General features: G+C 42.6%; 1 protein-coding gene across 1 annotated transcript; it reads left to right on the forward strand.

The window, feature by feature from the left end:
* The first annotated feature begins 5175 nt into the window (after positions 1-5175).
* C4H14orf132 (chromosome 4 C14orf132 homolog) lies at positions 5176-45793 on the forward strand. The gene is made up of 2 exons (XM_054200831.1): positions 5176-5253; positions 42211-45793. Exons 1-2 carry the CDS (start codon positions 5227-5229, stop codon positions 42433-42435), a joined length of 252 nt encoding a protein of 83 aa, XP_054056806.1. The 5' UTR covers positions 5176-5226; the 3' UTR covers positions 42436-45793.
* Positions 45794-72089: the final 26296 nt, after the last annotated feature.

Below are 72089 nucleotides of genomic sequence, written 5' to 3' on the forward strand. Positions count from 1 at the left end.
CCAGGGACGGGGCATCTACCACCTCTCTGGGCAACCTGGGCCCATGTTTCACCACCCTCATTGTAAAAAATTTCTTCCTTATATCTAGTCTAAATCTTCCCTCTTTTAATTTAAAGCCATTATCCCTTGTCCTGTTGCAGCAGGCCCTGCTAAAATGCCTGTTCCCATCTTTCTTACAAGCCCCCTTTAAGTACTGAAGGGCCACTATAAGGTCTCCCTGGAGACTTCTCATCTCCAGGCTGAACAAGACTGGAGCCTGAACAGGCTGAACAGACTCTCCGCCTGTCTTCACAAGAGAGGTGCTCTAGCCCTCCAATCATCTTTGTGGCCCTCCTCTAGACCTGCTCCAACAGGTCCATGCCCTTCTTATGTTGGGGGCCCCAGAGCTGGACGCCGTACTCCAGGTGGGGTCTCACCAGAGCAGAGTAGAGGGGCAGAATCACCTCCCTCCACCTGCTGGCCACAAAATGATGTCCTCTAATTGCATGAGACTGTGGAGCCTGGACTCAGTGAGCCAGGGGAAACTCTTCCAGATCTGTGTTCCCAAACATACAATGGACAAGGATGGATCTGGAGCCAGAGGAGACATCAGTCTGCCACATGGACTCAAGTACTTGTGCTTTGGCCAGAAGTATTTGTTTATTAATGGCCAGTTCAAAACATTTCCATTCACAGTTCGACAGTGACTACCTGAGGGGACCTGGGAAGCAAGTGGGGGCATTTGGATTCTACTCAGGGAAACCAGCTGCTTGAAATTTAAAGGCTGCAATGTGTTAAGTTGCAGGTGTCAACATTTTTTGTTGAAAGACAAAGTGCTAACAAAATCAATGCTCAGTTCCTGAACAAACAGAAGGAAAGAAAGAAGTCAAATGCTTCTGAATGAGCTCCCGTTTGGAATTCAGTCCAGCCAGGCTTCACCTGAAAAATTCAGCATCCTTGGCCTCCTTTATGATACATTTAACAGCAGGGGTCTGCCAGAGATAATGCACTCTGTCTTCAGATAAGATAGCGCTTGTCACTGTGGCTGATTCTTCATTAAGGGAACTAATTGCCCTGTGTGACTGCAACCTGCCGCAATGAGGCAACAGTAGGGTAAAATTGGGGTTCAAAGGGAATAGCACTTAAGTACATTGAAGTACATGTGAGATTTAAATGTGGTATCAGGGATGTAAAGCTAAAAATTGGTCCTGTATTGCCTAAGGTATCTAAATACAACATATGGTAAATAGGACTGTACAGATATAAGTCCATTTAAAATTCTTTTTGGCAGCAAGACTCAATTGTCATGTTTTGTTAGGTCTGTTTGGTGAAGCAAAGGCAAAGCTTATGCACACATGCAGTGCAACAAAGGATTTCCTACTATGCCCCAGGAAAACTGACAAACCAAACTACTCTAATTGAGTTGTGTTCCACTGTACTGAAAAATGTGGCCTTTTTAGCAAACAGCTTTAAAGCTAATTAAAGAGCATCTTAGGCTATCATAGCTTGGTTTTAAGAACAATGTTATACAACCGTGTTTGCAGTTTTAGCTGGGTGCTACAATGTCTGCCCATAGCAATAGCAAATCATGACATAATCTTTTTAAGTGGTCTAGATATTTTTGATGAGAAAGCCATACCATAAGGCTGGCAAGAGAGCTAGTAGATCTCAATTCAAACTCTGCATCATCGTTACTGGAAGATGGAAGCAGGTCTAAAACACTTGTTTTACAGAAGAACTTACAGAGCTATTATAAAGCAATTTACACTCAAAATGTGTTTTGGGGGAAGAGGGAGAAGCAAAGCTTTGTATTTTGTAGTATCATAATAAAAGCTTACAACACAAATAATATGGTTTTCCTCATAAATTATTTGCAGCTTAAATAGTATAAGAGCATGCTGTTCCACAAACAAGGCAGTGAACTAGAGAGAACGCAGAAGTGAAAACTGAAGAGTGATTTTTTTTTTTTTCTCTATCCGGCTTAATAAATACGAATAGTAAATTAATAGCTTGGAGAGTGAGGGTATTGCAGTGATTAAAAAGGAATTTTGGTAGTTAAAAAAATCTTTCTAGAACAAAATTCAATAATGGTTTGGATGGCTCTTTCAAATAGAAGTGCTGTTCCAATGAACCTAATGCGGCTCCAAGTAGGGAAGCAGGTTACAAAGCTCTACCAGGTAAAGGGTCAATTTCTCACCAAGTATTTCTATAAACACTGGTTTTGACTGGCACTGTCCCTCAGATAATTTAGCCAAATTCCCAGCTGAGATCAAGAATAGGAAGTAAAAAAAGGAACCCAGTATTGGATTCTATGGACGCTCATGGTTAGATCACACAAGCAGGACAGCTGGCATATGCAATAGTCCTTTAATTCATTATGTCATTACCATCTACGCCTTAAATCAAACTTGCAGAGTGCTTAAGAGATATAATCACTTTCTTTACTACTGATAAATGTATCGCATCTTCAAAATATAATGATGGGTACTACTTTCCACTGGCATTGTATGTAATGAACGCTTCTTCCTCTAGACAAGTAGGAATTTACATTCACAACAGTCAGCAATTTTCCACATTACTTAAACCTTGTAAACAAAGATGGAATGAAGTTACGTATTTTTGTGTTATATGAACTGAAAGCAGCTGACTTCACTGTCCCCTATATTGAACGATGATTCTGCTAAATCCAATTCTTTACAGAGAAAGAGTTGTTCCAGAAGTCAGTGTGGAAATAAAGATTTTGAAACTTGAGCAATTCACATTTATTTTTCCCCCAATAATTGGTCTGCAGGGTATTTCTGAAATGAGCGACTACATGAGACAAATAGGAGGAAATCAATTTTTGAGATAGCACAGATAAAAAGAAAATTTCCCAGGACTATATGAATAGACCAATGAAAGTGTTTCTCCATTTCTCAGTGGAAAGGCAAAATTAATAAAATTTGATGCCAAGAAAGCCAAAGTGATCACTAAAAGGTGAACTATGAGCAAGCGTCTTCTATTTTTACCTGTGAGAAAGAAGAGCTCAGCCAGAACCTCTTGGAAACTGTTAGTTGCCTGAACTTGCTGAATATCACAGTAAAATACCTGGAAACCTGACGGAACAATCTTGTTGCCATTAGCAATCCTCCTTGTGCTCTTTCAGGGGCTGGACAAGACACTGTAAGACTGGGGAAAGACAAACAGTATCCAACATCAGTTCTCAGAAGGCAAGTGACTGTCCCAAAGAAAAGAATCTCTTCTCCATGTCCCTGGTGGACACAGCCTTAGGAAATGGCCAGTGGAATAAAGCTATGCAATAAAGCTAGCAGGTAATGGAGATTTCCTCATTCGACACTTTCAAGAAGAGACTGGATAAAAGCCCCTGTTTGGGGGGTCACTGGTGTAACTGGTTGTATTTTAAACAGATGCACGGACTAGATTATTTCCTGAGGTCCTTTCCAGCTGCGTTTCTCTATGACTCTCATACTCCATAGAATTAAACAAGTACAGCAGTCATTGTGATTTCAAAGCCTTAATTATTTTGTTATTCTAATGAAATGATCCTTACTATAGCTGTTGCCACAGATGCAGTGACTGACCAGTCTACATTCACCCTTTACATGCACTGTCTGTCTACCCAGTGCATGCAAAATTTATCTGGATGATAAAAGATTAACGCTGCTTTGAAGTTACTTTATGGCTTCTGACACACATCAACAGCCTTTCAAAACTTTAGCGAGAGTCCACAAAGAGACAATTCCATTATTTACACAACCGAATTTAAAAATCTTAAAATGACACAGCCTCTTTTGGATTTTACTTGTTTTACTTAATGGGCCTCTCGACATAAAAGCATTTTTGGCAGGCACACCAATCGTCATTCAAGTAAAGGACTGATTTAAAACAGCTGATTTTCTTTTCACCACCACCTGCTGCGACAGTGCAACATTATGCTGACAAAACAGCATACAATTCACAGTACACAGGCTGAAGTACCTAATATTTCTTCTTCCAGAGTTTAAAACCCCAGAGCAAAGCTGATTATCCAGGTACTTCTGCTCTTGGCATACCCTCGTGTTCCCTCCAGCCCTGGTTCAGACCCCTGTAACAGGCTGAAGTAGTAAAAACACGGCCAAATAGTTCAGCCTTGGAGATTAAACCAACAGGTACATGGCAGAAGGGTGATAAAAATAACAGAAAAAAAAAAACCCATTCAGTACATAAGAACTTATATTTTTATTATCCTACTTTTCTAATTGGTGCCAAAGGTTTTTCAGAGACACTCAATAAGTTAATTCACTGAGTATTTTCATACACGGCAATAACAGTATCTATGAGATACAGGGGAAAGCAGAAGAAAAGGGATAAAATATGTTTATTTTGAATTGTTGTACGGTAAATTCTGGGAACAAGGAGACCAAAGTTGAAAACAGAGTTATAACAGCTAAGCCATGTAAAAGGTGTCAGAGTAAGTTGTGGAAGTTCTCTTCAGCTGTGGTGAGGAAGAGCTGGTTATTTCAAACAAAGGGCAATGGACTTGCCAGCTGGGCAAGAAAATCAAGCACGTAGCAGCCAGGTACGTTATCTCAGAGGGCTCGTATGATGCGGAGGACCTGAAAATGCTGCGAACACTGAGCTACACCTGCTTGTTAGTATGCTAATTACTCAATTAATTACTTTGCTCTTCAGCACCTGTGTGGCTCAGCCTGGGGCCTCCTTCCCCTCCCGCCACCGCCCCCTGCTCCTGCCGGTGTGGCCCCCAAGCACGAAGTGGGGCTGCCGAGCGCTTTCAGGTATCCCCCCGACCCTCTTTGCCTCAGAGAACCGCAGACCTTTCCTCCAGCCCCTGCCCGGAGGTGATCCCAGGCCACCCGGCCCCTTGCGGGCGATGCCGGCGGGGCGGGAGAGCGATGGCAGGGAAGGCCTCGTCCCGCAGGTGCTGCAGGGCGGCGCGGAGCCGCCTCCCTCCGTCCCCTCAGCCTCCCCCCGCCTCGGGGGCGGACCCAGGCCCAGCCCAGCGCGGGGGCCGGCTCGCCGCCGCCGCCGCCTGGCGGAGCCTCCCGCCGAGCCGGGCCGGGCCGGGAGCCGGCGGAGCTGGAACTGGTACCGCTGCCGGTCCCGCTGCCGCGGCCGCGCCCGCCGCTGCTGGGGGAGGCGGCGCCGGCGCCGCGCCCCCGCGCCCCGCCCGCCCCCGGCAGCAGCAGCGGCGGCAGCGGCAGCCTCAGCAGCTCGGGCAGCTCCGCCGGCAGCACCAGCGGCAGCACCATGGATCTCTCCTTCATGGCCGCGCAGGTGAGCGGCGGCGGGACGGGGCTGGGCGGGGCGGCGGCGGGAGCATCCCCCTCCTCTCGTTTTCTTCTCCCCACTCCAAAGTTTGAAGGGGCGAAAAATAAGGTGTGGGGGAGGGGGAAGGGGGATAAAACGGAGCACGGAGCGGCGGCGCTGCGTGAGAAGTTGGCGGGAGCGGCACCTGTTGGCGGCGGGGCCCGGCCCGGCCCGCGCTCCGCGGCGGGCTGTGGCAGCTCCTCCTCCGCCTCCGATAACCAGAGATGGGATTTTTTTGGGTCTTCCCGGTTTTTTCCCCCTCTGCGTTTCGTACGTGCGTCTGTGTGACAACAGCCTCGAGTTGTTGTCTTGGCATGTAGAATCCTCTCGGGCGCGCATAGAAATACTCTTCCATTTGCCTGAACGAAAGGTTTAAATTGGGGCTAAGTGCCGGGTTTCAGCTCGGGGGCGCGATCACGGGTATTGGTGCTCCATGCGTTGGTGCTTAATATCCTGAGAAGCATGGAGTGGCTATAAGCCACCCTAAGCCAAAAATCATCCCGGTGAATCCGGGTGGATTCGGTTCTTAGGTGGTGCAGTGCTTCAGAAAGAGTCACACGCGCTCAACATCCATTTCATATTTTTCCAGGACTATTTCTTCTACTCGTGCAGATATTTTATGTATGTAATTGTTTGGGTTTTTTTCAAAATCATAGAATCGCCTAGGTTGCAAGGGACCTTTAAGATCATCGAGTCCAGCCATTAAATGGAACTATTTGGATCCAAGCTTGAGCTTTTTGACAAAAAAGGTGACCCACTATTTAGAGGTGGAGCAGGGGCCAGGGAGGCTTTTCCACACTGTTGCTGCCTGAGCACTGACTTCATCTGGGTCAAATTTGGTGGGAAGCAAATCTCATCCTTGCTGATTTGTTCTGTTTCTTTAATGCAATGGCTGTTTTGTTTTGTTCCCTTCCTAAAGTCTACTGCTGAGGGGGTGCCAGGCTCTGCCTTTCAGAAGGTAGCAGGGGGCTGTCCAAGAATCTCTTCCGTTCGGAGGTATTTCTAAGAAGGATATTTTTTCTTAAGGAAAACCACAATGAGTAGAAGGGAAGCGTCGTTTCTACCAATTTGAGGTCTTCCTGGGAACTGGAGTATTCAAGGGAAATTTTGCCTGTGTCAAATCACTTTCCTGTGGTCCTTCTTGGCATGATCGGTGAGCTCCCTGTGTCCACCTTTTGTTCCCGAGCACTGAGTTGAAGCGGAATGTCCCCATTGCAGAGAGGCAGAGGTGCAGTGCCGCGGCAGGCTCCACCAGGGACCAGTGGTGTGTGCTGAAGCTGGGACTGGTGCCCCCTTTCCCTTTCTATGCTCTCCCACATCCCACGTATCTTCTACCGTAATTCTGTGCGTTCGAGGAGTCACAAAGCTGTGTGCTTTAGTCCTCTCAGAAAAGTTCCCTGTGTAAATATGTCTTACGCTTATTAAGGTTACTGATTTACAGTGAATTATGTGCGTTTCTTCCTGATCCTCTGGGGTTAATGTATTATTTTTCTTTGTCAATTGTGACAAAGAATAATTTTTTTTAATTGTTACTTTGGTGAATTTGCGGAATCTGCATTTCCTTAGGTAACATATTTGTAAGGAAGAAAAGTATTTATCTTAAAACCCTGCAGGTGGTAAGGCTATCTGTGAAGTGAGGTTCACCCTCTCTGACATGGGTACAGATCTCCTGTCCCTGAGGCAGAAGCCTTGGTCATGTTTCCCCTCTCCCCCTCTAGACACCACCCAGCAGCCTGGGGATGGGGACAAGCTGCAAGAAGACTGGGGTACTGTTACACATAATCCTTCCTGCGGCCCCATACGCCTCGGGAGGAAAGGATGGAATACCTTGGAGCTGTCTGTGCCACAAAGCCCTTTGGGTGGTGAGGGGAAGGTGGGAGGCAATCAGGGTTCTGGGTGTCTCTCCCAGTGAGGACATAGGGCTCACCAGGTCTGCATAGCACAGGGCATGTGGAGAAGTCCTCTGGGGGTGTATTTGTCTAATTAACGTTTTATGAGCTATAGGAGTGGATTTCTTGGGCTCATCTTCTACTGGAGAAAACAAATCCAGTTGTTAGGTTGCCACATACAGTGCATGCTACACTTAACCTCTGTTACTCCTCTGTCACAGGCCTCTTGTAGCTTTCTCTCTGAACTGGGCAACCCTTTCCATTCCTGTCACCACAGTGCTGTTTAACCCCCAGTGTGTCACTACTCTAATTTAGGTATTGCTTTTCTTCAACTTTTTTTTTTCCCCCTGCTATATCTTGTCTTTTTTTTTTTTTTTTGAATCATCTCTGTGGCATCTCTGGTGGTGTGGTCCATTGAGATGACCTTCAATAAGAGACATATGAGAACAGAAGAGAATTACTGACCTGCGCTCCGTGCTTCTAACAGCTTTTAAAGATGCTCTGCCATCACACTTATTAACATCTTTGTGGCCTATGCTGAGGATTGCATTTTACCTGATGAATACCAGGTATATTAATACTTTATACCAAAATAGGTAACGCCTAAATTGAGGTGCTTAATGGTGCAAAAGCAATGGTTACCTCTCAAGTTAATTTAGTTTCTACAGGATACTGTAGACTGCTTATGTTCCTATGAGTTGCTTTTGTGTAGTATTCTTATCACACCTTTGCACCGCTCATCGTGGACCCAAGTTGGCTTTGCTAGATGTCTTGTGAGACACCGTAAATGATCTGTACCTTAGGGGCCCTCTGAGGTATGTGCCGAGACAGGAGGCCTGTGTAAGTTAGATTTTTCAGCCTCAGTGATACTATAGTGTGTTACGGAGGCTTAAAATCTGGCCTCCTCTAAAATGCATAGGGTGAAAGTGTAAGGCTTGGTAATGCAGTAGTTAACAGTGTATTTTAAGTAAAGTTTTGGTGCATTTGCTAAAAGGCTCAGTGGGTGAGAGTTTGCACATCTGGATAACTGTATTGGTGTGTTTACCTCTTCATACTCCTGAATGCAAGGAACCCAGCCTTCTAAAAGCACTGGGTACATAAAGCTGTACGAATAAACTGCAGCTTTCATATTCAGCCCCTCCCCTCCTTCTTAAGATATCTCTGAGACGGTTTGTGCCTTGGAGGCCCTGAAACCATTTCATGTGCCAGCAGAAAGATAAATGAAATGCCCCCTCTGGATGATGTATTTGATCCTGTAGAAAGGATAACGTTTTGCTGATAAAAATTGTTGTTGTGGAACAGGAGATTGTCAGGTCGTAATGCTAACAAATCTGTGCAGTGTAGATACAGCACGAGGGTTTAGATGCCCAGCTTAAGCAACCACATCTGAACACCTCAGCTGTGGTACATTTATTAGCTGTGTCATGAAGAACAGCTTTTGACTGTTAACAATTAAATCAGTTGTTAAAATAAGCCTTTTTGCATCTGTGTGTTCATCGGTCGTGCAGGCTTGGGTGTCCTCTGTTCTGCCGGTGCTCTAATTGATTTTGGTTAAGGTCAGTTGTGCTAATAAGCATGACTCGCATCTGGTTAAAGCCTATTAGCTAGTGCTTTTTTTTTTTTTTTTATTTTTAAATCCGGATTTTAATTAACGTAATCCTCAAGATACTATGCCAAAGATGCTCAGCCACTGCTGAGCGGTATGACTGGCTCATTTCTGTGTGTTGCTCAGTGATCTCAGAGTGCTCTTGTAGTCTAGGTAACCTCAGAAATAGCCTCCTCTTATAGGTAGAGACTTTTCCTTCCAGTGTAAAAGCCTGATTTTAGGGGGTGCCGAGTGCTGGGTCCAGGCTAAGAGCAGTCACTGCTTTTCAGCAGGGGTGCAGGGTTTGCTGTCAGATGCCCAGCGGTGAGCTACCCTCCTCCCCGCTTCTGACACACTGGAATTAATATCCATTTAACAACCAGCTAAAGCATTTCTGATGGAAAAAGCCGTAACAATGAAAATTGCATCTGGGTTAACGGGAGCAGGGTTGAAATGTGTATTCAACTTGAAAAAATAGAGGTGCATAGTGGGGAAAAGAACTGGGAAGCTAGGGAAGGAAAAAATGATGTCATGGTCTTCAGTACGATACAAATTGATAGGAGCTGAACAGTACCTGCAGTTGTAATGCCAGTTCTGTATTTTTCAAGATTTATGTTTGCAATTTCACTTTTCCTTGAGTGATTTCTGTAATTTTTGCTTCATATTGAAAATAAGGAATGGATTTCTTTAACTTGCAATATTTTTATGGTCAGGTATGTCTCCGGACATACTACTAAATACTACTTTATTTGTCTACTTTAAATTGTCTAAATACTAATACTAAATGCTACTTTAATTGTCAGATAAATGTTCTTTTCTTTTACATATAGAACAGGGAAAAGCTAGTCAGACCCTTTGGACCATGGCCATTTCTGTGGATTTTTTTTGGTATCAGTCATATATAGTTTACATATGAATTATCTGTTGATTCTTTATGTTCAAAAGCTCTTTGTAAACAACTTCTGAGGATTTGAATTACATTAAGTTGAATTCTTTATGCTTAGTTTCAATGTTTAAAAGTTGTATTTTTGTAATCTTTAATTTCTATTGTGGTGTTGAGGATTTTTCTTTTTAATGAAAAAACCCATGACATGCTTCAGGAACTAGAGAAACAAATGAACAAGTTTGGTACAGAAAGCAAAACCATTTAAATAATAAAAATAATTTAAATTTAATTGGTTTTGTGTTCTGTATTACTCTTCTAGGATTTCAGGTCTGGTCTGGTCAGTGATCATTCAAGTCACTTTGGGCCTTTCATTGCATTGGCAGTAGTTCGGGTCACTTTCCCCAAAACAAGGTGGTGGGTCTTGGTACCTTGAAGAAACCCTTAACTGCCTGTAACCATGTCAGTATAAGAAGTCCAAGGCTGTCATGCCTCCATATTAAATATCTATTATTACGAGCTGTGTAACTGCTGGAAAGCACTGGAATACACCATAAACAGAGTTTGTTTAGGATGTGTTTGACTTAATGCTTATATTTTCCTGAAGACGTGGACTGCCTATGTCTATGCTGCAAAACTGGTGTGTGTGCAGGGGGTGTGCTCGGCATTTTTGGACGCCCAGCCACCTGAACAGAGCTGCTGCATTTCCAGAAATCCCAGACATAAGGGCAGTATCCTTTAATTCCTTTCTAATGAGATTTCTGGATGCTAGAGGATGCACAATTAGGATATGCTGTGCTCCGCTGTATCAGCACAGAGGAAACAGAGTGCAGGATAATCCTGCATCTGTTTTCCCACTTTTTCGTTGTGTATTCTCTATCTCAGGGGTCAAGAGGGATTCAAAGCCTTTATTAGCTGTGTGCTCTTTCTACAGCAAGGTAATCTGAAGGTATTAAACCAAGAGGGTTTAGATTTGTGGTTTTGGTAGGTTATTCCCACCAGCTCAAAACTGAATCCAGGCTACTTGCTCAATGTGAGCTTGCACGTGTGTGTGTGTGCACCATATATGTGCTGAGAAAGCTGAATTCGTTGCCTGCCTCCACAGAGAGACCAACCTTTCACTCATGCTCCTACTTGGAGAATCTATGCATGACAGTGCTGAATGGAGTGGTCATTTGGAAGCTTTGAGATTAAAGATAAAAGTAGAATAAATCAGTCCTATCAAAGAGTGCGATTGCCAAAAAATAAGCTCTCACGTGTAGAATCAGGATTTAAAGATGCATGAAACTCTTCTTGTCAAAAGCTGCCTTGATTATAGTCTAAGACCTAAGACAAAACCTCTTTGATCCATAGCATCAAACATTAATAACGTTAGCTAGGATGATGTAGGCATTCTCTTACATGCCCAGTTCACTGCTCACTTATCTACAGCATAATAGAGCACTGACCATTACTCTACCAGCTCAGCTTTCTTCCAAAGGTTAAAGTCATTTTCTCTGGCATCCTTTGATTCCTTCAGAATGTCTTGACCTATAATAAATAGTATCAAGAAGCTGAAAGAGCAGATCTGAGTTTAACTGAGTGTATCTCAGGAGCTCAAAGTACAAGCTTAAATTCTCATGCCTCACTGTGGTATGGCACAGCCACAGGGAGCAGCTGTGTAATCCAGATGTTGCAGAAATCCCGCTCTGTGTGCAGAAACCCGTGGTGTCCTCATCCGAGATATTGCTAGCAGTTGAGCTGAGAATGATCTTCTGGAGAAGTCTCTCTGCTAGCTGCTCGGTGCAACTGCGCTAGAATTTTATTGGGGGGTGTGTGGGGGGGGACATGACGGATGGACATGAGGATTCCCTGCACCTTCTTTATGGCTGCAGTAGCAGTGCATACTGCATTTCTGAGTCTCGTATAGCAGAAATTTCTGTGCCAACAAAGCTTTTGAAAATTCTGCGGAGATTTGGGCATACTGGTTTTGTAAAGTGTTGATACTGCACTTTGGAGGAGGCTGCTGTTCCAGGATTGCGCTTGTAATTGCTGTCAAAAATGCTAAAAGCAGTGATTCCAATCCAGCAAAACACTTAAGCACTTAATGCACTTGGAGCATGTGTAAATTGTTCCAGTAACATCAGCAGGACTGTCCACTTGCTTAAAATGAAATATTTCAAAGCCTGGCACAAACGGGGTGAGAATGCTTTAAAATTCATAGGAAAACGTCCTAGAAGAGCAAGTGGAGATCTACCATTGGTCATATTATTAATCCAGGGAAGGCTGGGACTATGTGTTTTGGAGTCACTGTATTTCCATCAATTAATAGCATGACCAGTTTCTCATAGGAATGCTAGAAGAGGAGGATGCGGTAGGAAGGAAGGAAGAGTAGGATGTGGCTTATGCAGTCTAGTTATGTGCACCCCTGAACAAGGAGCACAAGGAGGGTTAGAAGACACTTAAAATAATATCTTTGTGTTTCATGTGCCGATTAACTGTGATACTAATTCTCTGAAGTGCTTTTTTTTTTTTCTTTTAATCAATTACATGGTTTTGGGCAGATGTAAGCTAAAGAGTGCACAAAGGGAGCAGATCTCATGGATTTCCACCTTTGTTGAATGTGGAAAGGAGATCTGCAAGATGTCTGCAGATGTACACATTCACATGCACTGGATAGATAAAGCAGGAGCCTTTCACAACACAGTTGATGGTGGCAACATTGTACACAGAAAATAGCTACAGATGGCAGGTGAGAAGAATGAAGACTACAGCAACCAAACACATTGCTTGTTCAGGTGTCTGGTATTTCTTTAGCAGTAAGAGCCCAACCCTGTCGTATACTGTGCAGCGATGCTCTTGGCGGATGTGATGAGAACTGAGTTTCTGGGTAGCAACTGGGTAGCCCAATGGTATTGGGTCCTCAGAATCCATAAGCTAGAAAATCTAGATTGGTTATAGATTTTTTTTTTAAAAAGCTTGTTTTGGCTAATCTAAGCTGAATTTCTCAATGAATTGGTGATCTGCAGACATTGAGCATGACTGCTCTAAGTTTTGTTGGAAACGGGATGGATGCTGGCCATTAGGAAGCTGGTTTCACCATTTAACTGCTCCTAACATTATTCCCATAACAGGCAAAAGCCAAAAAACTCTAAATGATTCAAAGGATTGCATGGGATTTAGTAAAGCAGCGTGATGCTTTGGTGACCATTGGTACACCATCAAATAAAATCATTGATCAAAGAAAACATCAGAGCATTCAAATGAAATGCAGTGGTGCAGAAAATTAGAACAGCAACCCGAGTAAATTCAGCAGTGACCAGCTCTGTTAGCTTGCTAACGTCTGTCTGCTGGGACTTAACTTTCCTTGAAGGTATTTTCTGTCATAAATTGCATTGTCTGCCTAAGCCAGTGAGGTCTGTGGGAGTCCTCTGTCTGTTGTTTTGGCAGGCCTCTTGGTTTGATAAGTGCAGTATCCTAACCAGGATGAGTGTTAACCCCTTCCACTGCTCACAGGAGTGATGATTTTTTAAGGGTCCCTTTTGAAATAGGGATGGAGTTCTATTGTTTTAAGTGGATGCATACTCAAGTGTGAAAGGACAGTCCTTGAAAATTGGTTGCAAACTGATGATAGTTGGGTCACCCATTGTTGGCTTGATCTACTACTTGTGCTGGTGGATATGTCAGGAGTTCCTCCATTTCCGTGGGGTAGCATCAGGATCAATGCACTGGAAGCCTTTGGCAAACATGATCCTGATGTTGCATATGCAAGTTGTTAGCATTTGGGTACAAAAAGGGTCAGAACTAAGTGTGTGAACTCCTTGCCATCTATTTTGAAGATGCTTTGTGTCCAGGGTGTGCTCTACTGTTCCTTCTGATGCTGCAGTGAACAATGAACAATACCTGCCCCTACACTGAGCATTGAATAGGAGAAAAACCTGTGGCCAGCTGTGATGCCAAGACCAGGAGCACTGAACACTTATTGAATGTGTGTTCTGCAGCTTTGGAAGGATTACGGGGGGCAGAGCCAACGCAGGGTGGAAGATCGCTCCTCTCAAATATGACCATGCGGCATGTACACGGCAGCCAGAACTGATGCTGTTAATGGTAGCCACTACCCACCGTTTCTCTTGCTGGCTCGCACACCCACACGATGTTTTCAGGTCTGTCTCGCAGCACCGGCTGGTTGAAATGACGCATATTCTTAGGCTGAATCTATTCTGAAAGTTGAATTCCCCACTCCTTAAGCTGACAGAACCAAAACCTGCCAAGCAGCAGCTAATTAGAAAACATTAATGTTACAGTCACTTCAGAAAAGCTCAGTGCCTCTTTGCAGTAGGCTGTTGGATACAGGATCAATTATTTTTGTTTTGCAAGTAGATTATCTCCAGTTTGGAAAGGTTTTAAAAAAATTTAAAAAACGCTTTTAACCTCAGCTGGTTCTGTCTGTGATTTTACTTCTAAGCCTTTCAGATGTTAGGAAAAGGGGAACGGTCTAGGAATGAGCCATGCATGGCTAAAACAAAACCAAACTTCCATCAACTTCCATTGTGACTTTTTTGGTTTTTTTTTTTTCTTTTCTGCCAAAACAACAGGATGAGCGTTTGCAAAATGTGGGAAGATGTGCTGAGCCTTGAGATGTGCTGGGTTCTAGGACTGATAAAAGCTACCAGCCCCACAGAGTCACTGCGTGGGAGTAGAAAGGAGAGACATGTCTCTTTGTAAACCTCATGTGTAGAGGTGTTGAGGTGTATATTCAGAGAGAAAAAGTAACAACCAAACTGATGAGGAAGCAAAAGTGTTAAAATGGAAAGCTTTAAAGGATTTCTTAAAGTGCAGCCAAACCCATGGACTTGGAGCTGCTGATCACACTGAAATTCTCTTAGCCCCCAGTTAAGTGTATGCTTAAAGTATGTGAGTAATCCTCACTACATCTCTGTTTAAAGGAAGTATAAATGCCTTGATAATCTGCAATAAGTGGCAAAGCATTTTGAGGTATCATGCTCGCTTTTAAAGAAGAGCTACTTCCACTTGAAATAAATTAGGTTGCTCCTTTCCTCTCTGTCTTCTGCTCCTTGTAATTTCTTCTGCACTCTTCTCAAGGATTTTCTCTCACCTTTTCTCTTGGCAGGAGAACACTTTACACACGCATGCAACTTGGGTCTGCTGTCCTTTTTGGCTGTCTTCTTTCTGTCTCTCATATCCTTCTTCCTTACCTTTTGTAAATTTTTTCAGATGCTATAGCTGCACCAGCTCAAGTCCAGATCCCACAGATATTTAAGCTTAGGTCTGTAAGATGAGAGCCAAAGAGTAAATATTTCTTCTGTTCAGGGACAGGAGATGAAAATGGATCAGAGCAGCAGCCTAAAACACTACAGTTGCTGAAAATGTAAGTGTAATAAAAAGAGTGAGTGGCAATAGGTGTAGAATCTAAATCCTCAGGAATGGAAATGTCACCCATTCTGCACTGTTTTGTGTTTTGGTCCTTCTCCAGCTGGAGCAAAGCAGCTGAGAACTCCAGCTTGAAAAGTTCTGAATTCTCCTCTCTAGATGCTGAGCCTGGCTGTCACTTGGGAGAAAAATATTGAAAATGCATTCACAAACTCTCGTCTCTCTTTATCTGTCCTATGGTATCTTCCCCGCCCCCAGATCTGGAGGAAAACTTTATCAAATATGTGGTTATTAACATTAAGGCATGGCAAATGGTTGTTCCGTAAGAGGAACCGGGCTGTGAAATGGTTCATTCTGCATTGGTCTCTGAGCCATCTGATTGAGCATGCTGTGCAACTGTGCAGATGGGCAAGGCAGTGAAATCCTGCACTGATTTGCTGTCAGGGTGGCAGATGTTTTATTCTCCTGGTGCGTTCTCTGGCATTTCTCAGAGACATGAAACAGAAGCAGAAAAAACTAAATTGCTGTGCTCTCTCTCCCTTGTTGTCCAAGGTAGTTTTGCAACTCATTTCTCCTGTAATCTTATGAAGTGTGAGAAGAGGTATACACCTCCTGACTTCTCGTACAACTGTGCCTTATACTTTCACAGGTAATCTTTGCCCAGCCAGCTATAATTTTCAGGATGGGTCGTTTTCATGGTGCATGTCTTGCTTATTGCTTTAGTGTACTTAATACCCTTAATAGTGCTTCAAAGATGAGCTTTTGGATGACTAAATAAACAATTCATCCTCCAAAACATTTGTCTCCTGACCTCTGGTCTGCACAGTACATAGCTAGCAGAGGAAGAGGGCATAGAGAAGGCAGAAGACAACATGCTGATGTAAGCTGCTGTCTAGGCTGCCACGATAGCAATGCCTCGCTGTTCCTGAAAGCCTTCAGGTACCAGCATGTGCCGCAGGGAATGCTGAAGAAGCGAAGGGAAATGGGAGACTGCTAGCAAAGGTAGTTCTGGCCAAACTCCGATGTCTTCCTTGAGCACACGGCATGGCACGATTTGAATTGCTATAGAGAATGCTGGCTAGCTCGTGGGAACCAGCTCATTATTTCTGAAACTCTTGGCTTTGCAAATGGCAAAGACAACAGTTATTAAAAATCTTAAATTCAATTCTAGAGGAGAATAAATGGAATGAGGAGGGTCTCTTCTGAAATAGAAGTTGGTCTTGTCTTGCCACCCGATCTTTGCCATTAGAAAACTAATCACATAGTTTTATGCTATAAGTTTAGCCTTGCCTCAGCAAGAGTATTAATTTTGCTGATACAATAGATTCAATAATTTCTTAGTGTTAGCTTTTTTAATGAAATAAAAAAAATAAATCCATACTTTGTATAGCACATTGGCTATCAGGGTAATTCTGCTGGGTTCCACCACATCCGTGATATCTTTTTTACAGAAATATGTAACATTTAGGGTATGGGTGCATCTCCATACTTATTCTAGAGATCTATGGAACCCTACAATATAAGCGGTGGTTGGGCATTGGGCATATGCTGTCAATTTGGGTGAGACATGACTGAGACCTTGGACTCAAACACTGGTGATCATCTGTGGTGCCTGCACTCTGTCCCGCAGGACCGTGGCATGACCAGGGAGGAGAAGGACCGTAATGGCATGCTGCTGCTTGTCCGGGCTGGGCTAGCATGGGCGTGCACACTTGGGCTGGCAACTAAAGGTGAAATGGCTGTCTCTGTCGCCTACGGGTGGCTCCAGGCTACTGCTGTATTTCAGGGTTGTTGTCCAACTTCTACATCCAGCAGTGACTTACCACTTACTCTGTTCAACCTCTAATGTGTTCTTTGTTCTCATAAACCTCAAAGCTTCTTATGAGAGTGTAAAGTTTCACCTGCAAATAAAGCACAGGGAGAGGGAGGCAGTTCTTCCCCACGATGCCACGGAGGAGATAAGGGTCTTACTGAGAACTGATTCCCAATTCGGTACTTCCTCAGTGGGGAAGCTTAAACCGGCCGTGGGTGTCAGAGGCAAAGCAGCAAATCCGTCTTATGTCTCATGTGTGCAGTCAGGTGGCCCAGAAGATGCTCAGAGCATCCCTTGAGTTCTGGATATTGATAAAGTTCCATCTTTAAGCTTACAGCTTTGCCTGTCAGTACTGGATTCATGACTATGACACTCACAGATTTTAACTTTTTTTTTTTAACTATAGTATCATTTTCTTCAAAATGAATCTAGCAGGTGATGTTACTAAAGTTTGGAAAACTGTGACTGTCAGGCTCTGCACCATTGCAGTAAAGCCTGGCCAGCTGGCAGAAAGGGGTGTGCTCTTCCCCAAAAATAAGCAGCATCTCTCTGACTGCTGATTTTGACAGAAACCCTGGCGTCAGTTTAAGAGTAGTACAGCTTATGTATAACTCCTCGCCTGAGGACTTTACTATGCTCCTGTCAGTCCTAGTAGCCATCCTGTTCACCGCCTGTCTGGCAGGAGGAGTGGAGCGGTGACAACGGAGGAGATGCTGCAGCTGTCACACCCATTTACAGCTTCTCAGTCACTGATGTGAGAGTAAACAAACGTGGTATTCGTGCAGTTGCATGGTTAGCAATTTATTTTTAAAATCAGTCACTTGAAAAATACCAGAGCACAAGTAAAATAACGCTCTCAGCACTTCCTGTGCGGTTTGCAACCTAGTGCTTGACCTGAGGGTTTCCCTCTGTTTCTGTTAATTTAATATAAGAGTTAAGGTATAGATTACATCCTTACCTGGGGAAAGCACATGTTTCTCTTCTGAGTGAACTTGTACCTAGATGGGATGTGGCTCTCCAAATGCAGGAACATACTGATTCCTGTCTGCTGCTGCCACTTTATTCCCTGATTTTTATTACTCGCTCTGCAGTGATGAGTAACTATCTTACATGTAGGCAAGTGATATTTACTGTAAAAAAGGCTGAGTGAATTAGTTGTTGAGCAAATGTTTAAAGAAATAACAATTAGAGATTGCTTTTTGTTTTGTTTGAAAACACCAAGGTGGGGAAAAAAAATGAAAACATAAACATTTTCTCTTTAATAGCCAAGAAACAAATGCTCGAGCTCATCTCTTCCAGCACTCCATCCTCATAAATGTGGTCATGAAAGTGGCTGTATTTAGTCACTAAATCTTTAATAAAGTCAAACAATATCTGACAGTAGACCATTTGTAAATGAAGGAGTAAGCCGGGAAAGTTGACAGGATTAAAATCTGTGGTGTTGGGGCTGAAATAGGACAATCCCAGATAACACAAGGAGGGTGAGCCCCTAACAATCCATACAGACACAGTATCTGGAGACATGGATGTTGCGCTCTGGTTTTTGTTCTGTCTCTGCTTTCCTCCTCCTCGGAGCTGTGGAGGGGACCATACAGAACAAGCATCTCATGGCAGGAGCTGCATTTTTGGCTTGGAGATGAGAACAATCATCCCTTGAGTGTAGCAGCTTGGTTACACAGCCTGGTCATTGGTAATAGCCCTTCAGCAGCTGCCTTTTGGAGATGTCCTCCAGTACAGTGGCTGCTGCACAGGGGTTTTGTAATCAGGCTGAGCTGCAGCCAGTGTTCCTTACTGGGACTTACTGATCCCTTAGCATCTCGCCTATCGGTCAGTTTCTGAAGTATGTGAGAAAGAGCGTGGTGCTGTGTATTTATAAACTCAACCTGGATGGCATTTTCAGGGATGTGACCTTAGAGCTGCAATGAAACATCTTACGCTTCTTTGTTTCCTCCCATTTGGGGAGGTGTCATCTCTGCTGCTGCCACCTTGCTTTAACGTGGTGGTCCAGCCTTGTAACTAATCCCCAAGTGTTAGCAGCTCATAGCAGTGCTCGAGTATCACTGCCACCATTTGACCCTCCTTTGCTATGGCTCTCTGTGATGGTACTGTTCCTTTCCTGCTTGCCTCATCAGCTAGTACCAAATATGTTGGGTGCTTGTCTCTCAGAACTGCTAAGGGATGTGTTTATTCAGTAACTTAAAAGCATCATCCTACGTGAGATCCTGTACATGAGCATGGTACCTCCTGATGTAGTTCCTACTAGTTCATCAGTAGCAGAGCTGTGCACTTCCCTGGCGGCACCAGAATGTCGCTTCCAAAATGTAGCAGCCTGCATGTTTGGGCTTTTTTTACTCCTACTTACACTTTTTCCTCCTGTTTTTCTAAATAATCATAAAGCAGACTTGCTTTCGTGAGTCCAGGGATTGGTGGAACCAATGCTTCAAGCAGCACAACTCCCATTCACTTTCAAATGTGCTACCATTTCTGCTATAGGAGCATTTATTTCATACACAATCTGGTCTGTTTATTTTTGTAGGTCCAAATGCAAGTGTGGGCTGTGCTGCCCAAACCCAGCAATGGATTTAGGTTGTGGGAACCATCATCAAAACCCTGATTTCTCCAGAATTGGATTTTATTACTACTTTTTTTTCTTATCTATTTCACAGAATCTGCTAAATAGCCTCCAAACCTGTTCTTTGGAAGCTGTGACAAATTTGCAAAGAGACAGGTTGATGGGAACAATTGCTGTTAAAAGGCAGGCGGGGAAACAGCGGTAAGGGCATATGTGCATTCACATCATGTAGACCTGATGCTGACCAGTGGGAGCCCATACATGCTTTCTTCCCTGCCTGGGAAAGCCCCGCGGCGACAGGATGCCTCCTGACCTTATTGCCACTTAAGAACAGGGTTAGCCCTGGCCATATCGCCAGCGTGCAGGAGCAGACGGCTCCCTGTTGGCACATCCCAGGCAGAATGGTGGCCCTTGAGCGCTGAGGAGCATGTGGGGAAGGAGGAGCGGGTGGAGGGTGGCACTGCTCTTCTGCTCTCCATCTGCTGCTGCCCACCAGCACGGCTGCCCTCATCTGCTGGAGTGGAAGAAGGGGCTTTATCTGAAGAACAAAAGGGAGAAAAGGTGTTTGCGATACAGTCGCTCCCTCTTGTTGTTCAAGGGACTCCTCAGGTCCACATCTCTGCGTGTGCATTGAGCGCTCGATGCTGAGGGCAGCCGTAAAGCATCGGTGGGAACAAACACACACCTTGCCTCTGTGGCGTGCGTATGTCCCAGGGATAACAGTGCACATGTTAAAATTGTCACATGTCTGAGACACATAGTAGAGTTGGAAAAAAATACAGAGGAATGACAGGCAGATGTAAATCCCCTTGCCATTGCTGTCTTCCAGGCAGTGTCAGGGGTACTGTGTTGATAGCTGCCGCTGCTGCGGAGGAGGCGGTGTGAACACAGTGACCACAGACTGCTCAGCAGTGGCAGAGTCCCTAAGTAAAAGGCAAATTAGCCTTGTACAGACTTGCAGAGAAATAACAAGTGACTGATGAGCACTCTGCTGTTTGGCTGTGAAGATCTGGAAACCTGAAATGATTAACCAAAAAACAAGCTATTGGGTTTTTTTCTAGGTCTCTGGCACTTCTCTTGTCTATATCAATTAGTTTCCTGATTTTATATGAGGACCATTTGTATCATAAATAAACCTTTGTGCCAACCATCTCATCCATCATTTTGTATTTCCCTTCAAAATCTTATCTCCTAATTCCAGCTGTCCTGCAATGACCTCTTCCATTATCCGCTTTATAGATTTCAGGGATGCCTTTTCCCATATATCCCCTCAACCTTGAGGACAGGAAAGCTGCTTTATTGTTTTTTCCCAGAATATGTTCTGAAAACTGTCCCTTTTTAAAGTCAGCAAAATGTTGGGCAATGGCTGGACTGCTGGTGCCTGTAACCTACTTAGTTTTGCCTCACTGACATCTTTGGCGTGCTCCCATTCCTTTATTCTTCCTCACTGACATCTTTGGCCTGCTCCCATTCCTTTATTCTTAGGTTTTGATCAAGACCTTTTCATTTATTTTCATAGTTCCTGTGGGATCATAGAATCATAGGGTTGGAAGGGACATCTGGAGATCATCTAGTCCAACCCCCCTGCCAGAGCAGGGTCACCCAGAGCAGGTTGCACAGGAACGCGTCCAGGCGGGTTTTGAATGTCTCCAGAGATGGAGACTCTACCACCTCTCCGGGCAGCCTGTGCCAGTGCTCTGCCACCCTCAGAGTAAAGAAATTCCTCCTCATGTTTAGGTAAACTTCCTATGCTCAAGTTTGTGCCCATTACCTCTTGTCCTGTCACGGGGCACCACCAAAAAGAGCCTGTCCCCATCCTCCTGACACCCACCCTTTAAGTATTTATAAGCATTGATAAGGTCCCCCCTCAGTTGTCTTTTTTCCAGACTGAAGAGACGCAAATCCCTCAGCCTCTCCTCGTAAGAGAGGTGTTCCAGTGCCCTCATCATCTGTGTAGCCCTGTGCTGCACCCTCTCCAGCAGTTCCCTGTCCCTCTTGAACCGGGGAGCCCAGAACTGGACACAGTACTCCGGGTGTGGCCTCCCCAAGGCAGAGTAGAGGGAGAGGATGACCTCCCTCGACCTGCTGGCCACACTCTTCTTGATGCACCCCAGGATGCCATAGGCCTTCTTGGCCATGAGGGCACATTGCTGGCTCATGGTCATCCTGTTGTCCACCAGGACTCCCAGGTCTCTTTCAGCTGAGCTGCTCTCCAGCAGGTCAGCCCCCAACCTGCACTGGTGCATGGGGTTATTCCTCCCCAGGTGCAGTACCCTACGCTTGCCCTTGTTGAATTTCATAAGGTTCCTCTCTGCCCAACTCTCCAACCTGTCCAGGTCTCTCTGTATGGCGGTACAGCCTTCCGGTGTGTCAGCCACCCCCCCCCAGCTTTGTATCATCAGCGAACTTGCTGAGGGTGCACTCTGTCCCCTCATCCAGGTCACTGATGAGTATATTGAAGAGGACTGGACCCAGTACTGACCCCTGGGGAACACCACTCGTCACTGACCTCCAACTAGACTCTGTGCCCCTAATCACTACCCTCTGAGCTCTGTCTTTCAACCAGTTCTCTATGCACCTTACTGTCCATTCATCTAGCCCACTCTTCCTGAGCTTCCTTATGAGAATGCTGTGGGAGACCGTGTTGAATGCCTTGCTTAAGTCAAGGTAGACCACATCTACTGCCCTCCCCTCATTTATCCATCCGGTCATGCCATCATAGAAGGCTATCAGATTAGTCAGATGTGATTTCCCCTTGGTGAATCCAATCTTTATATTGTTAAATCCTTAGCTAAATCCTTATATTTAACTAAAATTGTAAGTCCCTAGAGTTAAAGTAAAAAAAAAGAAACATTTTCAAATCACAAGTATTGGAATATTCAGCTCATTGAACACCATTTTTGAGGAATTTTATCCTTTTCTCCATGTCTGTGGAGAAAACTAGTGTACCTGTATTCCCATCTGTGCACCCATACATATCTGAAAACCATTGGCCCACCAGTGATCCTCCCAAAGCGTTCTCCGTAGTCACTGGCTGTCCATTGTCCCACTACTGCGTGCCAGGTAGCTGCACCCTTTTCTTCTAAATGATGAACTGGGTTACACAGGAGCCGAGTACCATCCTGGGTGCATCTTATTTTGGCCAGCCCTCTTCAATGCCCTTCAAATTGTGGGTAAAACCAACCAAACAAAGAACAATCAATAAAACAATAAAGATTAATTTGTTTAAATAACTATGTGGGATAAACAGAGACCAACTCTGAAAGCTGCTAACAGTGTCAGGCAGCTCTCGTGAGCACCCAGGTCAGCCCTGTGAGTGGGAAGGGGCAGTGTGTTGTGTCTGTTCTCAACTATCTGCTGGTGTCCCCCTCCTCTTCCTTCAGTGCGGCATTTTTTGTAACTGAGATAAAAATAATCTCATGCTATTCTGTATGTGGCTGTTTTCAGACTGGGATTTCAGAAGCATGCATTTAGAGACAGCTTTTATGTGTTGGTTCATCATGAAGACTCCATTTTAGGTTTTTTGTCTTTGTTTAGATTTTTCACCTTGTCGCTGAAATTACAGTTGTCTTCCTACATGTATGTCAAGGTGGGATAAAGATATTTTTTTTCCCCCTTTCCAGGCTGTCTCTGATTAAATTATAATTGTAGCTTTTCTGCACCTCCGCACTCTGCTCCATCTTTTAAATCAAGTCCTCTGAGCAGTAGGTTCAGGTTAACCAGTAGGAGTTTGTAGTTGGGTAGGTGAAAACCGAGGTTGTCTGGCATGTTTTCAACAAATGTACCAGTCTTGAGGACAGGAACTGCATGTCTGTGCTGACACCGTGTCTTTGGAGAGGGCAGAAGAAACTCAGGTGTGGGATACAAATGAGGGTGTCTACAAAGAGGTGGCTATCACCTTCAACTGAGGTCAGAACCTTTATGTTATGTGTCAGATATGCGTGGAGTGGTTTGGGTCCAGTTGGCATTGGTCTGGTTTAGATCAATTTCTTTTCACTTTCAGTATCTTCATGGCAAAAAGAGGCAGATTTAATTCACCAGAAATCATGACACAAAATAGCAGTTCATTTTTTATTAAAATTACATTTAGTCTTGCTGGTAGCTTCTTTTCCTTCATACCTTTTTCACTTGACAGAACAAGATGGCCATCAGATGTAAAGGGTGTCACCTGGAAGAAACTTTCTTAAATGTGCCTTTCATCCTTATTTGTTTCTGACCTGTGAAGACTAGCGCATCGGTGTTGCACAAGTCAAACATTTAAATTTGTACTGTGATACAGTGCAGCATCATTAAGGTCACAGACCTCCTGCTTTGACATGAAAAGTATCCTTTCCTTATCTTATTCAGCACTTTGTGTACAAACGTTTGATTTTTCACAGAGAGATGTTGTTAATAGCAACTGAAGCATTTATCTTAGTGACATCGTGTCTCTTAATCAACTAAAGATCACAGTAACCTTTTGAAAGAGTACATCAATATCCCTATAATTCACTACACCAATGTCAAACTTTTCATGCGCAAAATATCTCGTTTGCATTTCTGCAAAGGAAAGAAACATGTCATCATCTAAATTACAGGCTTTAATGAAGGCCTAAAATGAAAATAATACGGATGAGTTAATATTTTAAGACTCATACTTGGTTCATCTTGTTCTGTCTCTAGATGCCCAAGTATGGTTGGCAGATGCTGATGCTGCATTTTCTTGCTTTTTCTACTGTCATAACTACAGATCAATAGGGATCAGCTGTGCACTTTTGAGCCTCAGAATGCCAGGTAGCCTTTGACCAAAATCACTCATGGGCTAAGTTATTGAGATGGATCAAAGGCAGGAGAACAGGTATTAAGTAGAGGAATTGGAGCAATAAGAGGGGAAATAAAGCCAGATGAAAAAAATGAGGGAAAATAGAAGCGTACTGGGAGCAGCAAAGGAAAGATGAGAGTGAGATGGGAGAAAGGACACAAGATGAAATGTGACTGAAGCGTAGATAATAGAATTGTAGAGTATCTCATGTTGGAAGGGACCCATAAGGATCATGGAGTCCAACTCCCTGCAGGACCACCTAAAACAAAACCATATGACTAAGAGCATCCTTGAACTCTGACAGGTTTGGTGCCATGACCTGGGGAGCCTGTTCCAGTTACCTACCACCCTCTCAGTGGAGAACCTTTTCCTCATCTCCAGTCTGAACTTCCCCTGAGGAGGAGCGGCTGAGGTCACTTGGCTTGTTGAGCTTGGAGAAGAAAAGGCTGAGGGGTGCCCACATGGCAGTCTAGAACTTCCTCAAGGAGATTCTTTCCACTTCCTTGTGTCCTGTCCCTGGTCACCAGAGAGAGGAGATCAGCACCTCCCCCTCTGCTGCCCTCCCTGCTGCAGCCCATACACGGTGTTTTCTGAAGAGAAGAATGAGCATGCCCTTGTATTTTAGCCTCTTGGTGAAAAGTGTTCAACACCAGCTTTTGGCTGATCTGAAGAAAAAAATCTATAGGAGTTATTCTAACAGAAGTAGGAGAACAGCTTGCTAGATCTTGAGTTTCTTCACTTTTGTGAAGCCACTTGTTCATTAGGCCTGGTGGAACAAGATATAGATGGGAACGATTAAAAATTAACATCAGAATATCACTAGTGCATTATGGATCAAGGCAGCTTTGGAGTTAAAGGTCAGCTGAACGCTGGTAATCCTTCAGAGATTCATCAGCTGGTCTTGGGGTGGACACTGAACAAGGGCAGAAAACCCTGAAGAGCTTACAATCAAAACAGAAAAGATAAGGCAAGAAGGAAATTAACATATGAATCAGAGGGAAGGATTAAGGTCCGTAAAGAAAATTAGTTCCGCTTTTCCTTTTTTTCCTGCTTCATTGTGCAAATAATCAGATTTGTAACACAGATCTTGTTGTGACACAAATCATGACTGTCTGGTTTTGCTGCTGTTCTCTGCGTGTGAGCAGATTCTTGCTTGAAGCCCATCGTGTTTGGAGCCCTCAAAGGCCAAGATCAATTGGCAGCCGGGGCCTGGTTCCAAGTAATAGATAAGGATTTTCTTGACGCAAGATGTACTGTACTTTTCATTGAAAGGTGCCGGTTCATTCTGAGGGCAAACGCGACCCAATGATATTTCCTCAGTAATGAGTCATGCACTCTAATGCTTTCTAGAAACTTTTTTTCTCTTATTTTTTTATTCTTTTTCTCCATCAGGTCAGCAAGACTTGAATGAATTGGTAGTGTTCCTTTTTTTTTTTTTTTTTTTTTTTTACAGTACAGCTGTGAGGAGCTTGGAACAGAAAGGACGGGTATTGGTCAGATGTACAGGGAATGTGGGTATCTATGGACAGAGGGTACAGGTGGTATTTTTGAAGCAGAACTTCAGCTTTTCTGCAGCTTCTCAAAGAGTGAGCGCTTTCCCTTTGCGGGAACACACGTGGTGCCTGTAGAGCAGGACTTTAGAGGGAAATGAGTCCCAAGGGAAGGAGACAAGTGGAAGCTAATTCTTCTGCTATGGCTTGGGCAGGCTGGTGAACAACTCTTCTACCTCTGGGGCTGGCGTGTAAACTTGAGGCTCTGCTTTCACCTTGGAGATGGTGGCACTGGTTTTGTCTTACCAGTGCTGGGGGTAATTTAGTGCCTTGTGGGAAGAAAAATGCTGCTGTGGGCAGAGCTGCAATAGACAACCTGGGATCCCAACTTGGTATTTGAACAACATGTTTAACATCGGTGGCAACTCTTACATGTACGTGGGAATTGGTGTGTTCGTTCCTCTTTTCACACTGAGACCTGTCCACTCCCAGAATTGAAGGAGAGGGACAGAAGGTTTTTGCTTCTGTTTCCTCTTCCTTCTTCATTTAATCTGTAAAAACAAGCAGCTGCTCTTAATAAAATTGGATGAAATGAGGGGCATGACAGCAGTGCTACATAACTGCAGACTCAAGCTTCATTTTGATGTGTTCTCATCTGAGCTGGGAAAACACAAGATTGAGAAACACGGCCTCAGACTGGAGAATTGAGCGTATTCAATTGCCGTCTCATTCTTTGTAGATCTTGCAGCAGAAAGTTGAAGGTGTCCAAGGCCCACTGTAAAATCTTGTGGGACTCATATCTGAAGTAATTAGAAAGACTCTCTGAAGTTTCTTGGGAGGGTGTTTACTCTGCGCCAATGTGAAGTACACAAGGCGTAGGTGACTCTCCACAGATTGCCTTCCCCTGCACCTATTTGTGATGCACCTCTCCCTTCTGTCCCCTTGCCTATGTGTGTCTGTCTTCTTATATCGCTACCTCTTATTATCCTTTCAGCAGTACGTGATGATCCAGAAACCCAGACCAGATAGTGAAGAGGAGGAGCATGTTGCAGCTTCCCAAGCCACAGTTGGGAAGGCCATTGCTTTTACATGCAGAGGCTGTAACAGGCACCAGCACAGTCTGACGATTATTCCTCTTCCTGAAACTGTGTGGCACAGCCTGGTTCTCTTATCTCCATTGCAGTATCCGAATATCCCTGTTGGACTAAGCAGGGTGTTGGATTTTGTGAATATTCTTTAGCTGTGTCTTGTCAGTTTTGCCTGCAAGCGTATAAACCCTGCAGCCCTCTGAAATCGGTGACATGATTGTGTATGACAGTCATTAGTGGGTGAAACAGAAATCTGTCTGCGAGCATCTGTTTTGAGGGAGCCAAATATAATTAAAGTTTAACCATGCCGCATTTGCCCTTTTATTTACTGGGACCCAGCCCGTCTTCTTAGGGATTGCAGTCCCATTTCCTGTGGTCCTTCTGAGCAGTTTGACTTGCTGCTTTTTGTCGTTGTATGTGTGTTTCATCGAGGTGTGTTTTGCATCACAGGCTGGGACAAACAGGCTTTGTCAGAGATTCACTTCAGGGTAATGAAACTCTACCTTCTTGAATGCCTTCTGGATTTTCCCAGGGGGAATCCTTTCTGGTTTCAGGTTGTTCTGAATGGGCAGACTCTACACTGCTGTGTTTCCTAACGTAAATCAGGTGAAAAAATGACAGGTGTGATTTTTTTGCTTGTAATTCCCCCAAACGGGTATTTTACTATTGCAGTAAATGTCAATATAAAACTAACGCAAAGAGGAGACCTGGGTTCAGTGACTCCACTGCTTTGATTTTCTCATGCCAATAGCAGACATGGATATGCCATGCATAGGTAAAGGATATCTGACAGCCATCGGTTGCTTACACTGTATTGGCTTTTGGTGTAAAGAGTCACTGATAATTCTAATTACTAGTTACAGTTGCAAATTAATTACACTGTAGTCACAGTGCCTAGGCAAGACTGGGACCTCACTGTGTCAGGCTTTGTGTAAACTAAAACTAAATGAAATTGCAGTGGACTCAACCATTCTGCCAAAAAAACCCCATAACTTTTATGAAGAAGTAAGAACAAGAAGAACAAAAAAAAGAGAGATGAAAGAAGCACAGAGAAATGTAAGTTTCTGAAAGTACTGACTCAGGCAATAGCAAGGATGCAAATAAGAGTTTCTTGATGAGCACCAGCCTCCTTGCCCATGGTGCCCAGTATGTCTCAAACTATTCTTTTCCAGTTGGGTGGCTGTTTATGGTCACTAGTGTTTCTGCTTTAAAGTCAGTAGAGCTTTTCCACTGGCTTCTGCAAGCTCTCTAGATTGTACTGTAATGGGATGTGGTTTGGAATTGGCCTGAAATGACATCGTATTCATCTCTTAAATTGGGTTTGTTTGTTTCACTGACTTAACTTATATTCATACCAGCAATCTGGAAATAAAAGGTTCAAGAGAAATTTGCACATTTCCCACACAAACCAAGCCTGAAAGATTTTTTTTTTGGATATTTTATTATTTCCCACTTCTCTATGTCATTTGTTCCTGAACTGAGCTGGAGTTTATTTTGATGCGGTGAATCTCTAAGCTGGGCAGCCTTCTTGAATTGATGTACTACATTTTATCAGTTATATTTCCATGGTGCTGTTTGAGCAACAGGATGGATTAAATGTGGTTTTATTCTGTAATTAATTCTGCATACTTTCCAGTAAATAAATAATGTCTTTCCTTAACTTAGAGGAACTTCAAGTAATGGTAAACCACAGATGAAAGGAATTATGTTCTCCTTTAAGGATGTAATGCAGGGATTGATTTTGTACAGTCAGGGGAGTGTGCTATGATATTATGGCATGGTTTCCAATTTATTTTCAAGAGAGAACTGGATCAGGTATTGAAAGTGTTTTGAGGAAAGCACTCAGAGCAGCATCCATACTTTTACGGAATGCAAAGATCACTTAGGCCTTGGACAAAAAACTTAGGTTTTTTTTGAGTTCAGGCCTACCAACAAACTTGTTGAAAACATTGTTTTATTTGGAATGTTTTAAGATTTCTAACTTGACCTCATTTTAACTTGGGTGAACATGGTCATCTGTTTATTATGGTCATCTATTTGTTATCTGATGTTGCTTTTATCCCTTTGACTATGCTTTCAGCATATAATCATTCATAAATTCAAAAAGACTCATGATTTTCAGGGCACTTTCAAAATGACCATATGCAGAATTGCTTTAAAGAAATGCTAATTTCTTTTGAAAAACACTTCCCTTTTTCTCTGCTGTTCCTTGTATTATTAGTTTATTGATTTAGTTACATTTAAGATGGGTCTGTGTAGATAATTTTAGATGTATGTGTCTGTCACCTTTTTTCACTGCAACTCTAAAGCCTTAAGTCTAATAATGGGAGTAGGAAGTAAGTTCCTACCAGCACATAAGAAGGTAAAAGTTTCTTGTATAAACTTGCAAATGAAGAGTGTGTGCACTCCCTCAAGATTACGTACTTACATTCCCATATATTGCCAACAGAGAGCAATAGGTGTCTTCCCAAGGGAAGTCTCGATGTCTAGTTTAAATTCCTAAATTTGCCTCCTTTTGACTGGGTGGTGAGTTTGAGAATGTTTTTAAGGACACTGCTTCTGAGGGTGCAAACCAGGTGGAGTGAACCTGTCTGTGGTTTTTTGCTGATGGCTTTAATTGTTTCTTGGGGTATCTGTACAATTTTTCTTTGTGATTTTCTTTCCTAAGCTCTCAGTACATCCTTGTGTTACGGATTTATTCATGCAAGACACAGAATGGTGGTGTGGAATGCATAAGTCTCTTGGAGATATTTTTGAAATGGAGATCTTCAATCCAGCATTTCAAAATAGAGCTGATTAAAGATGAGAGGGATGCTTGCATTTTTATAAGTACTAGATGTTTGCGCTGTTGTTACTGAGAGTCTCCCATGCTGCTTATTAATGTTCCTGTGTTGGATATTTGATAAATGTTGCTCAGCTTGAAAAAGGCTTGAGCTGCAGTTCAGAAGACTTCATTGTGGCTGGGGTAAGCCCCTCTGTGGGTAGATGGATAGCTGTGGGGCTGCTGGGGCAAGGGAGAGCCCTCTTTCTCCCCAGGAAGAAACAACCTCTAGAATGTTCTAGGGTTAGCTCAGATCAAATGTCCTTTGCCTCTTACTTTTCTTTAAGAGGTTTCCCTTATTACACAGTCCATCCGAGTTCAAAGGCTGCACTAAATGGTGCAGGGATATCCCAATCCTCCATTTTTAACTGGGCTGTGCCTATATCAGAACCAGTGGCTCCTCGGTGAGAATCTTTCTGACCTCTTCAATTTTAATCTCCTTCATCATTTAATCTTTTTACTGTACGCTTACTGATGCCATGAAAAAAATGAGATGATGATATTTTACTTAAATTGGCTTGAGTGGGGTCATAAATACAATCTCAGCATGGGTAAAAGTATTGTAATCTAGGTCTGTGAGTTTGTTATTTTTCTGAATGTATAAGCTTCGGACTGAAGAATCCAGGCAGCTCTTCAGTTGTGCCATGCACGTGTTAAGGTCTCCTGTAGCCAAGTGTGTTACACTTCTCCCAGGTATTTATTTTTTTTATTGCAATTGCTTTTGTAGGACTTGTACTAAGGGCTTAACAAAACAGAGCTTGAGATTTTGGTGCAGTTCCCTTACCTGATATTTTAGCTTGCTTTTTGCCTTCCAGTAGTTGAGGTTTATTCTCAATCTGAGACTGCTTTTGGCTAGATTGATTATTTTAAAATCACATCTGTAGGTGCAAGATAGCACCGCAAAATTGTGCATGTAGTCACGTACATGCACCTACAAGTATCAGTCTAAGGGTATGTGGGTGTACATGTCTTGCTTCAGTCTGAACTTTGTCTCTTAGAGCACTAAGGTATCCCTTAGCTATTTTGTTGTTTTGTTGCTTTGACCATCTGAAGTTCAGAGGACTCTGAGCTTCAGGTCTGAAGAAGAGTCTGTGTATTTACTTTGGCTGGCAGGCTCTGGAGAAACCCTGCTTGACCTCGGAGCCAGCTCATTCTCTGATTACTTTTAGACACCCTTTACATGAAAGACTTTGCAACCGGTGTGCTGTTCTGGTGGTGGTTATTTATCCTGTACCTGAATAGCGTCAGACTCGGACAATAACATTTCTCTCCTGTTTCTGTACTTTAAAAACATCACTCCAAACACTAAGATCCTAAGACACCAGGGGAGTGCAAACCTGAATCTTCAGTAAGCCACGGGAGGCCACCAAATTTCTTCTTCTCTCTGAACTGTTCCAGCTTTTCAGGCCAGCAGTGATTCCATAGTTAAGATTCCACTGAATAAAATGGGGGGAAAATGCAAATACAATACATTTTAGCTTTATTTTCTTTGTTCCCTGCTCAGCCTTCCATAGCGAAAGGATAACTGAACAAGCTTTTACAGAAATCACTTTTGGGTAGGAAAAAATTCATTCCTGAGGAAAGCTTTTACATATTCATGTGTTTAATTATCCTGTGCAGCCTCACCAACTGCAAGAGTTCAAAGCACAAATACCAAATTGCAAATAGAAGTATAATAAATTATACATTGATTTGTGCCCATTCTGACATTTGTCAGCCACAGAGGAGTGCTGTTTTGCCTACACATATATAGACACGCTTATCTAGAGAGAAAGAATCAATGTGTAATTTATTATAGTTTTCTGTAATATGGCCTGGACTGTTTGAACAATCTTTAACATAGGCACACAAACACAGATGGCTTGGCTGTTCTGTTTTTTGTTTGGCGTGATAAAGATGTCATCAGCGGCTGTCTAGTTCAGCCACGCTTAATCATCCCTTGATGGTCTTCGTACATGAGCAAAACCTGGGTTGTGAGAATCTGGGTTTGTGAGAACATATGGAATATTTGGCTCTGATGATGACTGTTCTCACAGTTTGATGAAGGTTTCTGCCCCCTAGAAGAGACAGTGAAATGTCCCGTATGGATGCTCCTCTTTTTACTTCAAAGCAGAGTGATCCAGGCTTATTTTAAGCCGTTTGTGAAATGCGTTTACGCTGCGCCTGCTGACTTTGCACCAAAGTGGGCGAGAAACACATGTTACTTCTCTTCCTCGGGCCCTGCTGTGGGAACAGTAAATCCTAGAAGATGGTTGAAATAGTTGCCTGGTGGCACTGAGTTCTTAAGCACGCACGATTTACACGTGATGGAGCTTTTAGTCTCTTCATGATATTCAACAAATAGTTATGTTGGAAGAAACTTTTCTTAGCACAATGAATGCTACTTTTCAAATACTAGAAATTAGGAAATTGTCAAATTTTTTTTACCTTCTAATTTTTATTCTCTTGGGTATTGTGTAGCTAGCTCGCTCATGAAACAAAAATACAAGAGAATAGGATTAATTTTTTAGCAAATTGTGTGTTTTCTTCTTCTGGTATAAACCACTACCGAAGCGTTATAGAATAAGTTGAGGGGGATGTGCAGTCTATAGGTTGTTCGAGCCATATGTTGAGCCTGATATGCCTGATAGGATCAAGATGTATGGCAACGTGCCAGATGTTGGTATTCTATCAAGTGAAGTGTATGCAGTAGGGGTAACATTTGGCAGTCCTGGAAGCTGCTCTGTATGCTTTACTTGACCTTCGTGCCGGCCACTACCCACAAGGTCTCCAGACATGAAGAGGGCTAGCGCGGTGTCTGCTTTTTCTCCTTTATTGGTCTGTCTCAACTGGAGCACATTGGTTTTTGTCAACTGTCAGGCATGTTGTGTGTCTTTGAACTAGGTGCCAAGTAAGCAAACAAAAATGTTTACAAAAATAGCCTTAAATAAGACATGAGAGATATACCTCAAATATTCTGTCAGCATACCTCAGCCCTCCACCCTTTTTTGTTTGTGAAAATGTAATGCAACATGAGAATGAAAGGGAAAGAAAAAAATAAATCGGAAAAAAATGTTGGATGAAAATGATGTATAGCTGAAATAAAATTGCATACATCGTTACCCATTTTCTTTCTCCTCTGTTTTTTCAGGGAGTTTGACAGCATATATAAACTTAAGGAAAATAATCATTACGGAATAAGTTAAGACTATTAAATTGTTTTAATTTCCCTTCTGAGGCTTTCTGTTGGATCCCTGCAAGTATTTTCCATGGAAGAATTAATGTCTGGAAGTCATCATAGAATAATTTTTTCCCAGTGGGTTTGCATTATGGTGCGGGGACTGATCTAACTCTTATGTTGCCATATTTGAAGATAGATTCTAGGTGGCTATCTCAAAGCTTCTGAAAATGAGGCATTTATATCGTATCATTAGATACAGCAGAGCTACGGTGGTAGCGATTGCTTCCCTCGATAGGCAACTTGTCTTTGTAGTACAATCATCACTGTGTAAAATACATCAGATGTATAGTTTGAAAGCTTTTGAGTCTGCATGGAATAGGAAGTAATTTCTCTGATGAAACAGAGATAAGATATATTATGCCTGTTAGTGTGGTTTAGGAAAACCTCAGCCAATTAATTTTTCATGGGCTGTGTAGCAGGGATTGGAGCTAGCGTGCAAGATTTTTTTATTGCTGCTGGGTTTTGGTTTGAACAGTGGTCAGCATATGCAGCATAGAGGAATTTGTATGTAATTTTTTTTTTTTCTCTAGAGGAATAAGATGATGTCCAAAATGTTGCATCCTTTAGGTCTAGCCCCTAACACCTGCCCCTTGAAATTCTTTTAATGTTTGTGAGAAGCATAACAATTACTGAATACTGAAGGATACAGTGGTTTACAAAATCACTGCTTTTGCCTGTGCCTGAAGTCTAGTGATTTGAACGATTTTTCTTCTGGAACTAGTTCTAGTTTTGAAATTGTGGCATTGCCTCCATTACTGTGAACAGCTGCCAATTCCCATCCTTCTCCCCAACCCCGGGAACAGCCTGAGTGTCTTGTCGGGCTAAGGGAGAGGGAGCAGAAGGAAAATCAAAAGAATACGAAGGTAGGCCCTTTCCTCTGCAACCAAGATACCTTGGCCACAACAGTAAATTGTAATGAGGCACCAGCATTTTGTCAGAGAGGAACATGGCTCAAAGACCACAGTGGAGGAAGGGCTCGTACAGCCCTTTTTCACTTTGAGAAATGAGATTAGGCTTCATTCTTTTTTTTTTCCTATATACCCCCTCTTGAGCTCTGCTCTGCGGTTTTCCGCTTACACCCCATCATTTGACTTTTCTATTCATGGATGGGAATGCCTTTTCCACTCACAGGTATGAAGTGTCATTACAACCAGCTTGCACTAATCTTCTTTTCCTCTTTATTCTCCGGCACACGGAGAGGCACTTATTCTCTGTGTGAGAACAACTGAAACTTCCACTGATGCCATGTAGCTGTGTGCTTGTTTCCACTCAACGCAGTCTCCTTGTGGCTTTAGAGCAAAGCTGTCCCTTGAGACATTAAAACATGGCAATGTTCCTTTCTTTTCTCCCACATTGTTGGTTGGTTGGGGTTTTTTTTGTAATAGAGGCACTTGACGCCAGAAAGGAATTGCCAGCCTGGATCAGAGCAGGAGACCATGTAAGTCCAGTAAAATCCAGTAGTTTGGCTTTGAAGTTACCAATGCCAAAAATATCAGAAGGTTGTCCAGGAAATCCTCGATGATTAGAGTTTAAGCTAGAGGCTTGGTGTTTGAAGCCCTTCCAGAATCATGTTCAATATTAAACTGATACAGCTCTGCAGGATGCTCTTATCTCTAAAGGAATTCGTGTTCTCTCTGAGTTTCCCAGTACGGCTACACACGGTGTGAAAAGGTTCTCTGGTTTTCCACTTTTGGAAACTGTAAAAAGATTTGAATAGCTTCTACTCATGATAACACCGTTAGCTTTATAGCCTCCTACTGAGTTTTTCCACATTGATAAACACTTGCCTTTCTGGTTCCCTCTGTTTGTATTTTTTCTTCTATGTGCATGTGCTCCTGGAAGCATGAAAGTTAAGTTATAACTGTGTGTAAATGGGACCCAGGCATCTTCTACTTCCCCAGCATGGTGTCTACAATGGGATGCTTGCCTCAGTTGTATTAGCTACTTGGGAAGGTCAGCTAATGCTGCTGCTTGAATGGTTGTTCCCAGCTCATCCAGATAGTTTAAAGCACATCCCCTTGATTGCTCCGCACGCTTTTGTGATATTCATCACCCCCTCCAATTTAGAGTATACAGATTCATAATTTAAATTACATGTGACTTAGATTTGCAGCTTCTTCATACAGGTTGTTTGCATTTTTGTTCAACGCTGGCAAAACTCGCTCTTTTCGTTGATGCAGCATTACTGGCATTGGAGGAATTCTAGGGACCAGGGACAGGATGAGAAACGCCTCCTCTGTTTCCAGTTGAGATTTGTCAGCAATAAAAAGGCTTTTGTTTGTTCTCAGTCTTCCGCGCTGGGAAGATGAAATCCAACAGCAGTTGGTTGAGAATAATAGTTTAAAATCAGTAGGGTTCTTTGAAATAATAAAAGCTATTTGAAGGAGGCACTAGGCAGATGTAAATTGTGGGAATGGAATCACAGCATGTTTATCATTAGGGTAACTTGGATGCTACCTATGCAGAAATATGAGAGTGAAACAATCAGGGTGAAAACACCTTCATGCCAGTTATTTACACTGTTTCTTGCAGCTGATTCAGCACAAAAACTTTCTACAGAGACATGCTCCAGTGTGCACGAGGCATGTGCTCATCCTAAGGCACCTGAAGGGCAGCTGTGCTTGGGGACAGAGATCCAGCTGAGCTCCGTTCCCCATGGGAATACCATAACTAAGGGAAAACAGTTTCTAAAGCCAAGAGCAAACTCAGAATTGAAGTGTCTGCTGCAGCATCTTGGAACATCTTTAGATGTTCCTTCCTGAATATCTAGACACTTGTTGGTCAAGGCAACTCATAGTGTGGTTCAACAGCAAGGCTGAAACTCACACCTCTGGCACCTGAAATACTGCCGATAAGGAACAACTTTGAACAGGATCTCATCTAAAAGGACAAAGATGTTCTATCTAGCCCAGCATGAATCGGGAGAGCAGCAGAGGAAGTAATACATAGGTCCTAGGAATATCATTAATTGGAAGAAAAGCAGAGATTGATAGAATTGCAAAGTTTTAACAAGATTAAAAGTAAGAGGTTAAATCCTAATGCTTCCAAGTTAGAGTGAAAATTTTCCATTGCTGCTGGTCGGTTGGGCATTTTGACAACTGTATTTTGAAAATAAGCATCTGTGTTTCCTAAGCTTGTCAACCTGAGACTGTGGTTTCAAGGTGAAGCAGGGATCTGAATTAATTAAAATAAGAATTAGAAATTAACTGCGTAAAGCATTTGCATGGATCCTCCCTCTTCAGAATTAAACATGTTTAATTAAATTAAATAGGATTGCCTTAGATGTCCTTTAATTTTGGTTGGGGGGGTGGTGGTGATGTTGTTAATGCATTTAAACTAATCCATTTGCAGTGAACGTGGAATAACTGTGCTAATTGTCACTGTGTACCCAGTCTTCACGTTGTATGTAGTAGGGTGATGTTCTGGCAAATGGTGGGCAGAAGTTGTTGGTTCTGTAGATATTGCCAATAAATAAATAGTATCTGGAACATCTTCATTTACATAATAGTGCATGCTTTAGATGAGGAGAACATATACATGTTTCTTTGAGACACAAGAGAATTAGTGTGGGGAGAATATTGGTCATGTGGGCTATCTCTTTAGAGCAAAATGTTTATTTAAAAAAAGCTTAAGAATTAAAATGTGGTTATGATGCTTTTGTGAACCTGTATATTGCTGCCATCTTTGGCAACTGCGTTAGATTGATTTGTGATTGCAGCTAGAAGGGTTTCGGACACAGATATGCACTGCAACGAACACATGCTGCCGGCGCAGAAGAAAATAGTAACTTCATTTTATGGGTTCAGAATGTGTCACCATGTAAAAATATGCTACATCTAAAATTTAACCCAAAAGAAACACTGAAAAATTAGATATTCTGAAGTAAGAACAGGGATTTTACAAAACAATGTCTGAGCCTGGGTGACATTTCACCTCTCAGCATCCCATTCCCAGAGCGGTCTGTGGTAAGACCAGGGCCCAGATACAGCACAGGTGTGAGAGCTGCTGAGGTTTCCTCATTTCTGGAAAATGGCTACTAGAAGATTCAGCTATGCTTTCAAATCTTGATACCAAGCCTGGGTTCCCAATGAGGCAGCAGGAACTAGATGTTACACTTCTCTAGCTGGCTACAAAAAAATGACAGGCACCTGATTCTCTAAGAAATGGAGCAAAGTTAATGCCAAGTGTTGGATTTTATGTGATGCTACTTAAGAAAACTAACATTTTTTAGAGTATCAGTGACTGGTACCTGACATCATGTTTTTCCTTCATGTGAATCATTTTGGTTATAAAATAGGATTGTTCTGTTATCTGGGAAGCGTATCACTTAACTGTTCAAGAGCCTTGTTCTCCTCCTCGTGACCCTGAAGCACCTCTTGGATGTCAGTAGGAGGTATTCGGCGCAGTGGGGGGTTCTCATTACCGCTTGACATTTTGCTGTTTGGTTTCCTGCCTGTTGCTATTTAATGATTTGAATTCTTTCTTCGCCAGTCCCAGAAGCCATTTAGCAGGCAATGCACTATTAGCGCTACTTAACAATATTGGCGTAGTTGCTAGCAAAAGAGTTCAATTTCCAAGCAGTGCTACAGCATTCCCCCTTGCCATCTGCTCCTGCCACCTCCCTCACTGTCGCCTCTCCCAGTTAACCCTTTGCTGTGTCCTCCTGGCCCAGAGGTCTTGGGGAGGGTGGCACAGGCTCTGCACAGCTTTTCCAGAACTATAAAAACCCACTGAGGCTAAACCAGGTCACTGGAATGGCACTGACATGGGTGAGGTTTTTGGCTGATGCCATTTGGTGTGTATTTGCTTTGTAGAGGCATGGGCAGACAAATAGAGTAAGCACAGAAAGCATTGGAGGCTTTCTATCCTTAGCCTGCTGCTTCTCACAGGCACTTCACAACTCCCATTAGTGTCTTGTCTGGATGTCTCACAGCCTTTAATGTAATATCTCAAATAAGACTGCAGAGGGAAGATACTGTACCTTTTGGGAGAACAAAGGCATTGAGACTGAGGGTAAGATTCATCTCACTGAAATTAATCTACCAAAAAGATAGATTGCCAGTTGATATTAATCATCCATGCTTCCCTCTCTCCAGTGGAGAGGCGAGGATATCTCCCAAGGATGATTTACGGGACTCTAATTGCTGGGCAGCCCTGACTGTTAAGTGGCAGTCGGAGGCCAGGCTGAGAAGGATGCTCAACTGTAGATGAGCTCAGGTGGAGGCTGGACGAGTTCATGCTAGCAAAATTCTTTGCCAGTTATTAAATCCGTAGCAATAGCACCTAGCTTATGGACTTCCTAACCTGAAAACAGTTGAGGGCAGTGAGTTGTTAAGGAGTGGTATCAGATATGCTTGTCCTGTTGTGCTCCTACTTTTCCCTAAGCATCTATTTATGGCCAGTGCCAGAGCTAACGCACAAGGGAGATGGACGTTCTGTCTGACACCATATGGCCGTTCCTGGGCTCTTACACGAGGCCATTTTAGTAGTGAGAAGGGGGGGAACACACATTTAGTAAGAGACGATTTCTGCAAATGGGAAGTTGGCAGTAAGGTTTATTTCCAGATCTGCGGTGAAGTGCTACTGACCTACAAACAGAAAAACTGGAAGTCGGTTTTATGGAAAGAGCCTGTGCCAGGTGCTCAATGTCAGTGCTTTATATCAGGTCACTGCAAGCCTTTTGGAGATTCAGATGAGCTGTTTCACCATGTGTTCCCCTCAGATGGTGTGGGCAGCTTGTTTGAGCCTCAGACGGTACAAGGAGATTCAGATCTGACATCATTTGCGGCGCGGTGCGTAGCTGCACTGCTACACAAATGCTCCCTGCCTCCGTGACAGCGGTAGCTGGATAACAGGGTGGAAGCTTGTCACTTCAAATAAATCACTGAGGGCACAGAATGTGTGGCCCCAAAACCAGGTATCACTCACCAGAACAGTGCTCATGACCTCCCACTGTCCTGGGCACGTGCACATATATGTGTACCTCTACGTTTTGGATGGTTGTTCCAGTGGAAAGATTTTGCAAAATTGACCATTCTAAATGCTGATACCCTTAAAATGGTTCGCTAAGGAGGCAGGCAGCACAGATTGAGCATTTTCCAGCCAGTGTGGTAAATGTATGCCCATCATTTGCTGCAAAGATCTTTAACTAGGGTCTCCATAGCTGTTAAATGGCAGCATCACTGCATAAATACACTTTTGTTTGAAGGCAGAATTGCCTTTTATGGCAATCTCTACTTAAAAAGAAATCCTGATTAAACTGAGCAATGTTTTCCTTATCAAATCCCAAGACATAAAAAAGGCCGGTGGAATTGGATTCAAAGCATCAAGCTGGGCTGCTTGTGAAATGGAAGCTTTTGCTCTCTTTAAAACACACTCTGTGTTGAAACTGACAGCAGAAATCTTTGATGCAAGGAGAATGTATCAAACTTGACTTTTGCAATTTCCTGTTTGGTTTCTTGCAAACTGCTTTTGTCTAATCATATTTGATCTCAAAGATAATTTTATTTAATGTGGATTAGGTAGTATGACATATCCATTGTGGTCTTTCATCATTCTCCGTTTCATTTTGAACGTGACATGATATTTTCTAGTACAGATGAAATTTGTTCAGCAGTCAGCTTTGAACGAGAGTCTGTCTTTTATAGCTCAGTAAAATGTTACAGATAGCAAACAAAAAAAAGTTTCTTTATTCTCCAGCTTCTCCAATTCTTCATTCTAATTTGTAGATTGCAGCCACCACTGTGGAGAGGAGAGGTGGTTTATCCTCAAGTTCTGTCCTGTTTAGCAGCCTCCATCGCACAGCTGCACACAACCTGGAGGGGTGTAGTTTGGTACCAAAGGTTGGAGGTTACTGGGAGAGTCAAAATGTGATGCGGGAGTTGAAGGACAGGGTGAAGGACAAGAGATTGATTGTTTTTTTTCAGCCCAGTGAGTATTGGGCACAGTAATTTAGGGCTGGTGGTACAGCAGCCTTCTGTGGTGTGGCTGAATGAAGACAAGGCTGGTGCGTCTGTTTTTCATAGGCTGTGGTGACTTCAACAGTGCTGTTGAAGTTATAATAGTAATACTACTAGTGTAACAGCAGGAAGAATTTTTATTTTGTTGTTAGAGTCAGAGGCTTTCAGCTGAAGAAGAAAGCCCTATTGATAAAGGTGAAGAATAATAATGCCAAAAACCCAAAAGCATTTACAAGTAGGGTGTGAAACAGGAGATTGGAATTGACAGCAGCAGCATGGACACCACTGTGGGGAAGGAAAGGCTGGTTGGTGTTGCAGCAAGGGTGTTTCTTAGGGTGAACATTCCCAGACTTTTTTCAGCTTTCCTTGAAGCACTGGATTTCTACCAGATCTAAAAGGAGAGCAGAGGTAGGATGCACTGATGTCTAGGTTTTACTCATTGCTCACAATCAAACTGGTCATCAACACCGTGATGGAATTTTTCCCTTCTGGACAGGGTGGCAGAGAGATTTAGACATATGGCTCTGTTTTTTTTTTCCCCCCACTGTAAAGCTATGGGTTTGGTCTACGTACCTACTGCAATCCTCCAGGAGTTTTAGTTAGTGAGTACTGCAGAGACTTGGGGCTTTATGATACCCCATGGCTCATGCCCTTCCTGCAGTATGGAACACTTGCAGTTCCTGAGGTTGCTGAGCACATCTTTGGCTTTTTACAGGATATTCAGGAGTGTGTGTCCTGAGCATTTATAGGTATGTGAAGTAGATGGTGTTCATCTTTTTCTGAAACAATCATAGAATCACAGAATAGTTTGGGTAGGGACTTTTAAATGTCGTCTAGTCCAGCCCCCTGCCATGAGCAGGGACATCTTCAACTAGATCAGGTTGCTCAGAGCCCCGTCCAACCTGACCTTGAATGTTTCCAGGGATGGGGCATCTACCACCTCTCTGGGCAACCTGAGCCTGTGTTTCACCACCCTCATTTTAAAAAATTTCTTCCTTGTATCTAGTCTAAATATACCCTCTTTTAGTTTAAAACCATTACCCCTTGTCCTATTGCAGCAGGCCCTGATAAAAAGCCTGTCCCCATCTTTCTTAAAAGCCCTCTTTAAGTACTGAAAGGCTGCAACAAGGTCTCCCTGGAGACTTCTCTTCTGCAGGCTGAACAACAAACAACCCCAACTCTCTCAGCCTGTCTTCATAGGAGAGGTGTTCCAGCCCTCTAATTATTTTTGTGGCCCTCCTCTGGACCTGTTCCAACAGGTGCATGTCTTTCCTGGGCTGAGGGCTCCAGAGCTGGATGCCGTACTCCAGGTGGGGTCTCACCAGAGCAGAGTAGAGGGGCAGAATCACCTCCCTCCACCTGCTGGCCATGAAACAATGTCCTCTACTTGCATGAGACTGTGGAGCCTGGACTCGGTGAGCCAGGGGAAACTCTTCCAGATATGCATTCCCAAACATACAAGGGACAAGGATGGAAGCAAAAAGCTTTTCTATGAACCTTTTTTTAAGTAGTAGACAGTCTTAGCACTGCAATAGGTATCCTTCTCTTTCCTGAACGAGGAATCCATACCTTTGCAGAAGATGTGATTTTACACATTTATGTAGAGGATAAAATAGTTGTTGAATCATGAATAATATGTATTGTGATCTAGGATGAAGTTGGGAAGACAATTGGAACCTGTATAAGGACAAGGTTAAATGATTCCTTTTTTCTTTAACTTTTCCATGTTCCTGTATTGAATAACGTGTGTCTTACTAAGAACTTTTCCTGGTACCACTGAGAAATCCATTAAGAGCACCAAAGAAACTCTGTCCGTCCCAGGAGGAGGAAGTCCCCCCCAGTGGGGTGGGAGAAGTGTTGGAAATCCTATGCAATGGTGTGTTTTGCAAGTGAAGTTAGTGCACTGAGTACATTCCACCTATTTTACAGTAAGAACTCCTGCGATTCATGTGTTTCTGCATGATCTCTACATAAAGCAAAGGTTCACTTCTGAGTGGCGCATAAAAGAAGAATATATTCTGTGCATCGCATCCTCACTGTGCTTGCTTGATGCCTTAAGGCAGTATGGTACCATTGCTGGTAGTCACAAAACAATCATGTTTGCTGTAAACTTACATTTTAGTATGTGAGGGCTTTATGGATAGCTGTATTTCTTCTTTCTAAGTGCGTATAATTACTTAGGCTGACTTGGAGCCTAATGTAATATGAATATTACATGTAATATACGTAGGTTTTCTGCAATAATATTGATTGTAACAGAAATGGAAGAAATAGTGTAATGTGTCTGTGGTATTCCTTACAGATTAGCACCACGTTCATGAAATCTCAGTAATTTTGCGTGTTTGCTAGTGGTTAGTCTTTTGTAATGACTTTGGGACAAAGCAAATACAGATATTGGTCTTCAATCTAATTTTGCTATATCTTTCTTCCCAGCTTCCTGTTATGGGAGGAGCCTTTATGGACTCACCCAACGAGGACTTTAGTACAGAGTACTCCTTGTTTAACTCATCAGCCAACGTCCACGCAGCTTCTTCCATGCAGAATCCACCAGAAGAGACATCCCGGTCTTCAAACGATGCCATATTGTTATGGATTGCAATAATAGCAACAATTGGAAATATCGTGGTTGTGGGAGTGGTGTATGCCTTCACCTTCTAGGATGACTGTCCCTCCAAACGCTGAAAGAGAGGAAAACTGCAAAAGTATTTGTCCTGTGTATGTATGTATGTGTGTATATATACATGTATATCTATATAAATACATATAGGTAGGGACTTTGTTGATTAAGTGCTGCCACAATCATGGAAATGAAATGCAAGTTAATCACCTTAAATCTTGATGCCAGAAAGTTTGGATGCAATTGCAAATTGTATGCAGGTGAGAGCTTTCATTGAGAATGGAGCCAATACCCGTTTTGTATAGAAATGTAATAAGAGAGAGACGACTGTGGGTATAGTAAATACAAAGAGAAAGTGAGATTTATATAGAAAGTGCTTATTTTCTACTGTTTAGATTTTTCTAGCAGCTCTTCTGCATTTTGTCAGCTTTTTTGTGCATTTTTTTACTGTGGTATAATGTTCTATGAAATTGTTCTATGTCATATTTGCTGGACATTTTAGTTTTCCAGATGGACTAAGTGGTCGCCATTGGCTCAGTTCTGACGAAGTACACGTTCTTCGTGCGTGAGTCTTGAGCACGTGCATACTCTAGGCTGTGTTCAAATCATGAGTCTTAAAAGCTATGATGGCCAGACGCACGCTATCTAACACCTGCCTTCCAGTATCAATTACTGGATCTAATAATCTATGTGTTGATGCTAACCCTGTTTGCAGGAGGAGGAGCAGCTATTGCACAGCGTGGCTGGTCTGCAGAACCTCTGCGCTCCAGAGAAGGACGTGTTAAACGGAACAGCGGCAAAAGCTCCCATTTCTGTCTAGAGGTACTGGATTGCAGGGACAACAGTGGTTTGTAGATGTGTCCCTTTCAGGAAAACAAAGGCCAAATACCATGCTTTTCAGCTCATTTCACTGAAATCCGGATTTCCCACAGCAGCCATAAGCTTATTGGTGTATCAAAAGAACGTGGGGAAATTGTGAAGCCTAATTAACAGTGAAGGATGAAAGCAAGACTGGACACTTCTGTGCTTGTGAGGGAGTGAGTGCAAGGGTCAGGTGTGTCCTGGAGTAGAAACAGCACCAAAAAAAGGTAGTAAGTGACAGACATGCAAGTGCTTGTGTCTCTGGGTTCTGATGAGGCTCCTGGAAGTGATTTTTATATAGCCGATTATCTCAATTTATACTCCGATTATCATTTGGATTTGTTCTGTTGAGCGAGAACATTTTCACCACCTTGTTTCCATGAGCAGTTCCTTTTTAAGGGCTGTATCTTTTCAAAACAAGCTGTAGCTTTCCTTATTCCAGAGATTATAAAATCTTGAGGGAAGGAAAAAAAACAAAACAAAACAAAACACAAATATACAAAATGTATGCACTTTGAGAGTAGTAGATTCTTCCTCTCTGTCTGCATGTACTGTATAGGTTTTCTGTGTCATACAGCTACTACCCTAATTCCAGAAAGCCTTGTCTGCAGAAACAGAGACTATTTTTGACGCTTGCCTGCCACTGAGCTTGAGGCTGGACTGAGATGCTGAATTTATATTTCATATATATATTTCTTTTATATTTAAACCGTTTTTCCTGCAGGGCTGGTGGACAGTTACTTGAATCAAAGCAGCGTGTCCCAAATCAGTATTTATAACTACTCAATAGTCACCGTAGATTTTTTTTTTTTTTTCCTACTCCATGAACTGGCCTTTACAGCTGGGAAGGATGCAAACAGAGCTAGCAGGGGGGAGGAAAGAAACTAAGTTGTCTTGAGGATGAGACATACAATGACAACTCACTTGAGGAACTGAGCTTCTGTGTGTGTAGTTATGGCCCTGTTGGGACACAGGGTTTTGTGAAGATGGTTAAGGACAGACAAGATCTGTGCTGGGAAAACATTTGAGAAGCCCAGTTCTGGAAGATCAGCGGGACAGTAAGCAAATTTTGTCTAATAAAATAGCTGTAGCCTTAAGAATGGTATAAAAAATATGATTTTCACTGTCCTAAAGTAACTATTTGTTCATTCACAGGCAAAGGATAATAAAAAACGGGAGCTGCATAAGTTGTGTACCTTTCCTGTTTTTCACTCCTCTCTCTCTCTCTGAGCAGAAAGCAAGCTGTTAAGTGAGGTGGGAAGGCTGCAGAGAAGCTTCCAACACAGAAACGAGCAAGGTCTGGTATATAAACATGTAGGACCCATGGAAATATTGCTTAATGTGATGTACTGTCCCCAACCATTTTCTGATACTCTGTTGCCTTTGTAACTGTATCAATTACTCGTGGACTTCAGTGTTTCTGTAGGCTCTCTAGTTATGCCAGATCTTGCAAGCAGTGGTTTTGCGTGAAGAGGAAAACATTTCCACCATGATTAAAACCAGTTTGACAGTATGGTATCTGCCCAATGGGATTATTGTACTGCTTAATGGATTTTTCCAGCAGACTGCTTTGTTTAAATTTCTTAGAATATTAATCCAAATGCAATTAGCAAAGTTTGTATCTCTTTCCCAAAGAGCTGGACTGAATTCTTCACCCATGAAAAGCATTAGAGCAGGAACAGCAAAGAACCACCACTCTGCTAATGAAACCGAGTGACACTTTTGTGTTGCTTTTCTCAAAGAAAGTAAGTGCCCTACTTTCATGTGAAATTGCTAGTAGTAGCAGGAGTGTTGGAAAACAATGAGTTCTGCCTCCCTCATCCAGATCATCCTCATACATATTTTCAGCGTTAGAGGCAGAGTTGTCAAGAAGGTCCAGACAGAACTTTAATTAAAGTAATTGGCTTGACAGGGTGACATGGCAAACTGGGTGCACGCAGCAAGTGCAGGCATCTCCTGTCTTGTAGTTAAAGACACTGACTGTGTAGCTTCTGTGTTGAGAAAAAATGATGCAGATGCAAGAATGCTGCATGCAAGAGGCTGTAGAGAATGTTGTCAGGTGTATTAAAGATCCCTAAGTTGCAGTGGGCAGAGCTGGTAGTGGATGAATGGTGGATGTTTCATAGGTATGGTCCTGTGAAAGGTGTTACTGCCTCTGTATGTGGGCATATGTTATAGTCTGAACTGTCAGTGCAGTGTGACTTGGAGCACTGTAGCTTCTCCTTTCCTTGGAGCCAGGCAGTTGGATAACTGCTGTCACTCACTGAGGGGTGACGAGGAAGCCCAAACGCATTCCCCAGAGCTGTTCTCTGAAACTCTTCTGTAAAAGCAGAAGAGCGCTCTGTGCTTTGCTGAGCACTTTGTGTATGAGCATGAGAGCAGGATTGCACCTACAGAAGATCTATGCTTTAAATAAAAGCATCTAGCACAGATAAGTTACAAGATCCTGATTGGTGTTTGCTCTGTAGTAGACAAAGCAAAACACTTTCTATATGCAGTGCTAGACCCCTAGCTGTGTTGTAAGCATCATTGTGCAAACACAAAAAGCAATACTGTATGTGCTCTGCAAAGTTATTAATGAGCCATGAGAAGCAGGTAGACAAACTGGATGCCCTAATGCATCTCTTCTAGCCATGGCCTCTGGGGATTGATAGCAACATATCAAATAATTGAACTGTCTCTTAAGAATTTTTTTTGCTCTAAGCAGCCAGCAGCTTGACACAGCAGCTTTGCAGCCACCGCAGCAAAGAGACTAAAAGCTGAACGGTTATGGAGGTAGGTGCAAAGGCACTGTAGATAAAAGAACAAGGTAGGGAAACTCACACAGCTACTCCTGGTTTATTTTTACCTGCAGCACTAGGAGTCTGTGCTTGTCCACAGCATTAACATCCTCCTAAAATAAAATGAGGGAGGAGGATGTATTTCTGCGTCAACACACTTGCAAAACGGAACAACAGATTTTGAAACTGGTGCAACAGTAGCACAGAGACTCATCTGCTACAAATAATGTATTTAGCCATTTAAGTGGGCAAGCAAGCTGTAGATACCTCAGAAGCAATGAGACCCCCTCTCCAAAATCCTTGTTTGCAATAGGACGTGAGGGCAGTTGGCATCCCACCAAACTGCTGCGCAGCCTGTAATAACATGTCCCAAATCAAGAGTGAATAGAAGCAGCCAGCCATTATAGTCTTATCCTGTACATCAATTTGAAGATAAAGGGAAAATGTGCCTTTGTGTCTGGGACCAAACAAACACAGGAGTCTTTAGTCTATAGGTTGTTATCTATTTTTGTCTATTATTAGAAGCTTTCGTTTTGCAATTCTCAAACAATTCCAGTTGTTAATGTCTTCACATTTCTCTGCAGGCTGCTGAGAGTTATTAATTTCACATAGCTCTGTCCATTTATCTGTTGTAATTTTACTGTGTTTCCTGTGGCTAATCACAGAGCAGAATCTGGAAAATTACTCTTTTTAAGGATGGTTTCCATTATTCAGAGAAATAGGCCAAAAATCAGAATCCCAGATCAAAATGCTTCTGTGCTTTCAGAGCATTCAGAGCTCTGGAGAATTGGATTTCATCTGATTAATGTGCAGAAAGGAAAAGGGCATTCAGGTCCCTAGTGATAATGTCAGACATCAGGGTTCTGACAGGCAGAGCTGAGCGCTTCATTACCTCCTGCTCTGCCCCTCTGAGCCCTGCTGTCCTGTGTCCAACACAGCCCGAGCTTAAGTAAGTGAACTAACCACCAGGTACAGCATGTCCCTCCTCGTCTTACAGCTTGCTAATCCTCAGGGAAACAAGTGCATTTGTTCCATTCACAGAAGAAGAGCCAGAGATCAATATTCTGCTAGGGTATATTGTTGGTAAACTGGTCTGCCACCCATAAGGTAAAGGTAGGGATGTTTTCACAGGTAGTTAGCCCTCTGCCCCTGAGCTGGGAACATCCTGAAGAAATCAACGCATCCTGAGCCCTTGAAGTCTCCTGCTGCCCTTGATCTGACACTAACTATTTGCATTTTCTCATAGCTTTTGTATTTTCTCTTTGTCTTTTAACCTATCATTCAAACTCAAACAGTGAAAATGAAGTCATCGCTATGCTCTTCTCTGGACGTGTAGGGAAATCCTAACACCTAGGGACCAACTATGTCCACTGTTACTTTTTGGCCCTTCAGGCACAAAGGAGGAGGAAAGCGTCCGATTGTCTACCCAGGAGAATATGTGCCTTTGCAGAAAAAAAATGCATGGCAATTTTATCTCATTCTGGCCTGTACCAGAGTATTTACGCTGAGACAACATGACCAGACCTATTTTTGCAGTAACCTGTTTTGAGAATTACAGCAACACAGCCAGGAACTGGAAAAGAAAACCACCCTGATGATAACACAAACCTGTCACATATCTCATCATCTTGATGACGTGCCTCTGAAGGCAGGTTTACCTGAGTGTCATAGGCAGGCTTGATCCGCTGGTTACTGAGGCAAATGCCCTTTTGTACGAGCACATATTGGTCTCCATCTTTTCAGGAAGTCTTCGGAGCATTGTGCCACCCATGCTCTCTTTCCTGATCAGCCTGATAGCAAAGGTATTTTTCAGTTGTAGAAAATACTCGAAAAGCTTTCCTTGTTAGTAGAATACGTGCAAGATTTACTTTCCAAAGCTCTGCTCTGCTTAGTCTCCCTGCAAAAGCAAAAACCACCTAGTTTTTGTAAGCATAATGAGTCAAGTATCGTCTGTACAGTAGCATCATCTCATTTAAATCTATTGCTTTATACCAGTAGAGCTCAAAGAGGAATCTTACTCTTACCCAGACTTCAAAAAGGCTGAGAACAGAGACAAGTTGCTCCTCAAGAATGTCTCAGGAGTCACTACCTGATCCTTTAGGCTACATCATTCCTCAATCCTCCCCAGAGTACCCCGATGTGAACTTGCATCCATCCTTTAAAACCCTTATCACCACCATTTGTCTCTACACCTTCATTTTATTTCTCCCTTTATCTTCTGTGTATTCTTTTCGTTCCCTGGTATCAGAGCATGTGAGCGTTTGGAAGCCAGCAATGTTCTTCTGCCCTTCTTAACCACCTCCTTGACTGCCTTTCACTGACAGTAATGTCAGTGATAAGTCAGGACTTATCACAGTAAGTACAAAGATCAGTGGTATAAGGTCTCTTCCTGTAGGAAGATATTAAACATTATCTGCCTTAGCAAACCGCAAAGTGTTTCCGCCAAGCAGAAGAGTAAGATGTGGCCATGAATCTTGCTAACTGTATTGTCAGTACCCATATGACCCAAAGCACCTTTTAGAAACTCAGATTTTATAAATATACTGCACTGTTCTTGCAGTCAGCTTTTACCAAGCTTTCCTCAACCCAAAGTCCCAGTCAGAATCGGTGGTAATGCACTTGGGGGTGGGGCAAGGGGAGTGGAAGTGCCATATGCAGGAGACTCGAAAAGCTCCATGTGACTTGTTGTAGGGTCAAGGCCATTAACCACAAGCCTAATTCAGTGAAGAAAAATGACCACAATGTGCTATGCCATGGGTATTTCAAATCTAGTCACACCTGTAGTTCTCAGATGCACAGCCAAGCTGCCGTGGCCAGATTGCACGTTTCTGAGTCTCGTTGTCAGCAAAAGGAGGTGTGTTCCTCAGCCAGAACCTCACAAGTCCCCCTCACAAGTCCCTGCTTGTTCTGGTATGGTTTTGGAGCTTCCTGAGCTGCACTCATTAAGGTGAGTGGGAGTTCAGTCCCACTAATGAGCAAGTAAGATTGAACTGTTTACAGATCTAGGCCTAAAACTCTTTTCAGTTACTTGCCTTCATAAGGATACTCAAAGTTCCCGAGGCTGTGAGCTGCTCTATCCAGAGGGACCTTTGCCTCCACCTGGAGTCAACTGGACTAATAACACTTCTTTTACACTTCTGACGTCTGCTTCAGTGGATCAGTTTGCAGGACTAGCTCTGGGTTGCTGCCGTTTTATTTTAAATATATCTAAAGATGTCCATAATTTCCTAATCAAAAGGAAGAAAGAAAGCAGAACACTGTATTTTTTTAAATGAGAAGAGAAGGTAATAAAAAAACAAGTCTGAATATTTTGATAGATATGCTGGAAGGGTATATAACGTAGCAAACAGTTGCACTATTTTTTCTATTGTCTGAGCACCTAACCTGAGAAATATTTGTTCTTTCTCTAACTAAGAACTCTTTCAGTTCTGAAGTTACAAAGTTTGGAAGGAGTGGAGTGCAAAGCCCCAATGAAACTTTAAAATAATGTAAATAACTCCAGTAGCTAGCTGTGCAAGGTAGCCTATAACATTTGTTTTGCAGTTATCTCAAATATCGCCTGGTTGTTGGGGTTTTTTTTTTCCAAAATAAGCTAAATAGTGACACTTCTGAAAGCATCTGTACTTCATGCAAAAATCACAGTCATGGAAATAACATCCTTCAGCTCATGTAAAACAGCTTTACAGGAGCCCTTTAATATGCACTGCTATTTTTCTTAATATTCCTTGACAATTTAATTCTCTTGTGCTTTCTCTCTGCTACCCTGTTTTGTACACTAACAGGTTCGCAGGACTTCTCTGTATTGTTTTTGTAATAGATGGGTTAGTTTAAAGAAAAACCTTTACTCTTGTAATAATCGTTCTTGAAATGTGGATCTCTATCTGTAAAGAGAAAAACAACTTTTAAAATGCCCTCTGTTTTCTCTAAGTTTACTGTAATTAGCAAGTTTAGTTAACAGAAATGTAGTCTTTTAAGCTCCTGTTATATTCTTTTCTGGTTATTGACTGCTTTCACTATGTGCGTACTTAGTACTGGTTCCTTCTTTTACTATGGTGAAAATGACAAGTTTTGTTAATATCGGATGGAAATTGTGTTTTTGGATAAAGTTCTTCAAATTGATGGCAGCGTGTGGTTTTTCATTTTATTGTCAGTTTACTTGACAGCATTTAGAAGCCTGTAAATGCAGTTATTTAATTATTACCGCCAGGGATAGACTGACACTAATAATTTGTTGCAATTCACAAATCTACATGATTTGTCAAGCCTTTGGAATCCGTCTCTATTGCATATGTGGCACAAACCAAACACCACAGCTGTTTCTACAGAAATGGATTCACCTGCTCTCAAAGCCCAAGAAGTGCCTCAAACACATCTTGGAGCCAGAAAAAAAGATGTCTCAACTTCTTCAAACCTAAGCTCAGAAGCCCTTATAGACCATGAACCCCTGTGAGGTTGCTCTCTCACAGTTCTCTCTTCAGTTTGTCACTGGGAACAGTTTGGCATGGGACACTCCTGTCCCAGGGCAGCCATTCCGAGGACTTTTGGGGACTCAGACCTCACTGTAGGATGTTCAGCCAGATTCATAAAGACAAAGAGTGGCAAGAGGAAGAAAGGAAAACATCTGGCTTTCCTGATGCAATACAGCATGTAGATTATCACATGCTTTATGATTTTTTGAGGCGAGTATGTTCAGATCTACTGAGGGAATGACAAAAGGATGTGCTAAGTAAGTGACCCCTCGTGCACAATTTTAAATATAACTTTGACTTACCTTTGAACGAATGAAACTCAGAACGTCACAAAGCTGCATGCGCTGATCCTGATAGCGAGTCTGACAAAAATTCATTAAGAAAAAAAATAAAAATCAGACCTGTTTTCTTCTAGTCCCAATCTTTATCAGTTTAGCAACGTAACATGTCCCAGAGTTCTCCCATCAGAACGTAAGGGAGTGCAGTTGCTACACTACAGCAATATCTAATTGGAATTCACTTTTCCATTGCAGCTATGGAGTCATACAGATCTCAATTCTGTTAGTTTCTAAATTCTGCACAATAATTAGAAATGTGAATAAATTAGAAATGGAAGAGAATGTTCTGTTGAACAGTCAAGGAGGAAGAACATCAGTCATTTAAAGATTTAGCTATGGGTGTTCAGACTAACGAAATCAGCTGAAACTGTTGGCACTATTTTCTTGCACAGTGTTATCTACATAAACAAAGTGGATGCTAATGCCTACTAATGTAAATTATTTGTAGTGAGACTAACAAAGATCATCAGTCTTTTAGCCCAAGAGACCCTGTCCGCTATAGCATTTCAGCTGCCATATTTTGCTTTGCCTAATGCTACGTTACAGTTTTCTTTAGGATAAAGAGTAATTCAAGTATTTTGGAATGACTGAGTGACTTCCCTGCGTTAACTGCAGCCTGCACCTGCTTTATACTGAGCTTGATGAACCACCTCTATAAACAGCCTGCTATCCATTGCATTGCCTGCCCTGATGAAAGGAACATCGAAACCAAGCAGGAGCTTGCCTTTTTCTTCGAGTTCTTATGAGATGCTGCAGTGTTTCCGAAAGGCAGCGGGCTGAGAATGCCATGCTATGAAATTGCCAGCTGAGGTGGCGTGCAGGTACCAGCACAGCGACTCTGCCTCCGCCATGGGGCTCCGTCCTTCTCCGGCACCGGCCAGCAGGAGTCAATTAATGCCCTTTTTCTGTAAACGTTTCATTTTGAGCTAATTAATGACGTTTCTTGTAAAGACTTTATTTTGAGCTAAGCAAGTCATCCACAAAGTTGCACCTTATAATTCTTTGGACTTCATGATCTTAAAGGTCCCTTCCAACCTAGATGATTCTAATTCTGAATACATCACATCAATCAATTCCCGTTTTTCCTTTAGATACTCTGATAATCCTTGCCCATTAGAGGCAAGAAGGATGCTCCTGTTATGAAGGGGTTTTTTCCTTGTCATTTCTGTTTTGAATTACAAAAGTTTTATGCCTGCAGATGTTAGCTGGGTACAGAAACAGGGTTTATTGGTCTGTGAATATCCCTAGTGACCCCTTAAAGGCTAGGTAGAGTGATTTATTACTCCCTGGGCCTCCAGTGCGGCAAACAATTTTAAACAGACACTTTTGTTTTCTCAGCAGCTCAGCTCTTCTTCCAGGCACCTGAGTATTTGTGGTGGTGTGTTTTTTTTTTTTCATTTGGGGATTTTTTTTAATCTTTCTACTCTTTCATTTCTTACTCTGTGCTAATACCCAAACTCTTTTGATCTCTGGCAATATTTATTGCTTGGAAAGATTTGGGGTAAATATTCCTCAAAAGTCCTCTATGAGAACAGCTGATGCACAGAAAATATTTACAAAGTATTTACTTCCCTCATCTTGTAAATCAAAGTACCCATTAATTCCTTTGAAGGTTTCTTACTTTTGCTTCTTTTAGAAGTTTATATGACCACACCAGTTTCTCTTAGCTGTTCTAGTATCTATACTCTGTGCAACCTTCCCTAGTAATTTCTGCTTACTATTTACTGATTTAATTTTGTTTCAGTTGGGCCCCATCTTCTGATGTACATTATGATTGGAGTCTCCTAAAGTCAAACTCAAACCTTGACCATGTAAGAATTTCCCTTACCTTCTCATTTCCTTTGTAGTTCAAGGATGTGTAGGTCCTGATTCTTAAAGCTGTTGTCCCAGGTTGCCTCGCTTCTGATTGTAGGATACTCTAGATTAAACCTTAATTTTTCCTTCTTCCAACTGCAATCCAGAATTCCTATTCTTCAGGCAATTTCGGGGAAAAAAAAAAAAAAAGACAAAAAACCAAACAAGCGAATATAAAACCTACAATATTTTGTCCTATTTCAGAATGGTTTTGTTTAGCTTCAATTCTACCTGTAAGATGTTAAGACATCTATGATGTGACAAGAATTGGGACATTTTTGGTACAGTACAATGCAACAGTGTAATTATAAATAGCTGTAGATTCTCATATTCTAAAACTTGCAACATAATCTTGTCACTGAAGCAAGTTTTAAATATATCAATGTGAACAGCATACTGTGTCAAAATTGTCAAACTGATTTATTTTTTTTTTTAATATAATCTAGTATCATTTTGTGATAAAAACAGTTCATCAGATATGTTTTAACATGTTCAAGTGCTGGGGTTACGAATGCTTTCCCCAGTGAGGCTGCTTTAAATCAGACGAGAGCCACCCTCACTTTACAGCTAGGCAACAATCCCCTGCTTCGTTCAGCGCTGATGTACTTACCATGCGTTAATTCACGCTAAGTGGGGAAGAGCTGTCTCAGAAACCAGCCGTGTCCGGAACAAATGACTTGGGGGGGTCTAAAAAGTTCTTCTTCAAACCGACCGATTACTTGAACAGCATAGGAAACCATCCTGAGCTAAAGAAAACCACAGCAGGGCTACTCAGATGAGAAACTCCTGGGCCAGCTCCCACACAGAGATGCTCCAGGCCTTGCCAGGACGCAGAGGGATGGCATCCCTTCCAAGGGGAGCACACATAGCTGGCCTGGGAAATCACGGCAAATTGACTGCCAGTTGTGGGTGACCCCCTCTTCTCCGTGCAAATCAACACTGTGAGTCACTCCAGGGAAACAGAAAGTGCCTCCTTCAAACCTGGGCGGTGTGAGGCTTCCATTGTAACACATCTATTTTAACAGGAAAGAACCGTGTGATAAGAATAAATGTTAAATCAAGTGGTGAAGCACTGTTTTATACTAAAAAAAACCCAACACACCAACAGAGCAAATTTGGTATAGAAGCAAAGATAATGTCTCTCTCAAACCACTTGAGTTTTTCCTCTTATGGCAGTAATAGACACCAGGGAAATTGCCACCACATCAGATTAGCAGAACCAGAGTGCAGGGCCATTCCACAACTGGAAATAAAAAAAATCCCTAACATTGGGTTTTTTTCCCTGCAGTGCAGGTGTCAATTGCCTACTCTGTGTGCATCCCACAGACAAAACTGTAGCACAATAATGAGATTTTTAAAAAAAAGAAGAAAAAAAAAAAAAAACCCACAAAAAAACCCCCAAACAGTTCCAAAGTGCAAAAAGGTAAATTTTGCCTGGAGGCTTTATTCCGACTGATCCCTTGAAGGATGGATTGTGCTTTTTTGTAGCCTGCTGGAAGGGCAGCTCTGTCAAATCTCTAGGAGCAATTCTATGACTTGGCACATCAATGGCAAGAGCGACTCTAGCATGATGCATCACTTACCCTGTGGACATGGTCAATGGACTTCACTTTGCAGTCCTCGTGTACCTCCCATTTAATGCTGCAAGTTTTTCACGACATCAAAGACTGCAAGATAGGACTTTATTTTCATAACCAGCTTAGTATCTTGTCAGTGCAGGCATTTGTCTTCTGCCACTTTATTTAGCATACCTACAATCACGTTAATTTATTCCTAATTCATTCCACTCACACCACTATTAAGATTCCACTGAAAAGCTGCCAGAACTGATATCTCAAGTCTCCACTTTGCTGTAAAGAGCGTACAAATTACATTCAAAACTCTTCTCCCTCTCTTGTGTTTGCCTTTATTTTCAGTTTAAGCACAGGAATCCATAAACTTAAGGCTACCGTTTCTCTATATGAGGATCTGTATGTCCAAGGCCCACCTGAAAGCCCTTCTGGCCAAGCCTTGTTTCTGTTGCCTGGCAGAGGTGTGTAAAGAGTGCGTTCAGGCTGAGAAACATGCTACACCCAGAAAAGTCCTGGTCCTCACCTGTCCAGACTGGGGACCTCACTAGAGAACATCAAGTTCCTTTTTAGCTTGCATGCCAGGGCATTGCTTATTTGGGAGGAGTCTGGTACATCACACAGAATCACACTGAATGGTAGGGTTGGAAGGGACCTCTGGAGATCATCCAGTCCAACCCCCTCTCAGAGCAGGGTCACCCAGAGCAGGTTGCACAGGAACACGTCCAGGCAGGTTTTGAATGTCTCCAGAGACAGAGACTCCACCACCTCTCTGGGCAGCCTGTGCCAGTGCTCTGCCACCCTCAAAGAAGTTCCTCCTCGCGTTTAGATGGAACTTCCTATATTCAAGTCTGTGCCCATTACCTTTTGTCCTGTCACTGGGCAGCACTGAAAAGAGCCTGGCCCCATCCTCCTGACACCCACCCTTTAAGTATTTATAAGCATTGAGAAGGTCCCCCCTCAGTCTTCTTTTTTGCAGACCAAAAAGACCCAAGTCCCTCAGCCTTTCTTCCTAAGAGAGATGTTCCAGTCCTCTCATCATATGTCCTTGTCTTGCTTGACTACCTGGTCAGGAATTCATCCCATCCACCTTCACCCAAACCAGCAGGAGAACTCAAGGCTGACCAGTGATGCAACCTAAGGGCTCGTTATTACTTTATCACCTTGAAGTTTTTGCGGGTGAGGGCTTTGACAGCCTAGATTCTGAGATTCAGCTAATGATAGGACCCCTGTGGTTAACAGCTCAGCTTAAACAAAAAAGGGAGTAATTTCTGCATCAGGTAGTTCCCAGGTCAGACAGCTGCTGAGAGAGATTTGAGAGGGCTTGGGGGATTTTTTTGTCGGTTTGTCGGTTGGTTGTGGGTGTTTTTTAAGATGGAATCCCTGATGACAGAATTCGGAAGCTTAACCTTTTTATGGAATTATTCCTAAGTCATTTGGAAGCCTAAGTCTTATCTAGCTATTGATTTGTACATGTGAAATTCATTAAAAATCAGTACAACTACAGAACTGGTGTTGTTTCTGTCACTGTTAAGATATATAGCCTTATGTTTTTTTTCCAGCAAGCTCTACTGTTTGTAACTGTTGACACATGTTACCTTTTCAGGTTGGAAGCCTTTCTAATAATCAGATTCAAGACGATATATTTTAGAGTAACAGATTTTAGTGTCTGTTCCACAAACCGTAGGGTTTGTTTGATTTAATTGGTTTAGTGCAATCTGTGAGGCTGTCAGAGGATGGCATCATGGTTTCTTTGGAATTGCAGAGAAATGAAGGAGATTTCTGAAAGGAAGCTGTTCAAATAAATCTTGTTCTAACGAGAGCGGAGGTAATTCTTCTGACTTGTTAGACTGTCATTTACAAAATGCCATTCCATGTAAACCTTGCAGCGTCTGCATCCCTTCAGCTCCTTTAAGTCTTAGAAACAACACGTAGCTTGGGTTTGAGGCACTGATATATAGTACGAACTGATCTTCTTCCCTATGGAATCAGAGGCAAAAGCCTTATCTGCTTGCATGGAAAAACAGCCTCTATTGCTTAAGTTTCCAGATGTGAGGATCTTCATGTTCCTTTTTTCCCTTGACCTACAAAGTAACCTCAACACATCCCAATACCTAAGAATTATTTTTATTCCATAGCGATTTACTTCCCTTCCTTTTCTCTCCTATCTTCCTTAAATTATATCAACGTACACATGACAAGTGCCTTCCATTCTTCGCATTATTTGACATTGGAAAAGTACGTAGGTTTCCCTGCATAGCTGCAAAGCTGAGACACGAAATTGAAGCATTATTCATCATGAAAACCAACTAAGATTGCACAACCTAAAATCTGAAGTGATATTTTTCCTATCTTGTTATGGAGACGGGTAGCTTTGATATAATCATAACCAAAGTATTTCCCTTCTTTTCCATCAGTAACGAATACACGGTTTAATGTAATTTTATAGCCTTGAGACAGCATTAGAGCTTTCTACTGGAACGCTAGATTATCTACTATGAACTAATCGTTATATCCTATCACAGTTACAGTGAATGATGTCTTTATAGGTTATAAAACCAAAATGATTTATATTCCATCTGTTCATTGGTATATGAGGAATTCACAGAAGGCGCTGCCCGCCTCCCCCCTTATCCTAAGTCAGATAGGATACGGTCATGTTAGTTACATAGAGATGAATCAGAAACTTAAAATAGATATTAAAACAAAAATACAGCCTATTTCTTCTCCTTGATATGTTTTTCAACGTAGCTTTGGAAAAAATACTCCGTCTCAATAAATGGAACTTGGTTACGGAAAGGATTCATAAAATGTAAGTGTTGAGAAAGCACTGTTTGGAAATGTGTGGTCTATTTAGATACAAGATCAAGTTAAATAATCAAAGTGTCTTTTGGCTTTGGAATCTTTTTAAGAAATCCTCTTACATATTGTTGAAAGTCTGTAACGCAACCCTGCAACTTTCCTCTTTTGTGCGGTTTAAAAACACTGTACAAAAGTTATTTTTGATAGCTTCCTATGTAAATTGCCGAGAATCCTTGGAAGCAGAGACCTAAGAATTTCATTTCCATGACTCAAACCAGCACCATAATTTATTGATCGGAGCAAATTGAGCAATATTTTCAGCAGATCCCCAAAAGATAATCTTACTCATCTTTTTCGCGCCCATTTTAAATGGCTCTGCCTAGTGCAATAGTGGCTTCAGTAGGGTCCCTCCTGATTTAGACCGCTAACAGTAAGCTCAGAGTCAGACCCTTTATTTCACATATGTCCCAGAAAATGCCCAATAAGATGATTGCTAAGTGCAAGCCTGGGAGAAAAAGAAAGCAACGGTTTCTAGTTGCCTGAGTTATCATCCTTTAGCAAGCTCAGAAGTCGGGGGAATTTGAAAATTCTCCTTTTTAGCGTTGCCATGATTCCTGCCAATATTTCCATTTGCAGAATGACAACTCAGCTTTCCCTTTTTGAATTAGCATATTAGAAGACTGAATCTGTTCCTCAGGTCCCGCTAGTACTTTTTCTCCTTTGCTACGGGAACCTGCATCCTTGAAGGCAATGAGGGGAAAGTTCTCTGCATAAGGATGTGAGAACTGCTGCTTGGCTGACATATAAATGCCAATTGTCCTTCAGCGGCTCCGGGTTTTTAAAAGCAACCCATGCCAAGACCAGCGGGCACTGAAAGCAATTTGCTGACTTTGTGTTTCCTGTCGCCACTGCTTTCCCAGTTTTCCATGAGTGATATCCTGTCTCACTAAGGCATCCATTAACAATAACAGGTTTCCTCTTTCTGGTGTTTCACATCAAAAGATGTAGCACCTTAGTGGATGTCCAATGTCTGATCATTTTTTTCCCTTTCTTTTTTTAATTTGTCTCTCTAAACTATATGCAGTGCATCTTCTGTGTTGCTACTACATTTGATTTTATTTTTTTTTTCTTTTGCCAGCTTTTTACATGATGCTCGGTTTTAGTTTTGGTCCCTTTCTATCTGTGGAGTTTCATTCCACAGTTTGGTAGTCACCATTCAGCAAATCTCAGAACCTCAGATGGGAGCTCATATCGTAAATCTTCACTTGGTGAATCACATACTGGACATTTTAGATGTTGAGAGCCACTCTAGTTGCAGTTTTGTTTTTTTTTTTTAAACTACCAAAAAAACCACCCCAAAACACCTTTAAAATCAGGACATAGACAGGATTCAACCAAACTTGCACAGCCCAAAAACCAAATAGCATTTCTCTGATCTCCAGGACATGCCTATATGATGCAAAGGAGCATTAGGCCAAGACATGAGAAGACACTTTCCTGTCCTGACGTTAGCGCAGTGTTCTCCTGGGGTCAGCCTATCCCTTTCTAAGGAAGCTCCCTTGCCCAGGAAGGGAGTCCCTCTCACTTGGAAGTACCAAAGACAGTTTGTCCATGCATATATCAGTCATCTTGGTACAAGGCACCACTGTACCCGAAACACATCCTTGTGTTGTCAGGCAGTGACAAATGGTGTTGCTGTGCACAGCCAGAACTGACCCCAACCTGACATGTATCCAGACGTGTACACCCCTTTCGGGGTTTAATTTCTTGTACCGCACCTAAAGGATCTATTCCCTGTCCCCCAAGACAGCTCTGAACGCTACTCTATCCCTTCCTGTGCCTGCAGGTGGAAAAGTTGACATCCTGGACCCTTTTTCCCATTACAGCCTGCTGTTTGGAGCACTCTAGGGAACTGAGGGACTAGGCTGAGCCTCCGCAGAGTCTACAGTGCCTGTAAGCCATCAGACACAGGCACAGCTTATCCCAGGACCAGCTCTCTGATCTAGAAAACCAGGTATTCTTGTCACGTAACAATGATTCTGTGATTTGGGGGTATGCAGAATCTTGCTTGAGCACCAGTGGCCAGATGGGACAGCGCTCTGAGGCTGTTATTCGTCAACTTTTAGAGTGTATTGGCAGAATAGTACTAATTTAAAGTTTAACGGAGCTGCACCATTAATCTTAGTGTGATTACTTGGAAATGCCAAATAACTGAAGTTTTCAAGCAAGCCAGTATTAGTAGAAGACTGTGATTGTTCTACTTGAGCCCTATCCCAGGTATTTAAGTCATGAACAGAATAGATACCTAATAATTTTCAAGGTACTTAAATGTGTCCAGGGGAGGGCAAAGCAGCTGGTGGTAGGAGTGTCCTGTGAGGAGCAGCTGAGGACTTTGGGCTAGTTTGGAGAAAAGGAGGCTGAGGGGCGACCTCATTGCTCTCTGCACCTTCTGGAGGAGGGGACGGGGAGAGGGAGGTGAGCTCTTCTCCCTGGGATCCAGCGATAGAACACATGGGAGTCATTCAAAGCTGCACCAGGGGAGGTTCAGACTGGACATGAGGAAGCATTTCTTTACTGAGAGGGTGGTCAAACCCTGGAGCAGGCTCCCTAGAGGGGTGGCCAATGCCCCAAGCCTGTCAGTGTACAAGAGGCATTTGCACAATGCCCTTAAGAACATGCTTTAACTTCTGGTCAGCCCTGAAGTAGTCAGGCTGTTAGACTAATTGATCACTGTACGTCCCTTCCAACTGAAATATTCTATTCTAATATTCTGAAAAGGGCAAGTATACTTCAGCACCTACTGTTTATTGGTTTGTTTGCTGTTTTTTTTAATTTTAATTTATGTAAACACTACCTTAAGAATTTCAAGCAGTCTAAGGATTAAGTATGTTGGACATAAAAAAAATAAATTAATAATTTCATACTCAGCGGAAGACTGCAATTTCCACCCTCAGTGAGAAACCTGAGACTTTCTGAATATTCCCAAGTGTGACAAAAGTGGAATGGGCGTCAAGCTTCTACAGATAAGGAACTGTAAGGAACATGACTAAGTGGAAACAACTTTGTAAATGATCGTGAAACAGGCAAAACAGCGTTAAGGCAACAAAGCCACATGCTACAGCTCAGAATTAGCTAAAAATAAATCATGTCCACAGCACAACAAATTATCAGCAAGACAGATGGCCAAGAAGAGGAAAACCATAATTGTTTCCTCTGGGGCTGGATTTCTGCAACTAAACACTTGATCTAGTCCTGACTTTGTAACAGAAAATAGAATTCAATAGCATGGAGGAAACCCCGGAGAATCATACAATGGCAATGCAGTATTTAAAACCCTGGCCATATGAGGGAAGGGACCGAGGATGACAATTGTTGTTCTTTAAGTCAGCGCTGAAGGCAGACTGAGCGGAAGTTTGGTCTGCCAGAGAGGCAACAGGCTGGGTGCTGGGAGACCTTGGCCCCCGCTGGCTCTCCTGTTTACTTCTGATCTCTGAGCCGGACGCTGAATACCCCTGTTTATACAGTGCTTCCCAAGTGATACTCTGGGAGGGAGAGATGGTCAAGGTTTTCATCACACTCTAACCCAGAAGAGAGCTGGCAAACCGTTTTTAAAATACCATCACAAGGAGTCGACATAGTGATGTAATAAAGAGCTCCAAGAGACCATGCTGTGGTGATGACACAGATCATGGCTATCAAAGAACAGGGGACACCTGCCACTTTCACTTTAAATGCACCAATAACACTTAATGAATTCTATAATTTCACTAAAAGGCTGCCATTTGTTTTTTCACCAAATTTCCCACAAAGTCTCTGCTTAAGTTCCACATCCTTGTACACTCAGCCTTTGACCAAGTAAGGGTCTCTCCAAATGGAGAGAACATTTTGTTAGCATAGATGAGACGACTGTTCTGGGAAAGCCTCCAGCCCAAGCAATTTTGAGCGTGCCTAATTATATGTATGGAACTGTCAAAATGATTAGTTAGGGTCCCAGGCTAATTTTGAGAAGTTTCTCCCATGTAGAAACAAGTTCATCTGTGAAAGCTGAGATGCAAAGATATTTTCTTAGGAAAAGAGTTTGGACTCGTATGGATCCCTAATACTCTGATCCCAGAGCTAAAAAGCTTGCTACAAAATTGAGATGCATCCTGGTACTTTTCTGATGCTAATAAAATCCACTTAGCTTTGCTGAACAATCATTTAGCTCCTTAATAAATTGCTTGTCAAAAGCAGGGATTTGGCCAGAGTACCAGTTGATTAAATCGGCCGAATACTGCCTCACATCTGGGGACAAATCCTGCAGGCTAGAAAGAGGTCACAAGGAGGCAGATGCCGCAGCATAACCTGGTCTTATCCTCCGTGCTAAACCCGAGCAAGTAAGAAGCAAAAGGAGCTGGATACCTCAACTGCGTATCATCCAAAAGGTCTCCTCTAGCAGGGAAACTCTCAGCTGAGCAAATCCAGCTATTCTCCAGCATCATCCTCCTCTTCACAGATAACAGAGGGGTGAGAAAATACACAGCAATATGACCCTATGCCACAGCCACCATCACATTATTTTAGCAACAAGAGAAAAGAGTTTTTTCCCATCAGCACTACAAACTACACCAGCACGGTACAGACACAGCACATGCATCACACCCAACTTTAGCACCAAGATCCACTGCAGACAAGATGGAGCAACAGCCCGGATGAGAGAAGGACCGCCCAGCCCCACGGCCACCACCACATTGCACAACTAGGAGCAGACGTACTGAACTACCCCGGGAGAAGGGGTGGGTGTCAGCCCTCCTGGCGTGTGAGCCAAATTCCTCATGAGGATGGTCACTGACCCTCAATGGCATAAGCACATAAGGACAATGAAAAATAAATTACTAGCTGTTTGGTTTCTCCCTTAGAAATTATACTGAAAGGAATTTATGAAGAACACCACCACTTGCAGCGCTATTCACAGCTAAATGTAACTTAGTCCCAATACTATAGATGGGAAGTTACTATGTTAGCGCTGACTTTTTTGCACGTGCCAGGGCTGACCTACAGCTCACCTCCCCATGGAGGCGAGGAGGAAGCCATCCTCTCCCCGGTGTTTTGCCACCGTGTCCAAACTGCTACTGCACAGCATCACTGGCAGATGGTCGCACTCCTGCATCTGCCCCATCGCACTGACCAAAATAGCACCCCACCTGCTTTGGGTCTCACTCCTGCACCCGCCAGAGAGTGACAAACGCTCCGCTCCTGCTAAAACACCTCTTTTTCTGGAAGAAATGCCCTGGGTCCATGTCAGAATTTGGGGAGACGGGAGGTGGGGTCAGGAGTTTCCTCTGCTCACTGCGTGGTACCCCTTGTAACCAACTTCCAGTATTTCCTGTCAGCCAGGAGAGCTCTGGACTGCATCGCATCAAAAGAAACCTTGAGCGTTCGCTTCAGTGATAAATAACGTTCAGAATACTTGAAAATAAGAGCTGGTTGAAATATTAAAATTCATTAAAATACAAGGGCACTTTGGGGGAAATGGGTTTTTGTACACTTCCTTACGCTTGCCATAAATACCTCAAGGCTCCTCAGGACCGGGATGAGAGGAGAGGAAGCGCATACCTTTTGAGAAACATACATTCCTTGGTTCATCGTGCGAGGAAACACCCTTCCTGCCGAGCTGTTCGCAGCAGTCGTTGGAATTCATCCCATGCTTTTAGTCTGACCATAAACAACGGCATTGCATTTGTCTCTCTCCTCTCTGAATGTTGTTTATACTCAGTTGGCTGTAGAGCAGGCTGCCTAGTCCATCTGGATTTCTTCCCCTGCTGCTTTCCAGGCTAACTAATATACTCTGTCCTGTTTACTGGTACCACGAAGCGTGGCCAGAAACAGGGAGTTGTGGTGGTTCACGTCGGTTGGTTTGAATTCAGGGAGGGAAGGAAAAAAAATATTAAAAAATTTAAAAATTTTACCCATGCGCCAGTGCTTTCTAAAGAGGCATGAAATGGCAGTGGCCATCAAGAGGGCTCAACATCATTTCTCTGTGAGGTTGGCAAGGCCAGTACAGCAGGAAAATGCACCCGTGGCATTTACCAACATGTAGGAAAATGAAGAGAGCTCAGATCATGTCTGGGCACTTTGGCCCAGGTGTTCAAAGCTCTCAGCAATTCCAATAAAAATACTTTCGCCTAAATATTTGAAAGGTCTTCACATCCAGCAAGCTGAGCCGTGGTAAAAACCCAGCCGCTGGTCTCGGAGCCGTCGGCAGAAGCACGCAAGGGACTTTTCTGATGGGAAGCCTGTGTGAATACCTACGTATACACAAACGCATGTGCCAAGGGCTGCTGCAAACACACAAATGATGGTACTTCTGAACTTTATTTTGAGCTTTGTAAATAGAGACAGAAGTCAGAGGGCAAATCAGTATATTAGGCTGGACACCTGGTCCCATATGCCAGTGGTTGCCGCAGGGCACGCCTGCTTCTACTTACTTTTATAGTGAAGCTGTCCTGTGAAATATTTTCTTGGCTAGAGGCTATGAGGAAATAACTGCAGTTTTCTAAGCGAGAGGGAGCAGGAGAGCGGGCTGGTTACTCTTCTAACTTCCTAGGAGAAATTCCTAGGCAAAGAGCTCTCTGTCCACTGTTAGTGAGAATGGCCAGTTTTCTGGGTAATTTTTTATGTCTGAAACTAATCCTAGCACAGTTTATATATACTCGAGGACTGTCACAAAGAGTACTACAGGCTAATTCATCCCAACAGTGTCTCTATGTGAGGCTGCCATGATACCTCCAAACCCATCCAGGCACATCTGTGCCGCACATTACAGGAGTGACATCAGACACAAGCCGCTAGTAATTCCAGAAACACCCTTTGAAAACCTATTTATAATATCCCTCAGTCTAGTAAAAATGCATAGCATTTATTAAATCTGATTACTGTTGTCTCAGGAACCTGCAGGATCCTACACTGCATGGAAGCATGTGCTTTCCCACTCAGTGTCCATTGGAGAGACCGTATGGAAACCACACCACTTCCCGGGCCAGGATCTACTAGACCATCAACATCCCGCAGGAGCACACCTACCCATGACAACACAGATTTACACTCTTTGTTCTATAGCATGAAGGCAAAAGGGGAAGCTTCAGATGGTGATTCGGTGGCCCACCGGGTCACAGTCTGGTTAGCGGTCTGTCCTGGGGTCAGCAACACGTGACTTCGTCACAAGTCCCTTGTTTCTCTAGCGCCAATTATGTGTTACTGTTCTGCAAACAACCGGGGAGGTAAAAAAAAAGCTTTGGACCCAGATATACACAGTACATGGCTTCTTGTTCTCATTTGAAATGGAAAATTTGAGCGCGGATGTTTAGATACACGCTCCTGGAGCAGCTTCTTGCCTGCTGCTCACTTTCACAAGAGCCTTTTATGATTTAAAACATGCTCGAGGCTTCTGATTCCTCAGGAATGCTTTCCATTACAGCTGTCTTCAAGCTCTGTCCCTCAATGTCCCCAGTAATCCTACATGGGCTGTAGTTCTTATCCCTCCTGTTTTCCTTCTCCATTACATGCTTTTCTTCCCAGTCCAACCACATGCATTGCAGAAACAGTCTTTTACTTTCCAAAATGCGCCATAGTGAGGTACAGGGCAAACGACCTGACCAGGGAGCTCAAACTAAGCCCCTGAAGTTGTGATTTCCAGCCCAGGCAGACACCTCTCAACGTCAATATGCTCAGCACAAAATACGCACCTTGTTTGACAACAAATAATAAAAGGATAAACTTTAGGCGGAATTGATTTGTCCGCAAAGAAAACAAAATATTTAGCACAACAAAAATTATTTCTGCTGTAAACATTGGTTACTGGAATTGTAAATATAAAGAAAAAAGAACTCCCAAACCCTCTAAACAATTCTTAGAAACAAATTCAAGTCAAAAATATTTACATGGCTTGGGTATAATTATTCTCCCCCAATGTCTAGACTAGATAGATTCATGGGGACAGATTTCTTTAGAGCTATTTAGTAAGATTATATAGATACAGAGTCCAGTTTAGGAAATCCTAAAACTCTCAAAGTTGGCAGGAACTATCACACATTTACTCTTCTTATTTTTTCCCCTCTAAGTTAACACCATCAGCCACTGCCGTGGGCAGAATAAAGGTCTAGACAGACTTCTGATTTGAAGCCGCCCACCCCTTCTCACACTCCTGCCCACGTCCCCTGCTCCAGCTGCCCCTTGGCGCTCAGGAGGACGCCAGCCCCGTGGGCAGGTGGCACCAGCCCTCGGCAGGCAGAAGCAGGACAGTCAGGTGCACACACTGTCTCCGGGCGCTGGCAAGACTCATTTCACAAGGGTGTTGGGAAAACCTAGTCCTACATGGGTAACAGCTCAGTCAGCTGGTTTTATTAGAGACTGTCTTAACGAAGATGGGCTTATCACTCAAGAGAGCCCTGTTTATTTTTTTCCTAACAGGGCACTATTTTTAAACTCCATACCGTAGGTTCTTCTTACCCAGAGTAATCTCAGCTTTCCTCTAATTTATACTGAGCTGATCACCGATTGCCTCACTGGAGCATTCTGGTAGCCAGAGACCGTCAGCCTGGAGGTGCCCCGGCCTCACATTTTCTTTACTGCGCATAAGTTCCCTAGGTCCAGCCTGAGAGAAAGGGCACACCACACTGAGCCATAGGTTTTCTGGGGACTTTGGCCAAATCCACCGGGAAGCTGAACCACCTACCCCTTTCTCACTGGCACAGAGCAACTTGCATGGGAGGATATCAAAAGTGTTTTAAAATAACTCAATTTTGCAGGAGATGACCAAGAGCCATCTCCAGTTTTCAAGAGGATGAGGGAGGAGTGAGCGTTTTTCAATTGCAGAATATTAAATCTGCCCTTATGACCAGCCCTATGTGAAGTAAAACAAGATTAAGCTGCAAGTAAATTTTGATTTCATTCCAACTGCCCTGGGGAAAAGTATTCTGCTTGGATGGAAATGCAAAGGGTAGGAGTATGGAGCAGTAGAACAAATTAGGTGAATAAGAGAGCAGGGGGAAGACAACTCTTGGAAAGGGGAATGGAAAGAAACCACAGGCTTTTCAGCACTTTAGATACTTTTTTTTCTCTCCCAGGAAGGACAACCCTTAGCCTCAGGTGCTGAAGTTGTGGGTCTTGTGTTTCTCATTTTATTGGGGTGGGAGACAGATAAGGTTGATGCATAACATCTCTCAGCAAGCAGCAACACCGAGGCCAGGCTCTGAACTTACGGGTCGCACTACGAGGGCTGCAGTTAGGGGCCTTCATCCTTTCAATCACGATTTCTGAATCGTCAAAGGAAGACAGCAAATACTCATATGACAGAGCCTATTAGAGGCACTTCTTGGGTACTTAGCATAGAATAAATGTACCCCTCAGCTTATTGGGCTAACAAATGCAAAGATGCTAGGAAAGCAAAATAAGAATGTTTAAAAAAAAAAAAAAAACCAAAAAAACCCCCCACAACACGAAAGTCCAATCAGAAATCCTAATCTGGGGGGAAAGCATAGCAGAAAATATATTTATCTTAGCAGAAAGATATGTTTATTTTCTGATCATTCTTACTAAGACAGGAACAGTGCTGGGGAAAGGTGATTTCCATGATCAGCAGAGGCACGAGTGGAGAGGCAGCTACACTGGTAAAAGTGCTTTTGCTATGAGAATTCAATTTATTCAGACAAAACAGTATCATGAGAAAGAATCAGACTCACATGCTCTTTTGCCCCCATAAAACAGTTTCACAGTAACAGGAATTGCTAGCACAGAGGTACCAACCAGCCTCTTTTTATTAGGCACCCAGTTGTAGATGTAACACAGATGTCCCTTTAGCTGCAAAGCATCTACTGTTTGCCTTTGATCAGATTTTCCTTGAAAGAAAGAAATGAGTAAGTAACAAACAAAAGTTCATGGACAAATTTAAAAACAAAATCATGCGAATTTTGCTGAACTTACAGATCTGAAGCGTTAATGTATGATTTACAGCGCTACTGAGCACAGCCATGACACTGACACGGACCAGAGCCAGATGCGTCTTCAGTATTAGTGCTGATGGTTTCAAATACATTCAACCCATGGCTACACACAAAGCACCATTTGTGGGAGCAGAAATAGTTCTCTAGCAACTGTGATAAATAAAGCTTTGCTTTACTTTTTTACTTTTAAGACCATTTACTGTGGACTCAGCACAAGGATATTTTCCCATTCTGAGGGTCAGACATATATTGGTCGAATCCCAAAGGACAGCAAGGCATTGCCTTGGCTAGTCCCGCGCTGCAGTTCGACTCGGTGTTGCAAGCTTTACAAGCAGGGTCTCAAGGGAGTCTGAAGTTTGCACGTCAAAGTCCTTCATTTTGCATTCCATAGTGACAAAAAGCCCTTCGTGCATCCAGCCCAAAATGCACCAGATTTAAATACAAATAGCGGGTAGGAAAAAAAAAAAACAAAACCTCCTTTCAAAGATTTGTAACAGCCTCCGGTATTAGCACATCACATTTATCTGAGACTGAAGTTTCTGAAAAACAGTTTTAAGCTGAAGGATAGATTGAAAATAGAAGGTCAACAACTATCTAGGCTATGCAGAATTTCCTCGTCCTCAGGCTCAGCTCTATCATACCAACAACTATTATCAACCTTGAAGCTCTTTTACGTGTTTCTGTTGCAGGTAGCAAAAGAGTAATGATTTCATAGCTGCCATTTGCGTGTAGCATGATAAATTATTTCTATAAGTTTCTGGGTCAGTCTTTTGCTTAGGTACATGCAAATTGATTTTATTTGAAGGCCAGTTATACCCCTAGAAACCAGTTCTTCTCATGGCTTGTGGGGGTGGAAATGAAGAGAAAATGTGTTCAAATGATCTTTAGAACAAGGGTCACTACCTTCCCTTCTTAGGACAAGGATTACAAGGGGGTGGTGTGGCACATTACCTTTAATGTTGCTTTTGAAGCAGCTGCTACACAACTCAAGCGGCAGCACATGCCCGTGGTCCACCTTGTAAGGCAGCAGAGAAGCGTTTGAGTGCCTGTTCCAGACAGGTTCTCAGCAAGACACCTCTCTGCCCCGAAGGCTCCGCAGTTGCCCTCTATTAAAAATATTTACTAGGACCCTTCATCAGCAAAATGGATACAGGTCTGCACCGAAGAGGACAGTTCAGGTGCAGCACACTATTGCTCATCCCTCAGGGACGCAGCGCAAACAAAAGGAATCCCAGAAGGAGAAATCACTTTTAATAGAAAAGCAACCGAAAGGAGTAACAGTCACAGATACGCCTAAATAACCAGGATATAATAAAATACCGTATCCATTACAAAGCTCTTCACTGATAATCTACAACAAAAAAAAATAAACTAACACCATACAGCAAGCCAAAATGACCAAATTGACTTATAAATGTTCAATCTCTGCTTCTGTTGTGGCAAGTATCCTCTTCCAGGGTAATATTCCATTTTTGCTTCTCACTTTTGCACGCCCACCTTCTTCCTTGTCACCTTTGCTACCTGGGTTTGCTTGCAGACACGGACGGCATGAAATTGCTCTGCTTTTAGACCCTGACCTTGCTGACAGGTAAATGGGAATTCAGCCGTAAACCTGCCCCAGCATTCTGGTGGGAGGATTCACGCGGCAGATGCTGAGCAAGTGCTGCGGAATGGGGTAGCCCTTCAAGGGAGGTGGGAACTCATACCTGCCCATGGCATGGTGGGCACCCCTGTGACACTATAAATCCTACCAATTATTGCTGAGCGCTGTCAGCAAGGCGTGACATGGCACTATGTCAATCATAGAGGCTTTTTTGAAGTGTTAGATTATCCAATCTACCATAGGGAAGACACATGAGGAATATACAGAGCACCAAGGAAAGCTGTACACACAATTTGCCACCAATTACAGATGATGTACGGATGACTGTCAGGCTCAAATGTCAGAAAACTTTGTCAAATCTTGCATATTCCTTCTAGAACATGCCAGCCTTCTAGAGAATCTTAACTTTTCCCTGCAGCTATACTATATTTACTTGAAAATAGTCCCCCAAAATACATACTTAGGATTAATGCTTATAGAGGAACTCACAGTAAGTATGAAATAATCTTACCAAACTCTGAGGGTGTATTTAAACAAGGTAGTATGACTACTTTTCCATGGCTGGTGTCAAGATTTGGCCGGCATTAGCACAGATTAAACCAAGCACCACAAATCCAGTCCTTGGAATATGGAAATTCTCTTATTACAGTGCTGAATTTTTGGAAAACAGAATGAAACAACGTATACTATGAAATATTTCGGAAGCTAATGAAGCTACAAGCACTGGAAATACACGTAATGGGTAAAGAATGTTTCTGGTTTAACTCTTGCTGATAGGAGTAGCCATGCCCTGCGGAAGAACTCCCCAGCGCAAGGCACAAAATAATCTTTAGGACTTAATCTGGCCGTAAATCACGTCATAAACATTCTTCTTGTACGTGTGGGAGATTGTTGCCTGAAAATTTCCTGTCTTAAAGACCACATGTCTGCAAGTTAATGCTGAACCTGTCACTGAACTAATAGGTCAGTGGATAGCTATTCCATGGGTTTTATTTTAATAGCGTTGGAAGAAGAGAGCCACAGTTCGCAGAAGTAACAAGGGCTGCTCGAGTCTGGATGAGACTGTTATCATCTACACTTCGTCTCATCTTTATCACCTGTTTATGCTGTACAAAAACCTGACACTAAGTGTAAAAACAAACAAACAAACAAAAATCCATTTCATATTCTCTAACATTTATGCATTGAGATCTTTTTTTCTCTCACCCAGCAGCACTGGGACAGTTTCTGAGCAAAATTGTTCGGCAACACCAAAAAAAACAAAGCCAACAAAAAAAAATGGCCAAAGTAAGGTTCAAGAAAGAATCTATTTTAAATTAAACAAGTAAGGAAACCAAATATTGGGGGGGAGGGTGTTAATGGACAGCACTAACGAGACACAAGTTTTAACTGTTCATAACTTTGACTTCTCAGCTGTACCTATTTCACCTTCTTTCTGAGGTCATAAATTACACACGATTAAGGGTGAATGCTTTGACATTCAAGTGACTGATCCAGATCAGATAGAATACGTAGAGAGCAAGATTCAATTTATATCTTGGGGTTATCACATATTCAGAGTACAAAAGCCCACCCTAAATAACAGAGGTGCTTAAAAAAAAAAAAAAGACAAAATTAAAGCCTCAGATGTCAGCTACCCAGAGGTAACGTAATTTAAATAATTATTTCAGAAAAAAATTTGTTTGAAATTTAAAAAATTCAGAACAATTTTTAATGTAAGTAATAGCTTGAAACAGGATTATTTAGCATTTGGGAAAATTTCTCCCTTTATATTTTTTTCTCCTTTTTCAAAGCAAGAAATTCCTCAAAGATCAAGTTCTGATTTGTTTTTATTTCTTGTAATTTTTCTTTGCCTCTAAAAAGTTCAGGAAGCACAACAGTCTTCTCATGGAAAAAAACAACAGGAGCCCATCAGATAACAGCAAGTGACCGTTTTCATCTTAAATAATAAAGTACTCTTCACAGAGCAGCAAAGATGCAAGTTGCTGTAATTCAAAGCCATTACCCTTAAACTGAGAGATATTCTCAAGTATCATAAGGATCCTTGAGAATGTTTTCCAATGCATCTTACTTGAGGAAAGTGTGTGTGTGGGTGGGGGGTGGAGGAAAGAAGAATTCATTTAACTACTTCTTATTTACTTTTTTCCTCGATTGCCAAATGTGGGAAAAAAATAAGAAAGGTTTTTTTTGTATTTCTTGAGATAGTCTTGTTAAACATGGCTTGAACATTAACACACACACACACATCCCTCATTTTTATTTTTTTAAATTTACTTTTAAGTCTGATGTTACTAGCAAAATATACTACCATGGTCAACAGCTCAAAAATCCCTAAAGGAATTCTGATAGATCAAAACTACTGTGGTAGAAGAGAAACAATTAAGTAAAAGTAGCACACGCAGTGTCAGTGTAAGAAACTAGTTCATGTTTACTAGCTTTAAACAAATTAAGTAAAAAATATCAATATCCTCTTTTAAAGGATTCTTGCGTTTTCCCCCCCTTAAATGGCTCAAAACTGAGGAAGCTGCCATGAACTATTCATTGCTCAGGTCCTTTCTTGAAAGGTACTCCAACTTGTTGATCCTCTTAAGATTTTCCCTTAGGGAAGACTTTCTAAAAGTATTTTTATATTACAAAACCTCATCACAGATAAAATGTGGTAGTGTGCTGAATTCCAAAAATGGAAATGAAGAGTTTATTATTAAATGTGGATGCACCTCCGTTCAGCTGGAGATCCTGGCTGGTGTCTTGAGGCAGGGCCACGTCACGGACACCCCAAAGTGCTTTGACACCACTGCGCCAGGTCATTGCCAAAGGGTGATGGCCCAGAAATCCCAGTGTAGCAAAGCGGTTGAGCTACATTTCAATGCAGTTACAAAAGTTAAGGGGGGACATGACCATTAGTATGTCACTTGTAGAAAATGAAACTGTGCAGGGAAATGTTCTTTTATTTCCTGCACCCTCAAGCTCCACACAGAGAGATCCGGTTTTGAAACAACTTCTCAACTAAAAATAAATATAAATATTATTTTTTTTCCATATTTTGTCTGTTCTCAAAACTCAAGGACCTTGAGGATACCTTTAAGACCACCAGTAATAAAACTGCACCTTTCTTTCCGCACTCAGTGTTTCAGTTGTGCGAGCACTTTTGGGGTATTCAATGGAGGATCTTCACATCATGTCTTGGAAACAACTGTCCAGCTTCATTCCCTAAGGAATTTTCAGCCCAGTCAATCACAGTATGTCTATAAGACAAGATTTGTTGCGGGTGCCCCATCCCTGGAGGTGTTCAAGGCCAGGCTGGATGGGGCTTTGAGCAGCCTGGTCTGGTGGGAGGTGTCCCTGCCCAGGGCAGGGGGGTGGAGCTAGGTAATCTTTAAGGTCCCTTCCAACCTAAACCATTCTATGATTTCAAGAACAAGTGATTAATTCCTTGTCCT

The sequence above is a fragment of the Rissa tridactyla genome, chromosome 4 (genome assembly GCF_028500815.1).
Source record: "Rissa tridactyla isolate bRisTri1 chromosome 4, bRisTri1.patW.cur.20221130, whole genome shotgun sequence".
Taxonomy (NCBI): Eukaryota; Metazoa; Chordata; class Aves; order Charadriiformes; family Laridae; genus Rissa; species Rissa tridactyla.

Excerpts from the sequence above, each read along its gene's own strand:
- C4H14orf132 (XM_054200831.1), top strand. The coding sequence starts at position 5,227 with ATGGATCTCTCCTTCATGGCCGCGCAG. Across the intron at positions 5,254-42,210 it reads TCTCCTTCATGGCCGCGCAG|CTTCCTGTTATGGGAGGAGC; the intron begins GTGAGCGGCGGC and ends CTTTCTTCCCAG.